The sequence below is a fragment of the Pseudorca crassidens genome, chromosome 3, assembly GCF_039906515.1.
Source record: "Pseudorca crassidens isolate mPseCra1 chromosome 3, mPseCra1.hap1, whole genome shotgun sequence".
Classification (NCBI taxonomy): Eukaryota; Metazoa; Chordata; class Mammalia; order Artiodactyla; family Delphinidae; genus Pseudorca; species Pseudorca crassidens.
The window spans coordinates 176,602,213-176,674,301 of record NC_090298.1 but is presented as its reverse complement, the minus strand read 5'-3'; positions in this window follow the sequence as shown (position 1 = coordinate 176,674,301).

The following is a 72,089-nucleotide window of genomic DNA, read 5'->3' as shown; positions in this document are numbered from 1 at the left end:
TGGCCAAAAAGGGCGTATGCGTTTTTTCCTGAATATATTCAGGAAAAACCCATACGCCCTTTTTGGCCAACCAAGCAAGCTTGCAGAGGAAATCTGCACTACAATGAAGTCTCACTTCCCCCCGGTCAAAAGGGCCATCTGAAAAAAGTGTAAAATCCAGAAAGGCAGGACAGGCCATGGAGAACTGGGAGCCTTGTTATGCTGATGGGCGGGATGTAAATTGCCAACAGACACTCGGGAGAAGTGTATGGTGTTTCCTGAAACATCTAAAAAACAAAGCAACAGAGCCTAGGGCACTTCCACTTATGGTCCTATAGCTTAGGGAAATTAAAATCAAAAAGACACAGCCACCTCAAAGTTTGGGACGCCTCTGTTTACAAGAACCTCGTTTACAGTACAAGTTCAACATCGCAGAAAGTGAAAAATGGATAAAGAAGTTGTGGTATTTACTTACAAAGCAATATCACTCAGCAATGAAATCTATGTCATCAGGCCCTTAGCAGCACAATGAGTGGATTCAGGTATGATGATTCTAACTGAAATAAGTCACACAGAAAAAGAAACATCATAAGATATCAGTAATACACGGAATGTAAACTTGGCTACACAGGAACTGAATTACAGAACAGAACAGGGTCTCAAATTTAGAAAACCAACTTATGCTTGCTTAAGGGTAAAGGAGAGTTGGGGTGCTGCATAAAACCAGAGATTGAAATGAACACAGATAAAGTTCCTTAAGCCAAATATGGAATAGACAAGAGCTACTCCTTGCTCAACGAAATGGACTCAACACCGCATATTAAATGCCTAAGAATGTACCTGACTAGTAAGTATCTTAAAACCTATGGATTGCTATGTCTCCGAAAGAGAATCAAGCATGTGTACAGGGGCATAAACGCAGCAGTGATAGGATTGGAGAGGTTCGGTGAGCAAATGAAGACCCTTTGAAGTCATATTGCATGGTACCCATTCCACGGGTTTCAACTACCCAGGTTTAAGGTATTCTTCCTTCAGCTAAAACATGCATGTGGAACCTAGAGTATGATCAACCATGTGATCGGGAGACGTGTTCAAATATGTCTCAGTTTTCGTACCCTGGTACTCGGGTGCAACATTCCAGACGCTTTACTAACACCCTCCCGACTTGGAGAGTCAGTCCCTTTAACCTCCTGTTTGGCCCAGTTTGCAATTTCTGCGGAAGATGAACAGGAATAGCGAGAACCAATGAGAGACTAGCTGGAGGTGTCTGGACGGGCAAATTTAACTCTCATTTCCCACCAGGAAGAGGAATTAACCAAAGGCTCAGCGTGCCGTGCCGGAACCAGATTAGGGCCTGAAGCCATCCTGCGGTGTTGCGGCCAGCTCAAAAGAAAGCGAGTTGAAGAAAGGAGCTCAGGGGCACTGTAATTCACAAACCTGCAGAGTTATAAATGACAGCTATCGTCCAAAAATATACTGAAGTAAGGCTGCCAAGAGGACTTGAAAGCGGGGCAGAATTGCAGGAAACCGATTTCAGGAGGTAGACTGGAATTGCATTGAAAGCATAGGAAAAGAGGCAGAACGTCCACAATGATGCACTTGGCCAAAAAGGGCGTATGCGTTTTTTCCTGAATATATTCAGGAAAAACCCATACGCCCTTTTTGGCCAACCAAGCAAGCTTGCAGAGGAAATCTGCACTACAATGAAGTCTCACTTCCCCCCGGTCAAAAGGGCCATCTGAAAAAAGTGTAAAATCCAGAAAGGCAGGACAGGCCATGGAGAACTGGGAGCCTTGTTATGCTGATGGGCGGGATGTAAATTGCCAACAGACACTCGGGAGAAGTGTATGGTGTTTCCTGAAACATCTAAAAAACAAAGCAACAGAGCCTAGGGCACTTCCACTTATGGTCCTATAGCTTAGGGAAATTAAAATCAAAAAGACACAGCCACCCCAAAGTTTGGGATGCCTCTGTTTACAAGAACCTCGTTTACAGTACAAGTTCAACATCGCAGAAAGTGAAAAATGGATAAAGAAGTTGTGGTATTTACTTACAAAGCAATATCACTCAGCAATGAAATCTATGTCATCAGGCCCTTAGCAGCACAATGAGTGGATTCAGGTATGATGATTCTAACTGAAATAAGTCACACAGAAAAAGAAACATCATAAGATATCAGTAATACACGGAATGTAAACTTGGCTACACAGGAACTGAATTACAGAACAGAACAGGGTCTCAAATTTAGAAAACCAACTTATGCTTGCTTAAGGGTAAAGGTGAGTTGGGGTGCTGCATAAAACCAGAGATTGAAATGAGCACAGATAAAGTTCCTTAAGCCAAATATGGAATAGACAAGAGCTACTCCTTGCTCAAGGAAATGGACTCAACACCGCATATTAAACGCCTAAGAATGTACCTGACTAGTAAGTATCTTAAAACCTATGGATTGCTATGTCTCCGAAAGAGAATCAAGCATGTGTACAGGGGCATAAATGCAGCAGTGATAGGATTGGAGAGGTTCGGTGAGCAAATGAAAACCCTTTGAAGTCATATTGCATGGTACCCATTCCACGGATTTCAACTACCCAGGTTTAAGGTATTCTTCCTTCAGCTAAAACATGCATGTGGAACCTAGAGTATGATCAACCATGTGATCGGGAGACGTGTTCAAATATGTCTCAGTTTTCGTACCCTGGTACTCGGGTGCAACATTCCAGACGCTTTACTAACACCCTCCCGACTTGGAGAGTCAGTCCCTTTAACCTCCTGTTTGGCCCAGTTTGCAATTTCTGCGGAAGATGAACAGGAATAGCGAGAACCAATGAGAGACTAGCTGGAGGTGTCTGGACGGGCAAATTTAACTCTCATTTCCCACCAGGAAGAGGAATTAACCAAAGGCTCAGCGTGCCGTGCCGGAACCAGATTAGGGCCTGAAGCCATCCTGCGGTGTTGCGGCCAGCTCAAAAGAAAGCGAGTTGAAGAAAGGAGCTCAGGGGCACTGTAATTCACAAACCTGCAGAGTTATAAATGACAGCTATCGTCCAAAAATATACTGAAGTAAGGCTGCCAAGAGGACTTGAAAGCGGGGCAGAATTGCAGGAAACCGATTTCAGGAGGTAGACTGGAATTGCATTGAAAGCATAGGAAAAGAGGCAGAACGTCCACAATGATGCACTTGGCCAAAAAGGGCGTATGCGTTTTTTCCTGAATATATTCAGGAAAAAACGCATACGCCCTTTTTGGCCAACCAAGCAAGCTTGCAGAGGAAATCTGCACTACAATGAAGTCTCACTTCCCCCCGGTCAAAAGGGCCATCTGAAAAAAGTGTAAAATCCAGAAAGACAGGACAGGCCATGGAGAACTGGGAGCCTTGTTATGCTGATGGGCGGGATGTAAATTGCCAACAGACACTCGGGAGAAGTGTATGGTGTTTCCTGAAACATCTAAAAAACAAAGCAACAGAGCCTAGGGCACTTCCACTTATGGTCCTATAGCTTAGGGAAATTAAAATCAAAAAGACACAGCCACCCCAAAGTTTGGGACGCCTCTGTTTACAAGAACCTTGTTTACAGTACAAGTTCAACATCGCAGAAAGTGAAAAATGGATAAAGAAGTTGTGGTATTTACTTACAAAGCAATATCACTCAGCAATGAAATCTATGTCATCAGGCCCTTAGCAGCACAATGAGTGGATTCAGGTATGATGATTCTAACTGAAATAAGTCACACAGAAAAAGAAACATCATAAGATATCAGTAATACACGGAATGTAAACTTGGCTACACAGGAACTGAATTACAGAACAGAACAGGGTCTCAAATTTAGAAAACCAACTTATGCTTGCTTAAGGGTAAAGGTGAGTTGGGGTGCTGCATAAAACCAGAGATTGAAATGAACACAGATAAAGTTCCTTAAGCCAAATATGGAATAGACAAGAGCTACTCCTTGCCCAACGAAATGGACTCAACACCGCATATTAAACGCCTAAGAATGTACCTGACTAGTAAGTATCTTAAAACCTATGGATTGCTATGTCTCCGAAAGAGAATCAAGCATGTGTACAGGGGCATAAACGCAGCAGTGATAGGATTGGAGAGGTTCGGTGAGCAAATGAAGACCCTTTGAAGTCATATTGCATGGTACCCATTCCACGGGTTTCAACTACCCAGGTTTAAGGTATTCTTCCTTCAGCTAAAACATGCATGTGGAACCTAGAGTATGATCAACCATGTGATCGGGAGACGTGTTCAAATATGTCTCAGTTTTCGTACCCTGGTACTCGGGTGCAACATTCCAGACGCTTTACTAACACCCTCCCGACTTGGAGAGTCAGTCCCTTTAACCTCCTGTTTGGCCCAGTTTGCAATTTCTGCGGAAGATGAACAGGAATAGCGAGAACCAATGAGAGACTAGCTGGAGGTGTCTGGACGGGCAAATTTAACTCTCATTTCCCACCAGGAAGAGGAATTAACCAAAGGCTCAGCGTGCCGTGCCGGAACCAGATTAGGGCCTGAAGCCATCCTGCGGTGTTGCGGCCAGCTCAAAAGAAAGCGAGTTGAAGAAAGGAGCTCAGGGGCACTGTAATTCACAAACCTGCAGAGTTATAAATGACAGCTATCGTCCAAAAATATACTGAAGTAAGGCTGCCAAGAGGACTTGAAAGCGGGGCAGAATTGCAGGAAACCGATTTCAGGAGGTAGACTGGAATTGCATTGAAAGCATAGGAAAAGAGGCAGAACGTCCACAATGATGCACTTGGCCAAAAAGGGCGTATGCGTTTTTTCCTGAATATATTCAGGAAAAAACGCATACGCCCTTTTTGGCCAACCAAGCAAGCTTGCAGAGGAAATCTGCACTACAATGAAGTCTCACTTCCCCCCGGTCAAAAGGGCCATCTGAAAAAAGTGTAAAATCCAGAAAGGCAGGACAGGCCATGGAGAACTGGGAGCCTTGTTATGCTGATGGGCGGGATGTAAATTGCCAACAGACACTCGGGAGAAGTGTATGGTGTTTCCTGAAACATCTAAAAAACAAAGCAACAGAGCCTAGGGCACTTCCACTTATGGTCCTATAGCTTAGGGAAATTAAAATCAAAAAGACACAGCCACCCCAAAGTTTGGGACGCCTCTGTTTACAAGAACCTCGTTTACAGTACAAGTTCAACATCGCAGAAAGTGAAAAATGGATAAAGAAGTTGTGGTATTTACTTACAAAGCAATATCACTCAGCAATGAAATCTATGTCATCAGGCCCTTAGCCGCACAATGAGTGGATTCAGGTATGATGATTCTAACTGAAATAAGTCACACAGAAAAAGAAACATCATAAGATATCAGTAATACACGGAATGTAAACTTGGCTACACAGGAACTGAATTACAGAACAGAACAGGGTCTCAAATTTAGAAAACCAACTTATGCTTGCTTAAGGGGAAAGGTGAGTTGGGGTGCTGCATAAAACCAGAGATTGAAATGAGCACAGATAAAGTTCCTTAAGCCAAATATGGAATAGACAAGAGCTACTCCTTGCTCAATGAAATGGACTCAACACCGCATATTAAACGCCTAAGAATGTACCTGACTAGTAAGTATCTTAAAACCTATGGATTGCTATGTCTCTGAAAGAGAATCAAGCATGTGTACAGGGGCATAAACGCAGCAGTGATAGGATTGGAGAGGTTCGGTGAGCAAATGAAGACCCTTTGAAGTCATATTGCATGGTACCCATTCCACGGGTTTCAACTACCCAGGTTTAAGGTATTCTTCCTTCAGCTAAAACATGCATGTGGAACCTAGAGTATGATCAACCATGTGATCGGGAGACGTGTTCAAATATGTCTCAGTTTTCGTACCCTGGTACTCGGGTGCAACATTCCAGACGCTTTACTAACACCCTCCCGACTTGGAGAGTCAGTCCCTTTAACCTCCTGTTTGGCCCAGTTTGCAATTTCTGCGGAAGATGAACAGGAATAGCGAGAACCAATGAGAGACTAGCTGGAGGTGTCTGGACGGGCAAATTTAACTCTCATTTCCCACCAGGAAGAGGAATTAACCAAAGGCTCAGCGTGCCGTGCCGGAACCAGATTAGGGCCTGAAGCCATCCTGCGGTGTTGCGGCCAGCTCACAAGAAAGCGAGTTGAAGAAAGGAGCTCAGGGGCACTGTAATTCACAAACCTGCAGAGTTATAAATGACAGCTATCGTCCAAAAATATACTGAAGTAAGGCTGCCAAGAGGACTTGAAAGCGGGGCAGAATTGCAGGAAACCGATTTCAGGAGGTAGACTGGAATTGCATTGAAAGCATAGGAAAAGAGGCAGAACGTCCACAATGATGCACTTGGCCAAAAAGGGCGTATGCGTTTTTTCCTGAATATATTCAGGAAAAAACGCATACGCCCTTTTTGGCCAACCAAGCAAGCTTGCAAAGGAAATCTGCACTACAATGAAGTCTCACTTCCCCCCGGTCAAAAGGGCCATCTGAAAAAAGTGTAAAATCCAGAAAGGCAGGACAGGCCATGGAGAACTGGGAGCCTTGTTATGCTGATGGGCGGGATGTAAATTGCCAACAGACACTCGGGAGAAGTGTATGGTGTTTCCTGAAACATCTAAAAAACAAAGCAACAGAGCCTAGGGCACTTCCACTTATGGTCCTATAGCTTAGGGAAATTAAAATCAAAAAGACACAGCCACCCCAAAGTTTGGGACGCCTCTGCTTACAAGAACCTCGTTTACAGTACAAGTTCAACATCGCAGAAAGTGAAAAATGGATAAAGAAGTTGTGGTATTTACTTACAAAGCAATATCACTCAGCAATGAAATCTATGTCATCAGGCCCTTAGCAGCACAATGAGTGGATTCAGGTATGATGATTCTAACTGAAATAAGTCACACAGAAAAAGAAACATCATAAGATATCAGTAATACACGGAATGTAAACTTGGCTACACAGGAACTGAATTACAGAACAGAACAGGGTCTCAAATTTAGAAAACCAACTTATGTTTTCTTAAGGGTAAAGGTGAGTTGGGGTGCTGCATAAAACCAGAGATTGAAATGAGCACAGATAAAGTTCCTTAAGCCAAATATGGAATAGACAAGAGCTACATCTTGCTCAACGAAATGGACTCAACACCGCATATTAAATGCCTAAGAATGTACCTGACTAGTAAGTATCTTAAAACCTATGGATTGCTATGTCTCTGAAAGAGAATCAAGCATGTGTACAGGGGCATAAACGCAGCAGTGATAGGATTGGAGAGGTTCGGTGAGCAAATGAAGACCCTTTGAAGTCATATTGCATGGTACCCATTCCACGGGTTTCAACTACCCAGGTTTAAGGTATTCTTCCTTCAGCTAAAACATGCATGTGGAACCTAGAGTATGATCAACCATGTGATCGGGAGATGTGTTCAAATATGTCTCAGTTTTCGTACCCTGGTACTCGGGTGCAACATTCCAGACGCTTTACTAACACCCTCCCGACTTGGAGAGTCAGTCCCTTTAACCTCCTGTTTGGCCCAGTTTGCAATTTCTGCGGAAGATGAACAGGAATAGCGAGAACCAATGAGAGACTAGCTGGAGGTGTCTGGACGGGCAAATTTAACTCTCATTTCCCACCAGGAAGAGGAATTAACCAAAGGCTCAGCGTGCCGTGCCGGAACCAGATTAGGGCCTGAAGCCATCCTGCGGTGTTGCGGCCAGCTCAAAAGAAAGCGAGTTGAAGAAAGGAGCTCAGGGGCACTGTAATTCACAAACCTGCAGAGTTATAAATGACAGCTATCGTCCAAAAATATACTGAAGTAAGGCTGCCAAGAGGACTTGAAAGCGGGGCAGAATTGCAGGAAACCGATTTCAGGAGGTAGACTGGAATTGCATTGAAAGCATAGGAAAAGAGGCAGAACGTCCACAATGATGCACTTGGCCAAAAAGGGCGTATGCGTTTTTTCCTGAATATATTCAGGAAAAAACGCATACGCCCTTTTTGGCCAACCAAGCAAGCTTGCAAAGGAAATCTGCACTACAATGAAGTCTCACTTCCCCCCGGTCAAAAGGGCCATCTGAAAAAAGTGTAAAATCCAGAAAGGCAGGACAGGCCATGGAGAACTGGGAGCCTTGTTATGCTGATGGGCGGGATGTAAATTGCCAACAGACACTCGGGAGAAGTGTATGGTGTTTCCTGAAACATCTAAAAAACAAAGCAACAGAGCCTAGGACACTTCCACTTATGGTCCTATAGCTTAGGGAAATTAAAATCAAAAAGACACAGCCACCTCAAAGTTTGGGACGCCTCTGTTTACAAGAACCTCGTTTACAGTACAAGTTCAACATCGCAGAAAGTGAAAAATGGATAAAGAAGTTGTGGTATTTACTTACAAAGCAATATCACTCAGCAATGAAATCTATGTCATCAGGCCCTTAGCAGCACAATGAGTGGATTCAGGTATGATGATTCTAACTGAAATAAGTCACACAGAAAAAGAAACATCATAAGATATCAGTAATACATGGAATGTAAACTTGGCTACACAGGAACTGAATTACAGAACAGAACAGGGTCTCAAATTTAGAAAACCAACTTATGCTTGCTTAAGGGTAAAGGTGAGTTGGGGTGCTGCATAAAACCAGAGATTGAAATGAGCACAGATAAAGTTCCTTAAGCCAAATATGGAATAGACAAGAGCTACTCCTTGCTCAACGAAATGGACTCAACACCGCATATTAAATGCCTAAGAATGTACCTGACTAGTAAGTATCTTAAAACCTATGGATTGCTATGTCTCCGAAAGAGAATCAAGCATGTGTACAGGGGCATAAACACAGCAGTGATAGGATTGGAGAGGTTCGGTGAGCAAATGAAGACCCTTTGAAGTCATACTGCATGGTACCCATTCCACGGGTTTCAACTACCCAGGTTTAAGGTATTCTTCCTTCAGCTAAAACATGCATGTGGAACACAGAGTATGATCAACCATGTGATCGGGAGACGTGTTCAAATATGACTCAGTTTTCGTACCCTAGTACTCGGGTGCAACATTCCAGACGCTTTACTAACACCCTCCTGACTTGGAGAGTCAGTCCCTTTAACCTCCTGTTTGGCCCAGTTTGCAATTTCTGTGGAAGATGAACAGGAATAGCGAGAACCAATGAGAGACTAGCTGGAGGTGTCTGGACGGGCAAATTTAACTCTCATTTCCCACCAGGAAGAGGAATTAACCAAAGGCTCAGCGTGCCGTGCCGGAACCAGATTAGGGCCTGAAGCCATCCTGCGGTGTTGCGGCCAGCTCACAAGAAAGCGAGTTGAAGAAAGGAGCTCAGGGGCACTGTAATTCACAAACCTGCAGAGTTATAAATGACAGCTATCGTCCAAAAATATACTGAAGTAAGGTTTCCAAGAGGACTTGAAAGCGGGGCAGAATTGCAGGAAACCGATTTCAGGAGGTAGACTGGAATTGCATTGAAAGCATAGGAAAAGAGGCAGAACGTCCACAATGATGCACTTGACCAAAAAGGGCGTATGCGTTTTTTCCTGAATATATTCAGGAAAAAACGCATACGCCCTTTTTGGCCAACCAAGCAAGCTTGCAAAGGAAATCTGCACTACAATGAAGTCTCACTTCCCCCCAGTCAAAAGGGCCATCTGAAAAAAGTGTAAAATCCAGAAAGGCAGGACAGGTCATGGAGAACTGGGAGCCTTGTTATGCTGATGGGCGGGATGTAAATTGCCAACAGACACTCGGGAGAAGTGTATGGTGTTTCCTGAAACATCTAAAAAACAAAGCAACAGAGCCTAGGGCACTTCCACTTATGGTCCTATAGCTTAGGGAAATTAAAATCAAAAAGACACAGCCACCCCAAAGTTTGGGACGCCTCTGTTTACAAGAACCTTGTTTACAGTACAAGTTCAACATCGCAGAAAGTGAAAAATGGATAAAGAAGTTGTGGTATTTACTTACAAAGCAATATCACTCAGCAATGAAATCTATGTCATCAGGCCCTTAGCAGCACAATGAGTGGATTCAGGTATGATGATTCTAACTGAAATAAGTCACACAGAAAAAGAAACATCATAAGATATCAGTAATACACGGAATGTAAACTTGGCTACACAGGAACTGAATTACAGAACAGAACAGGGTCTCAAATTTAGAAAACCAACTTATGCTTGCTTAAGGGTAAAGGTGAGTTGGGGTGCTGCATAAAACCAGAGATTGAAATGAGCACAGATAAAGTTCCTTAAGCCAAATATGGAATAGACAAGAGCTACCTCTTGCTCAACGAAATGGACTCAACACCGCATATTAAATGCCTAAGAATGTACCTGACTAGTAAGTATCTTAAAACCTATGGATTGCTATGTCTCCGAAAGAGAATCAAGCATGTGTACAGGGGCATAAACGCAGCAGTGATAGGATTGGAGAGGTTCGGTGAGCAAATGAAGACCCTTTGAAGTCATATTGCATGGTACCCATTCCACGGGTTTCAACTACCCAGGTTTAAGGTATTCTTCCTTCAGCTAAAACATGCATGTGGAACCTAGAGTATGATCAACCATGTGATCGGGAGACGTGTTCAAATATGTCTCATTTTTCGTACCCTGGTACTCGGGTGCAACATTCCAGACGCTTTACTAACACCCTCCCGACTTGGAGAGTCAGTCCCTTTAACCTCCTGTTTGGCCCAGTTTGCAATTTCTGCGGAAGATGAACAGGAATAGCGAGAACCAATGAGAGACTAGCTGGAGGTGTCTGGACGGGCAAATTTAACTCTCATTTCCCACCAGGAAGAGGAATTAACCAAAGGCTCAGCGTGCCGTGCCGGAACCAGATTAGGGACTGAAGCCATCCTGCGGTGTTGCGGCCAGCTCAAAAGAAAGCGAGTTGAAGAAAGGAGCTCAGGGGCACTGTAATTCACAAACCTGCAGACTTATAAATGACAGCTATCGTCCAAAAATATACTGAAGTAAGGCTGCCAAGAGGACTTGAAAGCGGGGCAGAATTGCAGGAAACCGATTTCAGGAGGTAGACTGGAATTGCATTGAAAGCATAGGAAAAGAGGCAGAACGTCCACAATGATGCACTTGGCCAAAAAGGGCGTATGCGTTTTTTCCTGAATATATTCAGGAAAAAACGCATACGCCCTTTTTGGCCAACCAAGCAAGCTTGCAGAGGAAATCTGCACTACAATGAAGTCTCACTTCCCCCCGGTCAAAAGGGCCATCTGAAAAAAGTGTAAAATCCAGAAAGGCAGGACAGGCCATGGAGAACTGGGAGCCTTGTTATGCTGATGGGCGGGATGTAAATTGCCAACAGACACTCGGGAGAAGTGTATGGTGTTTCCTGAAACATCTAAAAAACAAAGCAACAGAGCCTAGGGCACTTCCACTTATGGTCCTATAGCTTAGGGAAATTAAAATCAAAAAGACACAGCCACCCCAAAGTTTGGGACGCCTCTGTTTACAAGAACCTCGTTTACAGTACAAGTTCAACATCGCAGAAAGTGAAAAATGGATAAAGAAGTTGTGGTATTTACTTACAAAGCAATATCACTCAGCAATGAAATCTATGTCATCAGGCCCTTAGCAGCACAATGAGTGGATTCAGGTATGATGATTCTAACTGAAATAAGTCACACAGAAAAAGAAACATCATAAGATATCAGTAATACACGGAATGTAAACTTGGCTACACAGGAACTGAATTACAGAACAGAACAGGGTCTCAAATTTAGAAAACCAACTTATGCTTGCTTAAGGGGAAAGGTGAGTTGGGGTGCTGCATAAAACCAGAGATTGAAATGAGCACAGATAAAGTTCCTTAAGCCAAATATGGAATAGACAAGAGCTACTTCTTGCTCAACGAAATGGACTCAACACCGCATATTAAACGCCTAAGAATGTACCTGACTAGTAAGTATCTTAAAACCTATGGATTGCTATGTCTCTGAAAGAGAATCAAGCATGTGTACAGGGGCATAAACGCAGCAGTGATAGGATTGGAGAGGTTCGGTGAGCAAATGAAGACCCTTTGAAGTCATATTGCATGGTACCCATTCCACGGGTTTCAACTACCCAGGTTTAAGGTATTCTTCCTTCAGCTAAAACATGCATGTGGAACCTAGAGTATGATCAACCATGTGATCGGGAGACGTGTTCAAATACGTCTCAGTTTTCGTACCCTGGTACTCGGGTGCAACATTCCAGACGCTTTACTAACACCCTCCCGACTTGGAGAGTCAGTCCCTTTAACCTCCTGTTTGGCCCAGTTTGCAATTTCTGCGGAAGATGAACAGGAATAGCGAGAACCAATGAGAGACTAGCTGGAGGTGTCTGGACGGGCAAATTTAACTCTCATTTCCCACCAGGAAGAGGAATTAACCAAAGGCTCAGCGTGCCGTGCCGGAACCAGATTAGGGCCTGAAGCCATCCTGCGGTGTTGCGGCCAGCTCACAAGAAAGCGAGTTGAAGAAAGGAGATCAGGGGCACTGTAATTCACAAACCTGCAGAGTTATAAATGACAGCTATCGTCCAAAAATATACTGAAGTAAGGCTGCCAAGAGGACTTGAAAGCGGGGCAGAATTGCAGGAAACCGATTTCAGGAGGTAGACTGGAATTGCATTGAAAGCATAGGAAAAGAGGCAGAACGTCCACAATGATGCACTTGGCCAAAAAGGGCGTATGCGTTTTTTCCTGAATATATTCAGGAAAAAACGCATACGCCCTTTTTGGCCAACCAAGCAAGCTTGCAGAGGAAATCTGCACTACAATGAAGTCTCACTTCCCCCCGGTCAAAAGGGCCATCTGAAAAAAGTGTAAAATCCAGAAAGACAGGACAGGCCATGGAGAACTGGGAGCCTTGTTATGCTGATGGGCGGGATGTAAATTGCCAACAGACACTCGGGAGAAGTGTATGGTGTTTCCTGAAACATCTAAAAAACAAAGCAACAGAGCCTAGGGCACTTCCACTTATGGTCCTATAGCTTAGGGAAATTAAAATCAAAAAGACACAGCCACCCCAAAGTTTGGGACGCCTCTGTTTACAAGAACCTTGTTTACAGTACAAGTTCAACATCGCAGAAAGTGAAAAATGGATAAAGAAGTTGTGGTATTTACTTACAAAGCAATATCACTCAGCAATGAAATCTATGTCATCAGGCCCTTAGCAGCACAATGAGTGGATTCAGGTATGATGATTCTAACTGAAATAAGTCACACAGAAAAAGAAACATCATAAGATATCAGTAATACACGGAATGTAAACTTGGCTACACAGGAACTGAATTACAGAACAGAACAGGGTCTCAAATTTAGAAAACCAACTTATGCTTGCTTAAGGGGAAAGGTGAGTTGGGGTGCTGCATAAAACCAGAGATTGAAATGAGCACAGATAAAGTTCCTTAAGCCAAATATGGAATAGACAAGAGCTACTCCTTGCTCAACGAAATGGACTCAACACCGCATATTAAACGCCTAAGAATGTACCTGACTAGTAAGTATCTTAAAACCTATGGATTGCTATGTCTCTGAAAGAGAATCAAGCATGTGTACAGGGGCATAAACGCAGCAGTGATAGGATTGGAGAGGTTCGGTGAGCAAATGAAGACCCTTTGAAGTCATATTGCATGGTACCCATTCCACGGGTTTCAACTACCCAGGTTTAAGGTATTCTTCCTTCAGCTAAAACATGCATGTGGAACCTAGAGTATGATCAACCATGTGATCGGGAGACGTGTTCAAATATGTCTCAGTTTTCGTACCCTGGTACTCGGGTGCAACATTCCAGACGCTTTACTAACACCCTCCCGACTTGGAGAGTCAGTCCCTTTAACCTCCTGTTTGGCCCAGTTTGCAATTTCTGCGGAAGATGAACAGGAATAGCGAGAACCAATGAGAGACTAGCTGGAGGTGTCTGGACGGGCAAATTTAACTCTCATTTCCCACCAGGAAGAGGAATTAACCAAAGGCTCAGCGTGCCGTGCCGGAACCAGATTAGGGCCTGAAACCATCCTGCGGTGTTGCGGCCAGCTCACAAGAAAGCGAGTTGAAGAAAGGAGCTCAGGGGCACTGTAATTCACAAACCTGCAGAGTTATAAATGACAGCTATCGTCCAAAAATATACTGAAGTAAGGCTGCCAAGAGGACTTGAAAGCGGGGCAGAATTGCAGGAAACCGATTTCAGGAGGTAGACTGGAATTGCATTGAAAGCATAGGAAAAGAGGCAGAACGTCCACAATGATGCACTTGGCCAAAAAGGGCGTATGCGTTTTTTCCTGAATATATTCAGGAAAAAACGCATACGCCCTTTTTGGCCAACCAAGCAAGCTTGCAAAGGAAATCTGCACTACAATGAAGTCTCACTTCCCCCCGGTCAAAAGGGCCATCTGAAAAAAGTGTAAAATCCAGAAAGGCAGGACAGGCCATGGAGAACTGGGAGCCTTGTTATGCTGATGGGCGGGATGTAAATTGCCAACAGACACTCGGGAGAAGTGTATGGTGTTTCCTGAAACATCTAAAAAACAAAGCAACAGAGCCTAGGGCACTTCCACTTATGGTCCTATAGCTTAGGGAAATGAAAATCAAAAAGACACAGCCACCCCAAAGTTTGGGACGCCTCTGTTTACAAGAACCTCGTTTACAGTACAAGTTCAACATTGCAGAAAGTGAAAAATGGATAAAGAAGTTGTGGTATTTACTTACAAAGCAATATCACTCAGCAATGAAATCTATGTCATCAGGCCCTTAGCAGCACAATGAGTGGATTCAGGTATGATGATTCTAACTGAAATAAGTCACACAGAAAAAGAAACATCATAAGATATCAGTAATACACGGAATGTAAACTTGGCTACACAGGAACTGAATTACAGAACAGAACAGGGTCTCAAATTTAGAAAACCAACTTATGTTTTCTTAAGGGTAAAGGTGAGTTGGGGTGCTGCATAAAACCAGAGATTGAAATGAGCACAGATAAAGTTCCTTAAGCCAAATATGGAATAGACAAGAGCTACCTCTTGCTCAACGAAATGGACTCAACACCGCATATTAAATGCCTAAGAATGTACCTGACTAGTAAGTATCTTAAAACCTATGGATTGCTATGTCTCTGAAAGAGAATCAAGCATGTGTACAGGGGCATAAACGCAGCAGTGATAGGATTGGAGAGGTTCGGTGAGCAAATGAAGACCCTTTGAAGTCATATTGCATGGTACCCATTCCACGGGTTTCAACTACCCAGGTTTAAGGTATTCTTCCTTCAGCTAAAACATGCATGTGGAACCTAGAGTATGATCAACCATGTGATCGGGAGACGTGTTCAAATATGTCTCAGTTTTCGTACCCTGGTACTCGGGTGCAACATTCCAGACGCTTTACTAACACCCTCCCGACTTGGAGAGTCAGTCCCTTTAACCTCCTGTTTGGCCCAGTTTGCAATTTCTGCGGAAGATGAACAGGAATAGCGAGAACCAATGAGAGACTAGCTGGAGGTGTCTGGACGGGCAAATTTAACTCTCATTTCCCACCAGGAAGAGGAATTAACCAAAGGCTCAGTGTGCCGTGCCGGAACCAGATTAGGGCCTGAAGCCATCCTGCGGTCTTGCGGCCAGCTCAAAAGAAAGCGAGTTGAAGAAAGGAGCTCAGGGGCACTGTAATTCACAAACCTGCAGAGTTATAAATGACAGCTATCGTCCAAAAATATACTGAAGTAAGGTTTCCAAGAGGACTTGAAAGCGGGGCAGAATTGCAGGAAACCGATTTCAGGAGGTAGACTGGAATTGCATTGAAAGCATAGGAAAAGAGGCAGAACGTCCACAATGATGCACTTGACCAAAAAGGGTGTATGCGTTTTTTCCTGAATATATTCAGGAAAAAACGCATACGCCCTTTTTGGCCAACCAAGCAAGCTTGCAAAGGAAATCTGCACTACAATGAAGTCTCACTTCCCCCCGGTCAAAAGGGCCATCTGAAAAAAGTGTAAAATCCAGAAAGGCAGGACAGGTCATGGAGAACTGGGAGCCTTGTTATGCTGATGGGCGGGATGTAAATTGCCAACAGACACTCGGGAGAAGTGTATGGTGTTTCCTGAAACATCTAAAAAACAAAGCAACAGAGCCTAGGGCACTTCCACTTATGGTCCTATAGCTTAGGGAAATTAAAATCAAAAAGACACAGCCACCCCAAAGTTTGCGACGCCTCTGTTTACAAGAACCTCGTTTACAGTACAAGTTCAACATCGCAGAAAGTGAAAAATGGATAAAGAAGTTGTGGTATTTACTTACAAAGCAATATCACTCAGCAATGAAATCTATGTCATCAGGCCCTTAGCAGCACAATGAGTGGATTCAGGTATGATGATTCTAACTGAAATAAGTCACACAGAAAAAGAAACATCATAAGATATCAGTAATACACGGAATGTAAACTTGGCTACACAGGAACTGAATTACAGAACAGAACAGGGTCTCAAATTTAGAAAACCAACTTATGCTTGCTTAAGGGTAAAGGTGAGTTGGGGTGCTGCATAAAACCAGAGATTGAAATGAGCACAGATAAAGTTCCTTAAGCCAAATATGGAATAGACAAGAGCTACCTCTTGCTCAACGAAATGGACTCAACACCGCATATTAAATGCCTAAGAATGTACCTGACTAGTAAGTATCTTAAAACCTATGGATTGCTATGTCTCCGAAAGAGAATCAAGCATGTGTACAGGGGCATAAACGCAGCAGTGATAGGATTGGAGAGGTTCGGTGAGCAAATGAAGACCCTTTGAAGTCATATTGCATGGTACCCATTCCACGGGTTTCAACTACCCAGGTTTAAGGTATTCTTCCTTCAGCTAAAACATGCATGTGGAACCTAGAGTATGATCAACCATGTGATCGGGAGACGTGTTCAAATATGTCTCAGTTTTCGTACCCTGGTACTCGGGTGCAACATTCCAGACGCTTTACTAACACCCTCCCGACTTGGAGAGTCAGTCCCTTTAACCTCCTGTTTGGCCCAGTTTGCAATTTCTGCGGAAGATGAACAGGAATAGCGAGAACCAATGAGAGACTAGCTGGAGGTGTCTGGACGGGCAAATTTAACTCTCATTTCCCACCAGGAAGAGGAATTAACCAAAGGCTCAGCGTGCCGTGCCGGAACCAGATTAGGGCCTGAAGCCATCCTGCGGTGTTGCGGCCAGCTCAAAAGAAAGCGAGTTGAAGAAAGGAGCTCAGGGGCACTGTAATTCACAAACCTGCAGAGTTATAAATGACAGCTATCGTCCAAAAATATACTGAAGTAAGGCTGCCAAGAGGACTTGAAAGCGGGGCAGAATTGCAGGAAACCGATTTCAGGAGGTAGACTGGAATTGCATTGAAAGCATAGGAAAAGAGGCAGAACGTCCACAATGATGCACTTGGCCAAAAAGGGCGTATGCGTTTTTTCCTGAATATATTCAGGAAAAAACGCATACGCCCTTTTTGGCCAACCAAGCAAGCTTGCAAAGGAAATCTGCACTACAATGAAGTCTCACTTCCCCCCGGTCAAAAGGGCCATCTGAAAAAAGTGTAAAATCCAGAAAGGCAGGACAGGCCATGGAGAACTGGGAGCCTTGTTATGCTGATGGGCGGGATGTAAATTGCCAACAGACACTCGGGAGAAGTGTATGGTGTTTCCTGAAACATCTAAAAAACAAAGCAACAGAGCCTAGGGCACTTCCACTTATGGTCCTATAGCTTAGGGAAATTAAAATCAAAAAGACACAGCCACCTCAAAGTTTGGGACGCCTCTGTTTACAAGAACCTCGTTTACAGTACAAGTTCAACATCGCAGAAAGTGAAAAATGGATAAAGAAGTTGTGGTATTTACTTACAAAGCAATATCACTCAGCAATGAAATCTATGTCATCAGGCCCTTAGCAGCACAATGAGTGGATTCAGGTATGATGATTCTAACTGAAATAAGTCACACAGAAAAAGAAACATCATAAGATATCAGTAATACACGGAATGTAAACTTGGCTACACAGGAACTGAATTACAGAACAGAACAGGGTCTCAAATTTAGAAAACCAACTTATGCTTGCTTAAGGGTAAAGGTGAGTTGGGGTGCTGCATAAAACCAGAGATTGAAATGAGCACAGATAAAGTTCCTTAAGCCAAATATGGAATAGACAAGAGCTACTCCTTGCTCAACGAAATGGACTCAACACCGCATATTAAATGCCTAAGAATGTACCTGACTAGTAAGTATCTTAAAACCTATGGATTGCTATGTCTCCGAAAGAGAATCAAGCATGTGTACAGGGGCATAAACGCAGCAGTGATAGGATTGGAGAGGTTCGGTGAGCAAATGAAGACCCTTTGAAGTCATACTGCATGGTACCCATTCCACGGGTTTCAACTACCCAGGTTTAAGGTATTCTTCCTTCAGCTAAAACATGCATGTGGAACCTAGAGTATGATCAACCATGTGATCGGGAGACGTGTTCAAATATGTCTCAGTTTTCGTACCCTGGTACTCGGGTGCAACATTCCAGACGCTTTACTAACACCCTCCCGACTTGGAGAGTCAGTCCCTTTAACCTCCTGTTTGGCCCAGTTTGCAATTTCTGCGGAAGATGAACAGGAATAGCGAGAACCAATGAGAGACTAGCTGGAGGTGTCTGGACGGGCAAATTTAACTCTCATTTCCCACCAGGAAGAGGAATTAACCAAAGGCTCAGCGTGCCGTGCCGGAACCAGATTAGGGCCTGAAGCCATCCTGCGGTGTTGCGGCCAGCTCAAAAGAAAGCGAGTTGAAGAAAGGAGCTCAGGGGCACTGTAATTCACAAACCTGCAGAGTTATAAATGACAGCTATCGTCCAAAAATATACTGAAGTAAGGTTTCCAAGAGGACTTGAAAGCGGGGCAGAATTGCAAGAAACCGATTTCAGGAGGTAGACTGGAATTGCATTGAAAGCATAGGAAAAGAGGCAGAACGTCCACAATGATGCACTTGACCAAAAAGGGCGTATGCGTTTTTTCCTGAATATATTCAGGAAAAAACGCATACGCCCTTTTTGGCCAACCAAGCAAGCTTGCAAAGGAAATCTGCACTACAATGAAGTCTCACTTCCCCCCGGTCAAAAGGGCCATCTGAAAAAAGTGTAAAATCCAGAAAGGCAGGACAGGTCATGGAGAACTGGGAGCCTTGTTATGCTGATGGGCGGGATGTAAATTGCCAACAGACACTCGGGAGAAGTGTATGGTGTTTCCTGAAACATCTAAAAAACAAAGCAACAGAGCCTAGGGCACTTCCACTTATGGTCCTATAGCTTAGGGAAATTAAAATCAAAAAGACACAGCCACCCCAAAGTTTGGGACGCCTCTGTTTACAAGAACCTCGTTTACAGTACAAGTTCAACATCGCAGAAAGTGAAAAATGGATAAAGAAGTTGTGGTATTTACTTACAAAGCAATATCACTCAGCAATGAAATCTATGTCATCAGGCCCTTAGCAGCACAATGAGTGGATTCAGGTATGATGATTCTAACTGAAATAAGTCACACAGAAAAAGAAACATCATAAGATATCAGTAATACACGGAATGTAAACTTGGCTACACAGGAACTGAATTACAGAACAGAACATGGTCTCAAATTTAGAAAACCAACTTATGCTTTCTTAAGGGTAAAGGTGAGTTGGGGTGCTGCATAAAACCAGAGATTGAAATGAGCACAGATAAAGTTCCTTAAGCCAAATATGGAATAGACAAGAGCTACCTCTTGCTCAACGAAATGGACTCAACACCGCATATTAAATGCCTAAGAATGTACCTGACTAGTAAGTATCTTAAAACCTATGGATTGCTATGTCTCCGAAAGAGAATCAAGCATGTGTACAGGGGCATAAACGCAGCAGTGATAGGATTGGAGAGGTTCGGTGAGCAAATGAAGACCCTTTGAAGTCATATTGCATGGTACCCATTCCACGGGTTTCAACTACCCAGGTTTAAGGTATTCTTCCTTCAGCTAAAACATGCATGTGGAACCTAGAGTATGATCAACCATGTGATCGGGAGACGTGTTCAAATATGTCTCAGTTTTTGTACCCTGGTACTCGGGTGCAACATTCCAGACGCTTTACTAACACCCTCCCGACTTGGAGAGTCAGTCCCTTTAACCTCCTGTTTGGCCCAGTTTGCAATTTCTGCGGAAGATGAACAGGAATAGCGAGAACCAATGAGAGACTAGCTGGAGGTGTCTGGACGGGCAAATTTAACTCTCATTTCCCACCAGGAAGAGGAATTAACCAAAGGCTCAGCGTGCCGTGCCGGAACCAGATTAGGGCCTGAAGCCATCCTGCGGTGTTGCGGCCAGCTCAAAAGAAAGCGAGTTGAAGAAAGGAGCTCAGGGGCACTGTAATTCACAAACCTGCAGAGTTATAAATGACAGCTATCGTCCAAAAATATACTGAAGTAAGGCTGCCAAGAGGACTTGAAAGCGGGGCAGAATTGCAGGAAACCGATTTCAGGAGGTAGACTGGAATTGCATTGAAAGCATAGGAAAAGAGGCAGAACGTCCACAATGATGCACTTGGCCAAAAAGGGCGTATGCGTTTTTTCCTGAATATATTCAGGAAAAAACGCATACGCCCTTTTTGGCCAACCAAGCAAGCTTGCAAAGGAAATCTGCACTACAATGAAGTCTCACTTCCCCCCGGTCAAAAGGGCCATCTGAAAAAAGTGTAAAATCCAGAAAGGCAGGACAGGCCATGGAGAACTGGGAGCCTTGTTATGCTGATGGGCGGGATGTAAATTGCCAACAGACACTCGGGAGAAGTGTATGGTGTTTCCTGAAACATCTAAAAAACAAAGCAACAGAGCCTAGGGCACTTCCACTTATGGTCCTATAGCTTAGGGAAATTAAAATCAAAAAGACACAGCCACCCCAAAGTTTGGGACGCCTCTGTTTACAAGAACCTCGTTTACAGTACAAGTTCAACATCGCAGAAAGTGAAAAATGGATAAAGAAGTTGTGGTATTTACTTACAAAGCAATATCACTCAGCAATGAAATCTATGTCATCAGGCCCTTAGCAGCACAATGAGTGGATTCAGGTATGATGATTCTAACTGAAATAAGTCACACAGAAAAAGAAACATCATAAGATATCAGTAATACACGGAATGTAAACTTGGCTACACAGGAACTGAATTACAGAACAGAACAGGGTCTCAAATTTAGAAAACCAACTTATGCTTGCTTAAGGGTAAAGGTGAGTTGGGGTGCTGCATAAAACCAGAGATTGAAATGAGCACAGATAAAGTTCCTTAAGCCAAATATGGAATAGACAAGAGCTACTCCTTGCTCAACGAAATGGACTCAACACCGCATATTAAATGCCTAAGAATGTACCTGACTAGTAAGTATCTTAAAACCTATGGATTGCTATGTCTCCGAAAGAGAATCAAGCATGTGTACAGGGGCATAAACGCAGCAGTGATAGGATTGGAGAGGTTCGGTGAGCAAATGAAGACCCTTTGAAGTCATACTGCATGGTACCCATTCCACGGGTTTCAACTACCCAGGTTTAAGGTATTCTTCCTTCAGCTAAAACATGCATGTGGAACCTAGAGTATGATCAACCATGTGATCGGGAGACGTGTTCAAATATGTCTCAGTTTTCGTACCCTGGTACTCGGGTGCAACATTCCAGACGCTTTACTAACACCCTCCCGACTTGGAGAGTCAGTCCCTTTAACCTCCTGTTTGGCCCAGTTTGCAATTTCTGCGGAAGATGAACAGGAATAGCGAGAACCAATGAGAGACTAGCTGGAGGTGTCTGGACGGGCAAATTTAACTCTCATTTCCCACCAGGAAGAGGAATTAACCAAAGGCTCAGCGTGCCGTGCCGGAACCAGATTAGGGCCTGAAGCCATCCTGCGGTGTTGCAGCCAGCTCACAAGAAAGCGAGTTGAAGAAAGGAGCTCAGGGGCACTGTAATTCACAAACCTGCAGAGTTATAAATGACAGCTATCGTCCAAAAATATACTGAAGTAAGGTTTCCAAGAGGACTTGAAAGCGGGGCAGAATTGCAGGAAACCGATTTCAGGAGGTAGACTGGAATTGCATTGAAAGCATAGGAAAAGAGGCAGAACGTCCACAATGATGCACTTGGCCAAAAAGGGCGTATGCGTTTTTTCCTGAATATATTCAGGAAAAAACGCATACGCCCTTTTTGGCCAACCAAGCAAGCTTGCAAAGGAAATCTGCACTACAATGAAGTCTCACTTCCCCCCGGTCAAAAGGGCCATCTGAAAAAAGTGTAAAATCCAGAAAGGCAGGACAGGTCATGGAGAACTGGGAGCCTTGTTATGCTGATGGGCGGGATGTAAATTGCCAACAGACACTCAGGAGAAGTGTATGGTGTTTCCTGAAACATCTAAAAAACAAAGCAACAGAGCCTAGGGCACTTCCACTTATGGTCCTATAGCTTAGGGAAATTAAAATCAAAAAGACACAGCCACCCCAAAGTTTGCGACGCCTCTGTTTACAAGAACCTCGTTTACAGTACAAGTTCAACATCGCAGAAAGTGAAAAATGGATAAAGAAGTTGTGGTATTTACTTACAAAGCAATATCACTCAGCAATGAAATCTATGTCATCAGGCCCTTAGCAGCACAATGAGTGGATTCAGGTATGATGATTCTAACTGAAATAAGTCACACAGAAAAAGAAACATCATAAGATATCAGTAATACACGGAATGTAAACTTGGCTACACAGGAACTGAATTACAGAACAGAACAGGGTCTCAAATTTAGAAAACCAACTTATGCTTGCTTAAGGGTAAAGGTGAGTTGGGGTGCTGCATAAAACCAGAGATTGAAATGAGCACAGATAAAGTTCCTTAAGCCAAATATGGAATAGACAAGAGCTACCTCTTGCTCAATGAAATGGACTCAACACCGCATATTAAATGCCTAAGAATGTACCTGACTAGTAAGTATCTTAAAACCTATGGATTGCTATGTCTCCGAAAGAGAATCAAGCATGTGTCCAGGGGCATAAACGCAGCAGTGATAGGATTGGAGAGGTTCGGTGAGCAAATGAAGACCCTTTGAAGTCATATTGCATGGTACCCATTCCACGGGTTTCAACTACCCAGGTTTAAGGTATTCTTCCTTCAGCTAAAACATGCATGTGGAACCTAGAGTATGATCAACCATGTGATCGGGAGACGTGTTCAAATATGTCTCAGTTTTCGTACCCTGGTACTCGGGTGCAACATTCCAGACGCTTTACTAACACCCTCCCGACTTGGAGAGTCAGTCCCTTTAACCTCCTGTTTGGCCCAGTTTGCAATTTCTGCGGAAGATGAACAGGAATAGCGAGAACCAATGAGAGACTAGCTGGAGGTGTCTGGACGGGCAAATTTAACTCTCATTTCCCACCAGGAAGAGGAATTAACCAAAGGCTCAGCGTGCCGTGCCGGAACCAGATTAGGGCCTGAAGCCATCCTGCGGTGTTGCGGCCAGCTCAAAAGAAAGCGAGTTGAAGAAAGGAGCTCAGGGGCACTGTAATTCACAAACCTGCAGAGTTATAAATGACAGCTATCGTCCAAAAATATACTGAAGTAAGGCTGCCAAGAGGACTTGAAAGCGGGGCAGAATTGCAGGAAACCGATTTCAGGAGGTAGACTGGAATTGCATTGAAAGCATAGGAAAAGAGGCAGAACGTCCACAATGATGCACTTGGCCAAAAAGGGCGTATGCGTTTTTTCCTGAATATATTCAGGAAAAAACGCATACGCCCTTTTTGGCCAACCAAGCAAGCTTGCAAAGGAAATCTGCACTACAATGAAGTCTCACTTCCCCCCGGTCAAAAGGGCCATCTGAAAAAAGTGTAAAATCCAGAAAGGCAGGACAGGCCATGGAGAACTGGGAGCCTTGTTATGCTGATGGGCGGGATGTAAATTGCCAACAGACACTCGGGAGAAGTGTATGGTGTTTCCTGAAACATCTAAAAAACAAAGCAACAGAGCCTAGGGCACTTCCACTTATGGTCCTATAGCTTAGGGAAATTAAAATCAAAAAGACACAGCCACCCCAAAGTTTGCGACGCCTCTGTTTACAAGAACCTCGTTTACAGTACAAGTTCAACATCGCAGAAAGTGAAAAATGGATAAAGAAGTTGTGGTATTTACTTACAAAGCAATATCACTCAGCAATGAAATCTATGTCATCAGGCCCTTAGCAGCACAATGAGTGGATTCAGGTATGATGATTCTAACTGAAATAAGTCACACAGAAAAAGAAACATCATAAGATATCAGTAATACACGGAATGTAAACTTGGCTACACAGGAACTGAATTACAGAACAGAACAGGGTCTCAAATTTAGAAAACCAACTTATGCTTTCTTAAGGGTAAAGGTGAGTTGGGGTGCTGCATAAAACCAGAGATTGAAATGAGCACAGATAAAGTTCCTTAAGCCAAATATGGAATAGACAAGAGCTACCTCTTGCTCAACGAAATGGACTCAACACCGCATATTAAATGCCTAAGAATGTACCTGACTAGTAAGTATCTTAAAACCTATGGATTGCTATGTCTCCGAAAGAGAATCAAGCATGTGTACAGGGGCATAAACGCAGCAGTGATAGGATTGGAGAGGTTCGGTGAGCAAATGAAGACCCTTTGAAGTCATATTGCATGGTACCCATTCCACGGGTTTCAACTACCCAGGTTTAAGGTATTCTTCCTTCAGCTAAAACATGCATGTGGAACCTAGAGTATGATCAACCATGTGATCGGGAGACGTGTTCAAATATGTCTCAGTTTTTGTACCCTGGTACTCGGGTGCAACATTCCAGACGCTTTACTAACACCCTCCCGACTTGGAGAGTCAGTCCCTTTAACCTCCTGTTTGGCCCAGTTTGCAATTTCTGCGGAAGATGAACAGGAATAGCGAGAACCAATGAGAGACTAGCTGGAGGTGTCTGGACGGGCAAATTTAACTCTCATTTCCCACCAGGAAGAGGAATTAACCAAAGGCTCAGCGTGCCGTGCCGGAACCAGATTAGGGCCTGAAGCCATCCTGCGGTGTTGCGGCCAGCTCAAAAGAAAGCGAGTTGAAGAAAGGAGCTCAGGGGCACTGTAATTCACAAACCTGCAGAGTTATAAATGACAGCTATCGTCCAAAAATATACTGAAGTAAGGCTGCCAAGAGGACTTGAAAGCGGGGCAGAATTGCAGGAAACCGATTTCAGGAGGTAGACTGGAATTGCATTGAAAGCATAGGAAAAGAGGCAGAACGTCCACAATGATGCACTTGGCCAAAAAGGGCGTATGCGTTTTTTCCTGAATATATTCAGGAAAAAACGCATACGCCCTTTTTGGCCAACCAAGCAAGCTTGCAAAGGAAATCTGCACTACAATGAAGTCTCACTTCCCCCCGGTCAAAAGGGCCATCTGAAAAAAGTGTAAAATCCAGAAAGGCAGGACAGGCCATGGAGAACTGGGAGCCTTGTTATGCTGATGGGCGGGATGTAAATTGCCAACAGACACTCGGGAGAAGTGTATGGTGTTTCCTGAAACATCTAAAAAACAAAGCAACAGAGCCTAGGGCACTTCCACTTATGGTCCTATAGCTTAGGGAAATTAAAATCAAAAAGACACAGCCACCCCAAAGTTTGGGACGCCTCTGTTTACAAGAACCTCGTTTACAGTACAAGTTCAACATCGCAGAAAGTGAAAAATGGATAAAGAAGTTGTGGTATTTACTTACAAAGCAATATCACTCAGCAATGAAATCTATGTCATCAGGCCCTTAGCAGCACAATGAGTGGATTCAGGTATGATGATTCTAACTGAAATAAGTCACACAGAAAAAGAAACATCATAAGATATCAGTAATACACGGAATGTAAACTTGGCTACACAGGAACTGAATTACAGAACAGAACAGGGTCTCAAATTTAGAAAACCAACTTATGCTTGCTTAAGGGTAAAGGTGAGTTGGGGTGCTGCATAAAACCAGAGATTGAAATGAGCACAGATAAAGTTCCTTAAGCCAAATATGGAATAGACAAGAGCTACTCCTTGCTCAACGAAATGGACTCAACACCGCATATTAAATGCCTAAGAATGTACCTGACTAGTAAGTATCTTAAAACCTATGGATTGCTATGTCTCCGAAAGAGAATCAAGCATGTGTACAGGGGCATAAACGCAGCAGTGATAGGATTGGAGAGGTTCGGTGAGCAAATGAAGACCCTTTGAAGTCATACTGCATGGTACCCATTCCACGGGTTTCAACTACCCAGGTTTAAGGTATTCTTCCTTCAGCTAAAACATGCATGTGGAACCTAGAGTATGATCAACCATGTGATCGGGAGACGTGTTCAAATATGTCTCAGTTTTCGTACCCTGGTACTCGGGTGCAACATTCCAGACGCTTTACTAACACCCTCCCGACTTGGAGAGTCAGTCCCTTTAACCTCCTGTTTGGCCCAGTTTGCAATTTCTGCGGAAGATGAACAGGAATAGCGAGAACCAATGAGAGACTAGCTGGAGGTGTCTGGACGGGCAAATTTAACTCTCATTTCCCACCAGGAAGAGGAATTAACCAAAGGCTCAGCGTGCCGTGCCGGAACCAGATTAGGGCCTGAAGCCATCCTGCGGTGTTGCGGCCAGCTCAAAAGAAAGCGAGTTGAAGAAAGGAGCTCAGGGGCACTGTAATTCACAAACCTGCAGAGTTATAAATGACAGCTATCGTCCAAAAATATACTGAAGTAAGGCTGCCAAGAGGACTTGAAAGCGGGGCAGAATTGCAGGAAACCGATTTCAGGAGGTAGACTGGAATTGCATTGAAAGCATAGGAAAAGAGGCAGAACGTCCACAATGATGCACTTGGCCAAAAAGGGCGTATGCGTTTTTTCCTGAATATATTCAGGAAAAAACGCATACGCCCTTTTTGGCCAACCAAGCAAGCTTGCAAAGGAAATCTGCACTACAATGAAGTCTCACTTCCCCCCGGTCAAAAGGGCCATCTGAAAAAAGTGTAAAATCCAGAAAGGCAGGACAGGCCATGGAGAACTGGGAGCCTTGTTATGCTGATGGGCGGGATGTAAATTGCCAACAGACACTCGGGAGAAGTGTATGGTGTTTCCTGAAACATCTAAAAAACAAAGCAACAGAGCCTAGGGCACTTCCACTTATGGTCCTATAGCTTAGGGAAATTAAAATCAAAAAGACACAGCCACCCCAAACATTGGGACGCCTCTGTTTACAAGAACCTCGTTTACAGTACAAGTTCAACATCGCAGAAAGTGAAAAATGGATAAAGAAGTTGTGGTATTTACTTACAAAGCAATATCACTCAGCAATGAAATCTATGTCATCAGGCCCTTAGCAGCACAATGAGTGGATTCAGGTATGATGATTCTAACTGAAATAAGTCACACAGAAAAAGAAACATCATAAGATATCAGTAATACACGGAATGTAAACTTGGCTACACAGGAACTGAATTACAGAACAGAACAGGGTCTCAAATTTAGAAAACCAACTTATGCTTGCTTAAGGGTAAAGGTGAGTTGGGGTGCTGCATAAAAGCAGAGATTGAATTGAGCACAGATAAAGTTCCTTAAGCCAAATATGGAATAGACAAGAGCTATTTCTTGCTCAACGAAATGGACTCAACACCGCATATTAAATGCCTAAGAATGTACCTGACTAGTAAGTATCTTAAAACCTATGGATTGCTATGTCTCCGAAAGAGAATCAAGCATGTGTACAGGGGCATAAACGCAGCAGTGATAGGATTGGAGAGGTTCGGTGAGCAAATGAAGACCCTTTGAAGTCATACTGCATGGTACCCATTCCACGGGTTTCAACTACCCAGGTTTAAGGTATTCTTCCTTCAGCTAAAACATGCATGTGGAACACAGAGTATGATCAACCATGTGATCGGGAGACGTGTTCAAATATGACTCAGTTTTCGTACCCTGGTACTCGGGTGCAACATTCCAGACGCTTTACTAACACCCTCCTGACTTGGAGAGTCAGTCCCTTTAACCTCCTGTTTGGCCCAGTTTGCAATTTCTGTGGAAGATGAACAGGAATAGCGAGAACCAATGAGAGACTAGCTGGAGGTGTCTGGACGGGCAAATTTAACTCTCATTTCCCACCAGGAAGAGGAATTAACCAAAGGCTCAGCGTGCCGTGCCGGAACCAGATTAGGGCCTGAAGCCATCCTGCGGTGTTGCAGCCAGCTCACAAGAAAGCGAGTTGAAGAAAGGAGCTCAGGGGCACTGTAATTCACAAACCTGCAGAGTTATAAATGACAGCTATCGTCCAAAAATATACTGAAGTAAGGTTTCCAAGAGGACTTGAAAGCGGGGCAGAATTGCAGGAAACCGATTTCAGGAGGTAGACTGGAATTGCATTGAAAGCATAGGAAAAGAGGCAGAACGTCCACAATGATGCACTTGACCAAAAAGGGCGTATGCGTTTTTTCCTGAATATATTCAGGAAAAAACGCATACGCCCTTTTTGGCCAACCAAGCAAGCTTGCAAAGGAAATCTGCACTACAATGAAGTCTCACTTCCCCCCGGTCAAAAGGGCCATCTGAAAAAAGTGTAAAATCCAGAAAGGCAGGACAGGCCATGGAGAACTGGGAGCCTTGTTATGCTGATGGGCGGGATGTAAATTGCCAACAGACACTCGGGAGAAGTGTATGGTGTTTCCTGAAACATCTAAAAAACAAAGCAACAGAGCCTAGGGCACTTCCACTTATGGTCCTATAGCTTAGGGAAATTAAAATCAAAAAGACACAGCCACCCCAAAGTTTGGGACGCCTCTGTTTACAAGAACCTCGTTTACAGTACAAGTTCAACATCGCAGAAAGTGAAAAATGGATAAAGAAGTTGTGGTATTTACTTACAAAGCAATATCACTCAGCAATGAAATCTATGTCATCAGGCCCTTAGCAGCACAATGAGTGGATTCAGGTATGATGATTCTAACTGAAATAAGTCACACAGAAAAAGAAACATCATAAGATATCAGTAATACACGGAATGTAAACTTGGCTACACAGGAACTGAATTACAGAACAGAACAGGGTCTCAAATTTAGAAAACCAACTTATGCTTGCTTAAGGGTAAAGGTGAGTTGGGGTGCTGCATAAAACCAGAGATTGAAATGAGCACAGATAAAGTTCCTTAAGCCAAATATGGAATAGACAAGAGCTACCTCTTGCTCAACGAAATGGACTCAACACCGCATATTAAATGCCTAAGAATGTACCTGACTAGTAAGTATCTTAAAACCTATGGATTGCTATGTCTCCGAAAGAGAATCAAGCATGTGTACAGGGGCATAAACGCAGCAGTGATAGGATTGGAGAGGTTCGGTGAGCAAATGAAGACCCTTTGAAGTCATATTGCATGGTACCCATTCCACGGGTTTCAACTACCCAGGTTTAAGGTATTGTTCCTTCAGCTAAAACATGCATGTGGAACCTAGAGTATGATCAACCATGTGATCGGGAGACGTGTTCAAATATGTCTCAGTTTTCGTACCCTGGTACTCGGGTGCAACATTCCAGACGCTTTACTAACACCCTCCCGACTTGGAGAGTCAGTCCCTTTAACCTCCTGTTTGGCCCAGTTTGCAATTTCTGCGGAAGATGAACAGGAATAGCGAGAACCAATGAGAGACTAGCTGGAGGTGTCTGGACGGGCAAATTTAACTCTCATTTCCCACCAGGAAGAGGAATTAACCAAAGGCTCAGCGTGCCGTGCCGGAACCAGATTAGGGCCTGAAGCCATCCTGCGGTGTTGCGGCCAGCTCAAAAGAAAGCGAGTTGAAGAAAGGAGCTCAGGGGCACTGTAATTCACAAACCTGCAGAGTTATAAATGACAGCTATCGTCCAAAAATATACTGAAGTAAGGCTGCCAAGAGGACTTGAAAGCGGGGCAGAATTGCAGGAAACCGATTTCAGGAGGTAGACTGGAATTGCATTGAAAGCATAGGAAAAGAGGCAGAACGTCCACAATGATGCACTTGGCCAAAAAGGGCGTATGCGTTTTTTCCTGAATATATTCAGGAAAAAACGCATACGCCCTTTTTGGCCAACCAAGCAAGCTTGCAAAGGAAATCTGCACTACAATGAAGTCTCACTTCCCCCCGGTCAAAAGGGCCATCTGAAAAAAGTGTAAAATCCAGAAAGGCAGGACAGGCCATGGAGAACTGGGAGCCTTGTTATGCTGATGGGCGGGATGTAAATTGCCAACAGACACTCGGGAGAAGTGTATGGTGTTTCCTGAAACATCTAAAAAACAAAGCAACAGAGCCTAGGGCACTTCCACTTATGGTCCTATAGCTTAGGGAAATTAAAATCAAAAAGACACAGCCACCCCAAACATTGGGACGCCTCTGTTTACAAGAACCTCGTTTACAGTACAAGTTCAACATCGCAGAAAGTGAAAAATGGATAAAGAAGTTGTGGTATTTACTTACAAAGCAATATCACTCAGCAATGAAATCTATGTCATCAGGCCCTTAGCAGCACAATGAGTGGATTCAGGTATGATGATTCTAACTGAAATAAGTCACACAGAAAAAGAAACATCATAAGATATCAGTAATACACGGAATGTAAACTTGGCTACACAGGAACTGAATTACAGAACAGAACAGGGTCTCAAATTTAGAAAACCAACTTATGCTTGCTTAAGGGGAAAGGTGAGTTGGGGTGCTGCATAAAACCAGAGATTGAAATGAGCACAGATAAAGTTCCTTAAGCCAAATATGGAATAGACAAGAGCTACTCCTTGCTCAACGAAATGGACTCAACACCCAATATTAAATGCCTAAGAATGTACCTGACTAGTAAGTATCTTAAAACCTATGGATTGCTATGTCTCCGAAAGAGAATCAAGCATGTGTACAGGGGCATAAACGCAGCAGTGATAAGATTGGAGAGGTTCGGTGAGCAAATGAAGACCCTTTGAAGTCATACTGCATGGTACCCATTCCACGGGTTTCAACTACCCAGGTTTAAGGTATTCTTCCTTCAGCTAAAACATGCATGTGGAACCTAGAGTATGATCAACCATGTGATCGGGAGACGTGTTCAAATATGTCTCAGTTTTCGTACCCTGGTACTCGGGTGCAACATTCCAGACGCTTTACTAACACCCTCCCGACTTGGAGAGTCAGTCCCTTTAACCTCCTGTTTGGCCCAGTTTGCAATTTCTGCGGAAGATGAACAGGAATAGCGAGAACCAATGAGAGACTAGCTGGAGGTGTCTGGACGGGCAAATTTAACTCTCATTTCCCACCAGGAAGAGGAATTAACCAAAGGCTCAGCGTGCCGTGCCGGAACCAGATTAGGGCCTGAAGCCATCCTGCGGTGTTGCGGCCAGCTCAAAAGAAAGCGAGTTGAAGAAAGGAGCTCAGGGGCACTGTAATTCACAAACCTGCAGACTTATAAATGACAGCTATCGTCCAAAAATATACTGAAGTAAGGCTGCCAAGAGGACTTGAAAGCGGGGCAGAATTGCAGGAAACCGATTTCAGGAGGTAGACTGGAATTGCATTGAAAGCATAGGAAAAGAGGCAGAACGTCCACAATGATGCACTTGGCCATAAAGGGCGTATGTGTTTTTTCCTGAATATATTCAGGAAGAAACGCATACGCCCGTTTTGGCCAACCAAGCAAGCTTGCAAAGGAAATCTGCACTACAATGAAGTCTCACTTCCCCCCGGTCAAAAGGGCCATCTGAAAAAAGTGTAAAATCCAGAAAGGCAGGACAGGCCATGGAGAACTGGGAGCCTTGTTATGCTGATGGGCGGGATGTAAATTGCCAACAGACACTCGGGAGAAGTGTATGGTGTTTCCTGAAACATCTAAAAAACAAAGCAACAGAGCCTAGGGCACTTCCACTTATGGTCCTATAGCTTAGGGAAATTAAAATCAAAAAGACACAGCCACCCCAAAGTTTGGGACGCCTCTGTTTACAAGAACCTCGTTTACAGTACAAGTTCAACATCGCAGAAAGTGAAAAATGGATAAAGAAGTTGTGGTATTTACTTACAAAGCAATATCACTCAGCAATGAAATCTATGTCATCAGGCCCTTAGCAGCACAATGAGTGGATTCAGGTATGATGATTCTAACTGAAATAAGTCACACAGAAAAAGAAACATCATAAGATATCAGTAATACACGGAATGTAAACTTGGCTACACAGGAACTGAATTACAGAACAGAACAGGGTCTCAAATTTAGAAAACCAACTTATGCTTGCTTAAGGGAAAGGTGAGCTGGGGTGCTGCATAAAACCAGAGATTGAAATGAGCACAGATAAAGTTCCTTAAGCCAAATATGGAATAGACAAGAGCTACTCCTTGCTCAACGAAATGGACTCAACACCCCATATTAAACGCCTAAGAATGTACCTGACTAGTAAGTATCTTAAAACCTATGGATTGCTATGTCTCCGAAAGAGAATCAAGCATGTGTACAGGGGCATAAACGCAGCAGTGATAGGATTGGAGAGGTTCGGTGAGCAAATGAAGACCCTTTGAAGTCATATTGCATGGTACCCATTCCACGGGTTTCAACTACCCAGGTTTAAGGTATTGTTCCTTCAGCTAAAACATGCATGTGGAACCTAGAGTATGATCAACCATGTGATCGGGAGACGTGTTCAAATATGTCTCAGTTTTCGTACCCTGGTACTCGGGTGCAACATTCCAGACGCTTTACTAACACCCTCCCGACTTGGAGAGTCAGTCCCTTTAACCTCCTGTTTGGCCCAGTTTGCAATTTCTGCGGAAGATGAACAGGAATAGCGAGAACCAATGAGAGACTAGCTGGAGGTGTCTGGACGGGCAAATTTAACTCTCATTTCCCACCAGGAAGAGGAATTAACCAAAGGCTCAGCGTGCCGTGCCGGAACCAGATTAGGGCCTGAAGCCATCCTGCGGTGTTGCGGCCAGCTCAAAAGAAAGCGAGTTGAAGAAAGGAGCTCAGGGGCACTGTAATTCACAAACCTGCAGACTTATAAATGACAGCTATCGTCCAAAAATATACTGAAGTAAGGCTGCCAAGAGGAATTGAAAGTGGGGCAGAATTGCAGGAAACCGATTTCAGGAGGTAGACTGGAATTGCATTGAAAGCATAGGAAAAGAGGCAGAACGTCCACAATGATGCACTTGGCCATAAAGGGCGTATGCGTTTTTTCCTGAATATATTCAGGAAGAAACGCATACGCCCGTTTTGGCCAACCAAGCAAGCTTGCAAAGGAAATCTGCACTACAATGAAGTCTCACTTGCCCCCGGTCAAAAGGGCCATCTGAAAAAAGTGTAAAATCCAGAAAGGCAGGACAGGCCATGGAGAACTGGGAGCCTTGTTATGCTGATGGGCGGGATGTAAATTGCCAACAGACACTCGGGAGAAGTGTATGGTGTTTCCTGAAACATCTAAAAAACAAAGCAACAGAGCCTAGGGCACTTCCACTTATGGTCCTATAGCTTAGGGAAATTAAAATAAAAAAGACACAGCCACCCCAAAGTTTGGGACGCCTCTGTTTACAAGAACCTCGTTTACAGTACAAGTTGAACATCGCAGAAAGTGAAAAATGGATAAAGAAGTTGTGGTATTTACTTACAAAGCAATATCACTCAGCAATGAAATCTATGTCATCAGGCCCTTAGCAGCACAATGAGTGGATTCAGGTATGATGATTCTAACTGAAATAAGTCACACAGAAAAAGAAACATCATAAGATATCAGTAATACACGGAATGTAAACTTGGCTACACAGGAACTGAATTACAGAACAGAACAGGGTCTCAAATTTAGAAAACCAACTTATGCTTGCTTAAGGGTAAAGGTGAGTTGGGGTGCTGCATAAAACCAGAGATTGAAATGAGCACAGATAAAGTTCCTTAAGCCAAATATGGAATAGACAAGAGCTACCTCTTGCTCAACGAAATGGACTCAACACCGCATATTAAATGCCTAAGAATGTACCTGACTAGTAAGTATCTTAAAACCTATGGATTGCTATGTCTCCGAAAGAGAATCAATCATGTGTACAGGGGCATAAACGCAGCAGTGATAGGATTGGAGAGGTTCGGTGAGCAAATGAAGACCCTTTGAAGTCATATTGCATGGTACCCATTCCACGGGTTTCAACTACCCAGGTTTAAGGTATTGTTCCTTCAGCTAAAACATGCATGTGGAACCTAGAGTATGATCAACCATGTGATCGGGAGACGTGTTCAAATATGTCTCAGTTTTCGTACCCTGGTACTCGGGTGCAACATTCCAGACGCTTTACTAACACCCTCCCGACTTGGAGAGTCAGTCCCTTTAACCTCCTGTTTGGCCCAGTTTGCAATTTCTGCGGAAGATGAACAGGAATAGCGAGAACCAATGAGAGACTAGCTGGAGGTGTCTGGACGGGCAAATTTAACTCTCATTTCCCACCAGGAAGAGGAATTAACCAAAGGCTCAGCGTGCCGTGCCGGAACCAGATTAGGGCCTGAAGCCATCCTGCGGTGTTGCGGCCAGCTCAAAAGAAAGCGAGTTGAAGAAAGGAGCTCAGGGGCACTGTAATTCACAAACCTGCAGAGTTATAAATGACAGCTATCGTCCAAAAATATACTGAAGTAAGGCTGCCAAGAGGACTTGAAAGCGGGGCAGAATTGCAGGAAACCGATTTCAGGAGGTAGACTGGAATTGCATTGAAAGCATAGGAAAAGAGGCAGAACGTCCACAATGATGCACTTGGCCAAAAAGGGCGTATGCGTTTTTTCCTGAATATATTCAGGAAAAAACGCATACGCCCTTTTTGGCCAACCAAGCAAGCTTGCAAAGGAAATCTGCACTACAATGAAGTCTCACTTCCCCCCGGTCAAAAGGGCCATCTGAAAAAAGTGTAAAATCCAGAAAGGCAGGACAGGCCATGGAGAACTGGGAGCCTTGTTATGCTGATGGGCGGGATGTAAATTGCCAACAGACACTCGGGAGAAGTGTATGGTGTTTCCTGAAACATCTAAAAAACAAAGCAACAGAGCCTAGGGCACTTCCACTTATGGTCCTATAGCTTAGGGAAATTAAAATCAAAAAGACACAGCCACCCCAAACATTGGGACGCCTCTGTTTACAAGAACCTCGTTTACAGTACAAGTTCAACATCGCAGAAAGTGAAAAATGGATAAAGAAGTTGTGGTATTTACTTACAAAGCAATATCACTCAGCAATGAAATCTATGTCATCAGGCCCTTAGCAGCACAATGAGTGGATTCAGGTATGATGATTCTAACTGAAATAAGTCACACAGAAAAAGAAACATCATAAGATATCAGTAATACACGGAATGTAAACTTGGCTACACAGGAACTGAATTACAGAACAGAACAGGGTCTCAAATTTAGAAAACCAACTTATGCTTGCTTAAGGGTAAAGGTGAGTTGGGGTGCTGCATAAAACCAGAGATTGAAATGAGCACAGATAAAGTTCCTTAAGCCAAATATGGAATAGACAAGAGCTACTCCTTGCTCAACGAAATGGACTCAACACCCCATATTAAACGCCTAAGAATGTACCTGACTAGTAAGTATCTTAAAACCTATGGATTGCTATGTCTCCGAAAGAGAATCAAGCATGTGTACAGGGGCATAAACGCAGCAATGATAGGATTGGAGAGGTTCGGTGAGCAAATGAAGACCCTTTGAAGTCATATTGCATGGTACCCATTCCAAGGGTTTCAACTACCCAGGTTTAAGGTATTCTTCCTTCAGCTAAAACATGCATGTGGAACCTAGAGTATGATCAACCATGTGATCGGGAAATGTGTTCAAATATGTCTCAGTTTTCGTACCCTGGAACTCGGGTGCAACATTCCAGACGCTTTACTAACATCCTCCCGACTTGGAGAGTCAGTCCCTTTAACCTCCTGTTTGGCCCAGTTTGCAAATTCTGCGGAAGATGAACAGGAATAGCGAGAACCAATGAGAGACTAGCTGGAGGTGTCTGGACGGGCAAATTTAACTCTCATTTCCCACCAGGAAGAGGAATTAACCAAAGGCTCAGCGTGCCGTGCCGGAACCAGATTAGGGCCTGAAGCCATCCTGCGGTGTTGCGGCCAGCTCAAAAGAAAGCGAGTTGAAGAAAGGAGCTCAGGGGCACTGTAATTCACAAACCTGCAGACTTATAAATGACAGCTATCGTCCAAAAATATACTGAAGTAAGGCTGCCAAGAGGACTTGAAAGCGGGGCAGAATTGCAGGAAACCGATTTCAGGAGGTAGACTGGAATTGCATTGAAAGCATAGGAAAAGAGGCAGAACGTCCACAATGATGCACTTGGCCAAAAAGGGCGTATGCGTTTTTTCCTGAATATATTCAGGAAAAAACGCATACGCCCTTTTTGGCCAACCAAGCACGCTTGCAAAGGAAATCTGCACTACAATGAAGTCTCACTTCCCCCCGGTCAAAAGGGCCATCTGAAAAAAGTGTAAAATCCAGAAAGGCAGGACAGGCCATGGAGAACTGGGAGTCTTGTTATGCTGATGGGCGGGATGTAAATTGCCAACAGACACTCGGGAGAAGTGTATGGTGTTTCCTGAAACATCTAAAAAACAAAGCAACAGAGCCTAGGGCACTTCCACTTATGGTCCTATAGCTTAGGGAAATTAAAATCAAAAAGACACAGCCACCCCAAACATTGGGACGCCTCTGTTTACAAGAACCTCGTTTACAGTACAAGTTCAACATCGCAGAAAGTGAAAAATGGATAAAGAAGTTGTGGTATTTACTTACAAAGCAATATCACTCAGCAATGAAATCTATGTCATCAGGCCCTTAGCAGCACAATGAGTGGATTCAGGTATGATGATTCTAACTGAAATAAGTCACACAGAAAAATAAACATCATAAGATATCAGTAATACACGGAATGTAAACTTGGCTACACAGGAACTGAATTACAGAACAGAACAGGGTCTCAAATTTAGAAAACCAACTTATGCTTGCTTAAGGGTAAAGGTGAGTTGGGGTGCTGCATAAAACCAGAGATTGAAATGAGCACAGATAAAGTTCCTTAAGCCAAATATGGAATAGACAAGAGCTACTCCTTGCTCAACGAAATGGACTCAACACCCCATATTAAACGCCTAAGAATGTACCTGACTAGTAAGTATCTTAAAACCTATGGATTGCTATGTCTCCGAAAGAGAATCAAGCATGTGTACAGGGGCATAAACGCAGCAGTGATAGGATTGGAGAGGTTCGGTGAGCAAATGAAGACCCTTTGAAGTCATATTGCATGGTACCCATTCCACGGGTTTCAACTACCCAGGTTTAAGGTATTCTTCCTTCAGCTAAAACATGCATGTGGAACCTAGAGTATGATCAACCATGTGATCGGGAGACGTGTTCAAATATGTCTCAGTTTTCATACCCTGGAACTCGGGTGCAACATTCCAGACGCTTTACTAACACCCTCCCGACTTGGAGAGTCAGTCCCTTTAACCTCCTGTTTGGCCCAGTTTGCAAATTCTGCGGAAGATGAACAGGAATAGCGAGAACCAATGAGAGACTAGCTGGAGGTGTCTGGACGGGCAAATTTAACTCTCATTTCCCACCAGGAAGAGGAATTAACCAAAGGCTCAGCGTGCCGTGCCGGAACCAGATTAGGGCCTGAAGCCATCCTGCGGTGTCGCGGCCAGCTCAAAAGAAAGCGAGTTGAAGAAAGGAGCTCAGGGGCACTGTAATTCACAAACCTGCAGAGTTATAAATGACAGCTATCATCCAAAAATATACTGAAGTAAGGCTGCCAAGAGGACTTGAAAGTGGGGCAGAATTGCAGGAAACCGATTTCAGGAGGTAGACTGGAATTGCATTGAAAGCATAGGAAAAGAGGCAGAACGTCCACAATGATGCACTTGGACAAAAAGGGCGTAGGCGTTTTTTCCTGAACATATTCAGGAAAAAACTCCTACGCCCTTTTTGGCCAACCTAGCAAGCTTGCAAAGGAAATCTGCACTACAATGAAGTCTCACTTCCCCCCGGTCAAAAGGGCCATCTGAAAAAAGTGTAAAATCCAGAAAGGCAGGACAGGCCATGGAGAACTGGGAGCCTTGTTATGCTGATGGGCGGGATGTAAATTGCCAACAGACACTCGGGAGAAGTGTATGGTGTTTCCTGAAACATCTAAAAAACAAAGCAACAGAGCCTAGGGCACTTCCACTTATGGTCCTATAGCTTAGGGAAATTAAAATCAAAAAGACACAGCCACCCCAAAGTTTGGGACGCCTCTGTTTACAAGAACCTCGTTTACCGTACAAGTTCAACATCGCAGAAAGTGAAAAATGGATAAAGAAGTTGTGGTATTTACTTACAAAGCAATATCACTCAGCAATGAAATCTATGTCATCAGGCCCTTAGCAGCACAATGAGTGGATTCAGGTATGATGATTCTAACTGAAATAAGTCACACAGAAAAAGAAACATCATAAGATATCAGTAATACACGGAATGTAAACTTGGCTACACAGGAACTGAATTACAGAACAGAACAGGGTCTCAAATTTAGAAAACCAACTTATGCTTGCTTAAGGGTAAAGGTGAGTTGGGGTGCTGCATAAAACCAGAGATTGAAATGAGCACAGATAAAGTTCCTTAAGCCAAATATGGAATAGACAAGAGCTACTCCTTGCTCAACGAAATGGACTCAACACCCCATATTAAACGCCTAAGAATGTACCTGACTAGTAAGTATCTTAAAACCTATGGATTGCTATGTCTCCGAAAGAGAATCAAGCATGTGTACAGGGGCATAAACGCAGCAGTGATAGGATTGGAGAGGTTCGGTGAGCAAATGAAGACCCTTTGAAGTCATATTGCATGGTACCCATTCCACGGGTTTCAACTACCCAGGTTTAAGGTATTGTTCCTTCAGCTAAAACATGCATGTGGAACCTAGAGTATGATCAACCATGTGATCGGGAGACGTGTTCAAATATGTCTCAGTTTTCGTACCCTGGTACTCGGGTGCAACATTCCAGACGCTTTACTAACACCCTCCCGACTTGGAGAGTCAGTCCCTTTTACCTCCTGTTTGGCCCAGTTTGCAATTTCTGCGGAAGATGAACAGGAATAGCGAGAACCAATGAGAGACTAGCTGGAGGTGTCTGGACGGGCAAATTTAACTCTCATTTCCCACCAGGAAGAGAAATTAACCAAAGGCTCAGCGTGCCGTGCCGGAACCAGATTAGGGCCTGAAGCCATCCTGCGGTGTTGCGGCCAGCTCAAAAGAAAGCGAGTTGAAGAAAGGAGCTCAGGGGCACTGTAATTCACAAACCTGCAGACTTATAAATGACAGCTATCGTCCAAAAATATACTGAAGTAAGGCTGCCAAGAGGACTTGAAAGCGGGGCAGAATTGCAGGAAACCGATTTCAGGAGGTAGACTGGAATTGCATTGAAAGCATAGGAAAAGAGGCAGAACGTCCACAATGATGCACTTGGCCATAAAGGGCGTATGGGTTTTTTCCTGAATATATTCAGGAAAAAACGCATACGCCCGTTTTGGCCAACCAAGCAAGCTTGCAAAGGAAATCTGCACTACAATGAAGTCTCACTTCCCCCCGGTCAAAAGGGCCATCTGAAAAAAGTGTAAAATCCAGAAAGGCAGGACAGGCCATGGAGAACTGGGAGCCTTGTTATGCTGATGGGCGGGATGTAAATTGCCAACAGACACTCGGGAGAAGTGTATGGTGTTTCCTGAAACATCTAAAAAACAAAGCAACAGAGCCTAGGGCACTTCCACTTATGGTCCTATAGCTTAGGGAAATTAAAATCAAAAAGACACAGCCACCCCAAAGTTTGGGACGCCTCTGTTTACAAGAACCTCGTTTACAGTACAAGTTCAACATCGCAGAAAGTGAAAAATGGATAAAGAAGTTGTGGTATTTACTTACAAAGCAATATCACTCAGCAATGAAATCTATGTCATCAGGCCCTTAGCAGCACAATGAGTGGATTCAGGTATGATGATTCTAACTGAAATAAGTCACACAGAAAAAGAAACATCATAAGATATCAGTAATACACGGAATGTAAACTTGGCTACACAGGAACTGAATTACAGAACAGAACAGGGTCTCAAATTTAGAAAACAAACTTATGCTTTCTTAAGGGTAAAGGTGAGTTGGGGTGCTGCATAAAACCAGAGATTGAAATGAGCACAGATAAAGTTCCTTAAGCCAAATATGGAATAGACAAGAGCTACTCCTTGCTCAACGATATGGACTCAACACCGCATATTAAATACATAAGAATGTACCTGACTAGTAAGTATCTTAAAACCTATGGATTGCTATGTCTCCGAAAGAGAATCAAGCATGTGTACAGGGGCATAAACGCAGCAGTGATAGGATTGGAGAGGTTCGGTGAGCAAATGAAGACCCTTTGAAGTCATATTGCATGGTACCCATTCCACGGGTTTCAACTACCCAGTTTTAAGGTATTCTTCCTTCAGGTAAAACATGCATGTGGAACCTAGAGTATGATCAACCATGTGATCGGGAGACGTGTTCAAATATGTCTCAGTTTTCGTACCCTGGTACTCGGGTGCAATATTCCAGACGCTTTACTAACACCCTCCCGACTTGGAGAGTCAGTCCCTTTAACCTCCTGTTTGGCCCAGTTTGCAATTTCTGCGGAAGATGAACAGGAATAGCGAGAACCAATGAGAGACTAGCTGGAGGTGTCTGGACGGGCAAATTTAACTCTCATTTCCCACCAGGAAGAGGAATTAACCAAAGGCTCAGCGTGCCGTGCCGGAACCAGATTAGGGCCTGAAGCCATCCTGCGGTGTTGCGGCCAGCTGAAAAGAAAGCGAGTTGAAGAAAGGAGCTCAGGGGCACTGTAATTCACAAACCTGCAGAGTTATAAATGACAGCTATCGTCCAAAAATATACTGAAGTAAGGCTGCCAAGAGGACTTGAAAGCGGGGCAGAATTGCAGGAAACCGATTTCAGGAGGTAGACTGGAATTGCATTGAAAGCATAGGAAAAGAGGCAGAACGTCCACAATGATGCACTTGGCCAAAAAGGGCGTATGCGTTTTTTCCTGAATATATTCAGGAAAAAACGCATACGCCCTTTTTGGCCAACGAAGCAAGTTTGCAAAGGAAATCTGCACTACAATGAAGTCTCACTTCCCCCCGGTCAAAAGGGCCATCTGAAAAAAGTGTAAAATCCAGAAAGGCAGGACAGGCCATGGAGAACTGGGAGCCTTGTTATGCTGATGGGCGGGATGTAAATTGCCAACAGACACTCGGGAGAAGTGTATGGTGTTTCCTGAAACATCTAAAAAACAAAGCAACAGAGCCTAGGGCACTTCCACTTATGGTCCTATAGCTTAGGGAAATTAAAATCAAAAAGACACAGCCACCCCAAACATTGGGACGCCTCTGTTTACAAGAACCTCGTTTACAGTACAAGTTCAACATCGCAGAAAGTGAAAAATGGATAAAGAAGTTGTGGTATTTACTTACAAAGCAATATCACTCAGCAATGAAATCTATGTCATCAGGCCCTTAGCAGCACAATGAGTGGATTCAGGTATGATGATTCTAACTGAAATAAGTCACACAGAAAAAGAAACATCATAAGATTTCAGTAATACACAGAATGTAAACTTGGCTACACAGGAACTGAATTACAGAACAGAACAGGGTCTCAAATTTAGAAAACCAACTTATGCTTGCTTAAGGGTAAAGGTGAGTTGGGGTGCTGCAAAAAACCAGAGATTGAAATGAGCACAGATAAAGTTCCTTAAGCCAAATATGGAATAGACAAGAGCTACTCCTTGCTCAACGAAATGGACTCAACACCGCATATTAAATGCCTAAGAATGTACCTGACTAGTAAGTATCTTAAAACCTATGGATTGCTATGTCTCCGAAGGAGAATCAAGCATGTGTACAGGGGCATAAACGCAGCAGTGATAGGATTGGAGAGGTTCGGTGAGCAAATGAAGACCCTTTGAAGTCATATTGCATGGTACCGATTCCACGGGTTTCAACTACCCAGGTTTAAGGTATTCTTCCTTCAGCTAAAACATGCATGTGGAACCTAGAGTATGATCAACCATGTGATCGGGAGACGTGTTCAAATATGTCTCAGTTTTCGTACCCTGGTACTCGGGTGCAACATTCCAGACGCTTTACTAACATCCTCCCGAGTTGGAGAGTCAGTCCCTTTAACCTCCTGTTTGGCCCAGTTTGCAATTTCTGCGGAAGATGAACAGGAATAGCGAGAACCAATGAGAGACTAACTGGAGGTGTCTGGACGGGCAAATTTAACTCTCATTTCCCACCAGGAAGAGGAATTAACCAAAGGCTCAGCGTGCCGTGCCGGAACCAGATTAGGGCCTGAAGCCATCCTGCGGTGTTGCGGCCAGCTCAAAAGAAAGCGAGTTGAAGAAAGGAGCTCAGGGGCACTGTAATTCACAAACCTGCAGAGTTATAAATGACAGCTATCGTCCAAAAATATACTGAAGTAAGGCTGCCAAGAGGACTTGAAAGCGGGGCAGAATTGCAGGAAACCGATTTCAGGAGGTAGACTGGAATTGCATTGAAAGCATAGGAAAAGAGGCAGAACGTCCACAATGATGCACTTGGCCAAAAAGGGCGTATGGGTTTTTTCCTGAATATATTCAGGAAAAAACGCATACGCCCTTTTTGGCCAACCAAGCAAGCTTGCAAAGGAAATCTGCACTACAATGAAGTCTCACTTCCCCCCGGTCAAAAGGGCCATCTGAAAAAAGTGTAAAATCCAGAAAGGCAGGACAGGCCATGGAGAACTGGGAGCCTTGTTATGCTGATGGGCGGGATGTAAATTGCCAACAGACACTCGGGAGAAGTGTATGGTGTTTCCTGAAACATCTAAAAAACAAAGCAACAGAGCCTAGGGCACTTCCACTTATGGTCCTATAGATTAGGGAAATTAAAATCAAAAAGACACAGCCACCCCAAAGTTTGGGACGCCTCTGTTTACAAGAACCTCGTTTACAGTACAAGTTCAACATCGCAGAAAGTGAAAAATGGATAAAGAAGTTGTGGTATTTACTTACAAAGCAATATCACTCAGCAATGAAATCTATGTCATCAGGCCCTTAGCAGCACAATGAGTGGATTCAGGTATGATGATTCTAACTGAAATAAGTCACACAGAAAAAGAAACATCATAAGATATCAGTAATACACGGAATGTAAACTTGGCTACACAGGAACTGAATTACAGAACAGAACAGGGTCTCAAATTTAGAAAACAAACTTATGCTTTCTTAAGGGTAAAGGTGAGTTGGGGTGCTGCATAAAACCAGAGATTGAAATGAGCACAGATAAAGTTCCTTAAGCCAAATATGGAATAGACAAGAGCTACTCCTTGCTCAACGAAATGGACTCAACACCGCATATTAAATGCCTAAGAATGTACCTGACTAGTCAGTATCTTAAAACCTATGGATTGCTATGTCTCCGAAAGAGAATCAAGCATGTGTACAGGGGCATAAACGCAGCAGTGATAGGATTGGAGAGGTTCGGTGAGCAAATGAAGACCCTTTGAAGTCATATTGCATGGTACCCATTCCACGGGTTTCAACTACCCAGGTTTAAGGTATTCTTCCTTCAGCTAAAACATGCATGTGGAACCTAGAGTATGATCAACCATGTGATCGGGAGACGTGTTCAAATATGTCTCAGTTTTCGTACCCTGGTACTCGGGTACAACATTCCAGACGCTTTACTAACACCCTCCCGACTTGGAGAGTCAGTCCCTTTAACCTCCTGTTTGGCCCAGTTTGCAATTTCTGCGGAAGATGAACAGGAATAGTGAGAACCAATGAGAGACTAGCTGGAGGTGTCTGGACGGGCAAATTTAACTCTCATTTCCCACCAGGAAGAGGAATTAACCAAAGGCTCAGCATGCCGTGCCGGAACCAGATTAGGGCCTGAAGCCATCCTGCGGTGTTGCGGCCAGCTCAAAAGAAAGCGAGTTGAAGAAAGGAGCTCAGGGGCACTGTAATTCACAAACCTGCAGAGTTATAAATGACAGCTATCGTCCAAAAATATACTGAAGTAAGGCTGCCAAGAGGACTTGAAAGCGGGGCAGAATTGCAGGAAACCGATTTCAGGAGGTAGACTGGAATTGCATTGAAAGCATAGGAAAAGAGGCAGAACGTCCACAATGATGCACTTGGCCAAAAAGGGCGTATGCGTTTTTTCCTGAATATATTCAGGAAAAAACGCATACGCCCTTTTTGGCCAACCAAGCAAGCTTGCAAAGGAAATCTGCACTACAATGAAGTCTCACATCCCCCCGGTCAAAAGGGCCATCTGAAAAAAGTGTAAAATCCAGAAAGGCAGGACAGGCCATGGAGAACTGGGAGCCTTGTTATGCTGATGGGGCGGATGTAAATTGCCAACAGACACTCGGGAGAAGTGTATGGTGTTTCCTGAAACATCTAAAAAACAAAGCAACAGAGCCTAGGGCACTTCCAATTATGGTCCTATAGCTTAGGGAAATTAAAATCAAAAAGACACAGCCACCCCAAAGTTTGGGACGCCTCTGTTTACAAGAACCTCGTTTACAGTACAAGTTCAACATCGCAGAAAGTGAAAAATGGATAAAGAAGTTGTGGTATTTACTTACAAAGCAATATCACTCAGCAATGAAATCTATGTCATCAGGCCCTTAGCAGCACAATGAGTGGATTCAGGTATGATGATTCTAACTGAAATAAGTCACACAGAAAAAGAAACATCATAAGATATCAGTAATACACAGAATGTAAACTTGGCTACACAGGAACTGAATTACAGAACAGAACAGGGTCTCAAATTTAGAAAACCAACTTATGCTTGCTTAAGGGTAAAGGTGAGTTGGGGTGCTGCATAAAACCAGAGATTGAAATGAGCACAGATAAAGTTCCTTAAGCCAAATATGGAATAGACAAGAGCTACTCCTTGCTCAACGAAATGGACTCAACACCGCATATTAAACGCCTAAGAATGTACCTGACTAGTAAGTATCTTAAAACCTATGGATTGCTATGTCTCCGAAGGAGAATCAAGCATGTGTACAGGGGCATAAACGCAGCAGTGATAGGATTGGAGAGGTTCGGTGAGCAAATGAAGACCCTTTGAAGTCATATTGCATGGTACCCATTCCACGGGTTTCAACTACCCAGGTTTAAGGTATTCTTCCTTCAGCTAAAACATGCATGTGGAACCTAGAGTATGATCAACCATGTGATCGGGAGATGTGTTCAAATATGTCTCACTTTCCATACCTTGGTACTCGGGTGCAACATTCCAGACGCTTTACTAACACCCTCCCGACTTGGAGAGTCAATCCCTTTAACCTCCTGTTTGGCCCAGTTTGCAATTTCTGCGGAAGATGAACAGGAATAGCGAGAACCAATGAGAGACTAGCTGGAGGTGTCTGGACGGGCAAATTTAACCCTCATTTCCCACCAGGAAGAGGAATTAACCAAAGGCTCAGTGTGCCGTGCCAGAACCAGATTAGGGCCTGAAGCCATCCTGCGGTGTTGCGGCCAGCTCAAAAGAAAGCGAGTTGAAGAAAGGAGCTCAGGGGCACTGTAATTCACAAACCTGCAGAGTTATAAATGACAGCCATCGTCCAAAAATATACTGAAGTAAGGCTGCCAAGAGGACTTGAAAGCGGGGCAGAATTGCAGGAAACCGATTTCAGGAGGTAGACTGGAATTGCATTGAAAGCATAGGAAAAGAGGCAGAACGTCCACAATGATGCACTTGGCCAAAAAGGGCGTACGCGTTTTTTCCTGAATATATTCAGGAAAAAACGCATACGCCCTTTTTGGCCAACCAAACAAAGTTGCAAAGGAAATCTGCACTACAATGAAGTCTCACTTCCCCCCGGTCAAAAGGGCCATCTGAAAAAAGTGTAAAATCCAGAAAGGCAGGACAGGCCATGGAGAACTGGGAGCCTTGTTATGCTGATGGGCGGGATGTAAATGGCCAACAGACACTCGGGAGAAGTGTATGGTGTTTCCTGAAACATCTAAAAAACAAAGCAACAGAGCCTAGGGCACTTCCACTTATGGTCCTATAGCTTAGGGAAATTAAAATCAAAAAGACACAGCCACCCCAAAGTTTGGGACGCCTCTGTTTACAAGAACCTCGTTTACCGTACAAGTTCAATATCACAGAAAGTGAAAAATGGATAAAGAACTTGTGGTACTTACGTACAATGCAGTATCACTCAACAATGAAATCTATGTCATCAGGCCCGTAGCAGCATAATGAGTGGATTCAGGTATGATGATTCTAACTGAAATAAGTCACACAGAAAAAGAAACATCATAAGTTATCACTAATACATGGAATGTAAACTTGGCTACACAGGAACTGAATTCCAAAACAGAAAAGGGTCTCAAAATTAGAAAACCAACTTATGCTTGCTTAAGGGGAAAGTTGAGTTGGGGTGCTGCATAAAACCAGACATTGAAATGAGCACAGATAAAGTTCCTTAAGCCAAATATGGAATAGCAAGAGCTACTCCTTGCTCAATGAAATGGACTCAACACCCCATATTAAACGCCTAAGAATGTACCTGACTAGTAAGTATCTTAAAACCTATGGATTGCTATGTCTCCAAAAGAGAATCAAGCATGTGTACAGGGGCATAAACGCAGCAGTGATAGGATTGGAGAGGTTCAGTGAGCAAATGAAGACCCTTTGAAGTCATATTGCATGGTACCCATTCCACGGGTCTCAACTCTCCAGGTTTAAGGTATTCTTCCTTCAGCTAAAACATGCATGTGGAACCCAGAGTATGATCAACCGTGTGAACGGGAGACATGTTCAAATATGTCTCAGTTTTCCTCCCCTGGTACTCGGGTGCAACATTCCAGACTCTTGACTAACACTCTCCGCACTTGGAGAGTCAGCACCTTTAAGCTCCTGTTTGGCCCAGTTTGCAATTTCTGCGGAAGATGAACAGAAATAGGGAGAACCAATGAGAGACTAGCTGGAGGTGTCTGGACGGGCAAATTTAACTCTCATTTCCCACCAGGAAGAGGAATTAACCAAAGGCTCAGCATGCCGTGCCAGAACCAGATTAGGGCCTGAAGCCATCCTGCGGTGTTGCGGCCAGCTCAAAAGAAAGCGAGTTGAAGAAAGGAGCTCAGGGGCACTGTAATTCACAAACCTGCAAAGTTATAAATGACAGCTATCGTCCAAAAATATACTGAAGTAAGGCTGCCAAGAGGACTTGAAAGCGGGGCAGAATTGCAGGAAACCGATTTCAGGAGGTAGACTGGAATTGCATTGAAAGCATAGGAAAAGAGGCAGAACGTCCACAATGATGCACTTGGCCAAAAAGGGCGTATGCGTTTTTTCCTGAATATATTCAGGAAAAAACGCATACGCCCTTTTTGGCCAACCAAGCAAGCTTGCAAAGGAAATCTGCACTACAATGAAGTCTCACTTCCCCCCGGTCAAAAGGGCCATCTGAAAAAAGTGTAAAATCCAGAAAGGCAGGACAGGCCATGGAGAACTGGGAGCCTTGTTATGCTGATGGGCGGGATGTAAATTGCCAACAGACACTCGGGAGAAGTGTATGGTGTTTCCTGAAACATCTAAAAAACAAAGCAACAGAGCCTAGGGCACTTCCACTTATGGTCCTATAGCTTAGGGAAATTAAAATCAAAAAGACACAGCCACCCCAAAGTTTGGGACGCCTCTGTTTACAAGAACCTCGTTTACCGTACAAGTTCAATATCACAGAAAGTGAAAAATGGATAAAGAACTTGTGGTACTTACGTACAATGCAGTACCACTCAGCAATGAAATCTATGTCATCAGGCCCGTAGCAGCATAATGAGTGGATTCAGGTACGATGATTCTAACTGAAATAAGTCACACAGAAAAAGAAACATCATAAGATATCAGTAATACACGGAATGTAAACTTGCCTACACAGGAACTGAATTACAGAACAGAACAGGGTCTTAAATTTAGAAAACCAACTTATGCTTGCTTAAGGGTAAAGGTGAGTTTGGGTGCTGCATAAAACCAGAGATTGAAATGAGCACAGATAAAGTTCCTTAAGCCAAATATGGAATAGACAAGAGCTACTCCTTGCTCAACGAAATGGACTCAACACCGCATATTAAATGCCTAAGAATGTACGTGACTAGTAAGTATCTTAAAACCTATGGATTGCTATGTCTCCGAAAGAGAATCAAGCATGTGTACAGTGGCATAAACGCAGCAGTGATAGGATTGGAGAGGTTCGGTGAGCAAATGAAGACCCTTTGAAGTCATATTGCATGGTACCCATTCCATGGGTTTCAACTACCCAGGTTTAAGGTATTCTTCCTTCAGCTAAAACATTCATGTGGAACCTAGAGTATGATCAACCATGTGATCGGGAGACGTGTTCAAATATGTCTCAGTTTTCATACCCTGGTACTCGGGTGCAACATTCCAGACGCTTTACTAACACTCTCCCGACTTGGAGAGTCAGTCCCTTTAACCTCCTGTTTGGCCCAGTTTGCAATTTCTGCGGAAGATGAACAGGAATAGCGAGAACCAATGAGAGACTAGCTGGAGGTGTCTGGACGGGCAAATTTAACTCTCATTTCCCACCAGGGAGAGGAATTAACCAAAGGCTCAGCGTGCCGTGCCGGAACTAGATTAGGGCCTGAAGCCATCCTGCGGTGTTGTGGCCAGGTCACAAGAAAGCGAGTTGAAGAAAGGAGCTCAGGGGCAGTGTAATTCACAAACCTGCAGAGTTATAAATGACAGCTATCGTCCAAAAATATACTGAAGTAAGGCTGCCAAGAGGACTTGAAAGCGGGGCAGAATTGCAGGAAACCGATTTCAGGAGGTAGACTGGAATTGCATTGAAAGCATAGGAAACGAGGCAGAATGTCCACAATGATGCACTTGGCCAAAAAGGGCATATGCGTTTTTTCCTGAATATATTCAGGATAAAACGCATATGCCCTTTTTGGCCAAACAAGCAAGCTTGCAAAGGCAATCTGCACTACAATGAAGTCTCACTTCCCCCCGGTCAAAAGGGCCATCTGAAAAAAGTGTATAATCCAGAAATCAGGACAGGCCATGGAGAACTGGGAGCCTTGTTATGCTGATGGGCGGGATGTAAATTGCCAACAGACACTCGGGAGAAGTGTATGGTGTTTCCTGAAACATCTAAAAAACAAAGCAACAGAGCCTAGGGCACTTCCACTTATGGTCCTATAGGTTAGGGAAATTAAAATCAAAAAGACACAGCCACCCCAAAGTTTGGGACGCCTCTGTTTACAAGAACCTCCTTTACCGTACAAGTTCAATATCACAGAAAGTGAAAAATGGATAAAGAACTTGTGGTACTTACGAACAATGCAGTATCACTCAGCAATGAAATCTATGTCATCAGGCCCGTAGCAGCATAATGAGTGGATTCAGGTACGATGATTCTAACTGAAATAAGTCACACAGAAAAAGAAACATCATAAGATATCAGTAATACACGGAATGTAAACTTGGCTACACAGGAACTGAATTACAGAACAGAACAGGGTCTCAAATTTAGAAAACCAACTTATGCTTGCTTAAGGGTAAAGGTGAGTTGGGGTGCTGCATAAAACCAGAGATTGAAATGAGCACAGATAAAGTTCCTTAAGCCAAATATGGAATAGACAAGAGCTACTCCTTGCTCAACGAAATGGACTCAACACCGCATATTAAATGCCTAAGAATGTACGTGACTAGTAAGTATCTTAAAACCTATGGATTGCTATGTCTCCGAAAGAGAATCAAGCATGTGTACATGGGGCATAAATGCAGCAGTGATAGGATTGGAGAGGTTCGGTGAGCAAATGAAGACCCTTTGAAGTCATATTGCATGGTACCCATTCCATGGGTTTCAACTACCCAGGTTTAAGGTATTCTTCCTTCAGCTAAAACATGCATGTGGAACCCAGAGTATGATCAACCGTGTGAACGGGAGACGTGTTCATATATGTCTCAGTTTTCCTCCCCTGGTACTCGGGTGCAACATTCCAGACGCTTTACTAACACTCTCCCCACTTGGAGAGTCAGCGCCTTTAACCTCCTGTTTGGCCCAGTTTGCAATTTCTGCGGAAGATGAACAGGAATAGCGAGAACCAATCAGAGACTAGCTGGAGGTGTCTGGACGGGCAAATTTAACTCTCATTTCCCACCAGGAAGAGGAAATAACCAAAGGCTCAGCGTGCCGTGCCGGAACCAGATTAGGGCCTGAAGCCATCCTGCGGTGTTGCGGCCAGGTCACAAGAAAGCGAGTTGAAGAAAGGAGTTCAGGGGCACTGTAATTCACAAACCTGCAGAGTTATAAATGACAGCTATCGTCCAAAAATATACTGAAGTAAGGCTGCCAAGAGGACTTGAAAGCGGGGCAGAATTGCAGGAAACCGATTTCAGGAGGTAGACAGGAATTGCATTGAAAGCATAGGAAAAGAGGCAGAACGTCCACAATGATGCACTTGGCCGAAAAGGGCTTATGCGTTTTTTCCGGAATATATTCAGGAAAAAACGCATTCGCCCTTTTTGGCCAACCAAGCAAGCTTGCAAAGGAAATCTGCACTACAATGAAGTCTCACTTCCCCCCGGTGAAAAGGGCCATCTGAAAAAAGTGTAAAATCCAGAAAGGCAGGACAGGCCATGGAGAACTGGGAGCCTTGTTATGCTGATGGGCGGGATGTAAATTGCCAACAGCCACTCGGGAGAAGTGTATGGTGTTTCCTGAAACATCTAAAAAACAAAGCAACAGAGCCTAGGGCACTTCCACTTATGGTCCTATAGCTTAGGGAAATTAAAATCAAAAAGACACAGCCACCCCAAAGTTTGGGACGCCTCTGTTTACAAGAACCTCATTTACCGTACAAGTTCAATATCACAGAAAGTGAAAAATGGATAAAGAACTTGTGGTACTTACGTACAATGCAGTATCACTCAGCAATGAAATCTATGTCATCAGGCCCGTAGCAGCATAATGAGTGGATTCAGGTACGATGATTCTAACTGAAATAAGTCACACAGAAAAAGAAACATCATAAGATATCAGTAATACACGGAATGTAAACTTGGCTACACAGGAACTGAATTACAGAACAGAACAGGGTCTCAAATTTAGAAAACCAACTTATGCTTGCTTAAGGGTAAAGGTGAGTTGGGGTGCTGCATAAAACCAGAGATTGAAATGAGCACAGATAAAGTTCCTTAAGCCAAATATGGAATAGACAAGAGCTACTCCTTGCTCAACGAAATGGACTCAACACCGCATATTAAACGCCTAAGAATGTACCTGACTAGTAAGTATCTTAAACCTATGGATTGCTATGTCTCCAAAAGAGAATCAAGCGTGTGTACAGGGGCATAAACGCAGCAATGATAGGATTGGAGAGGTTCGGTGAGCAAATGAAGACCCTTTGAAGTCATATTGCATGGTACCCATTACACGGGTCTCAACTCTCCAGGTTTAAGGTATTCTTCCTTCAGCTAAAACATGCACGTGGAACCCAGAGTATGATCAACCGTGTGAACGGGAGACGTGTTCAAATATGTCTCAGTTTTCCTCCCCTGGTACTCGGGTGCAACATTCCAGACGCTTTACTAACACCCTCCCGACTTGGAGAGTCAGTCCCTTCAACCTCCTGTTTGGCCCAGTTTGCAATTTCTGCGGAAGATGAACAGGAATAGCGAGAACCAATGAGAGACTAGCTGGAGGTGTCTGGACAGGCAAATTTAACTCTCATTTCCCACCAGGAAGAGGAATTAACCAAAGGCTCAGCGTGCCGTGCCGGAACCAGATTAGGGCCTGAAGCCATCCTGCGGTGTTGCGGCCAGCTCAAAAGAAAGTGAGTTGAAGAAAGGAGCTCAGGGACACTGTAATTCACAAACCTGCAGAGTTATAAATGACAGCTATCGTCCAAAAATATACTGAAGTAAGGCTGCCAAGAGGACTTGAAAGCGGGGCAGAATTGCAGGAAACCGATTTCAGGAGGTAGACTGGAATTGCATTGAAAGCATAGGAAAAGAGGCAGAACGTCCACAATGATGCACTTGGCCAAAAAGGGCGTATGCGTTTTTTCCTGAATATATTCAGGAAAAAACGCATACGCCCTTTTTGGCCAACCAAGCAAGCTTACAAAGGAAATCTGCACTACAATGAAGTCTCACTTCCCCCCGGTCAAAAGGGCCATCTGAAAAAAGTATAAAATCCAGAAAGGCAGGACAGGCCATGGAGAACTGGGAGCCTTGTTATGCTGATGGGCGGGATGTAAATTGCCAACAGACACTCGGGAGAAGTGTATGGTGTTTCCTGAAACATCTAAAAAACAAAGCAACAGAGCCTAGGGCACTTCCACTTATGGTCCTATAGCTTAGGGAAATTAAAATCAAAAAGACACAGCCACCCCAAAGTTTGGGACGCCTCTGTTTACAAGAACCTCTTTTACAGTACAAGTTCAACATCGCAGAAAGTGAAAAATGGATAAAGAAGTTGTGGTATTTACTTACAAAGCAATATCACTCTGCAATGATACCTATGTCATCAGGCCCTGAGCAGCGCAATGAGTGGATTCAGGTATGATGATTCTAACTGAAATAAGTCACACAGAAAAAGAAACATCATAAGATATCAGTAATACACGGAATGTAAACTTGGCTACACAGGAACTGAATTACAGAACAGAACAGGGTCTCAAATTGAGAAAACCAACTTATGCTTGCTTAAGGGTAAAGGTGAGTTGGGGTGCTGCATAAAACCAGAGATTGAAATGAGCACAGATAAAGTTCCTTAAGCCAAATATGGAATAGACAAGAGCTACTCCTTGCTCAACGAAATGGACTCAACACCGCATATTAAACGCCTAAGAATGTACCTGACTAGTAAGTATCTTAAAACCTATGGATTGCTATGTCTCCGAAAGAGAATCAAGCATGTGTACAGGGGCATAAACGCAGCAGTGATAGGATTGGAGAGGTTCGGTGAGCAAATGAAGACCCTCTGAAGTCATATTGCATGGTACCCATTCCACGGGTTTCAACTACCCATGTTTAAGGTATTCTTCCTTCAGCTAAAACATGCATGTGGAACCTAGAGTATGATCAACCATGTGATCGGGAGACGTGTTCAAATATGTCTCAGTTTTCGTACCCTGGTACTCGGGTGCAACATTCCAGACGCTTTACTAACACCCTCCCGACTTGGAGAGTCAGTCCCTTTAACCTCCTGTTTGGCCCAGTTTGCAATTTCTGCGGAAGATGAACAGGAATAGCGAGAATCAATGAGAGACTAGCTGGAGGTGTCTGGACGGGCAAATTTAACTCTCATTTCCCACCAGGAAGAGGAATTAACCAAAGGCTCAGCGTGCCGTGCCGGAACCAGATTAGGGCCTGAAGCCATCCTGCGGTGTTGCGGCCAGCTCAAAAGAAAGCGAGTTGAAGAAAGGAGCTCAGGGGCACTGTAATTCACAAACCTGCAGAGTTATAAATGACAGCTATCGTCCAAAAATATACTGAAGTAAGGCTGCCAAGAGGACTTGAAAGCGGGGCAGAATTGCAGGAAACCGATTTCAGGAGGTAGACTGGAATTGCATTGAAAGCATAGGAAAAGAGGCAGAACGTCCACAATGATGCACTTGGCCAAAAAGGGCGTATGCGTTTTTTCCTGAATATATTCAGGAAAAAACGCATACGCCCTTTTTGGCCAACCAAGCAAGCTTGCAAAGGCAATCTGCACTACAATGAAGTCTCACTTCCCCCCGGTCAAAAGGGCCATCTGAAAAAAGTGTAAAATCCAGAAAGGCAGGACAGGCCATGGAGAACTGGGAGCCTTGTTATGCTGATGGGCGGGATGTAAATTGCCAACAGACACTCGGGAGAAGTGTATGGTGTTTCCTGAAACATCTAAAAAACAAAGCAACAGAGCCTAGGGCACTTCCAATTATGGTCCTATAGCTTAGGGAAATTAAAATCAAAAAGACACAGCCACCCCAAAGTTTGGGACGCCTCTGTTTACAAGAACCTCGTTTACAGTACAAGTTCAACATCGCAGAAAGTGAAAAATGGATAAAGAAGTTGTGGTATTTACTTACAAAGCAATATCACTCAGCAATGAAATCTATGTCATCAGGCCCTTAGCAGCACAATGAGTGGATTCAGGTATGATGATTCTAACTGAAATAAGTCACACAGAAAAAGAAACATCATAAGATATCAGTAATACACGGAATGTAAACTTGGCTACACAGGAACTGAATTACAGAACAGAACAGGGTCTCAAATGTAGAAAACCAACTTATGCTTGCTTAAGGGGAAAGGTGAGTTGGGGTGCTGCATAAAACCAGAGATTGAAATGAGCACAGATAAAGTTCCGTAAGCCAAATATGGAATAGACAAGAGCTACTCCTTGCTCAAGGAAATGGACTCAACACCGCATATTAAACGCCTAAGAATGTACCTGACTAGTAAGTATCTTAAAACTTAGGGATTGCTATGTCTCCGAAAGAGAATCAAGCATGTGTACAGGGGCATAAATGCAGCAGTGATAGGATTGGAGAGGTTCGGTGAGCAAATGAAAACCCTTTGAAGTCATATTGCATGGTACCCATTCCACGGATTTCAACTACCCATGTTTAAGGTATTCTTCCTTCAGCTAAAACATGCATGTGGAACCTAGAGTATGATCAACCATGTGATCGGGAGACGTGTTCAAATATGTCTCAGTTTTCGTACCCTGGTACTCGGGTGCAACATTCCAGACGCTTTACTAACACCCTCCCGACTTGGAGAGTCAGTCCCTTTAACCTCCTGTTTGGCCCAGTTTGCAATTTCTGCGGAAGATGAACAGGAATAGCGAGAACCAATGAGAGACTAGCTGGAGGTGTCTGGACGGGCAAATTTAACTCTCATTTCCCACCAGGAAGAGGAATTAACCAAAGGCTCAGCGTGCCGTGCCGGAACAAGATTAGGGCCTGAAGCCATCCTGCGGTGTTGCGGCCATGTCACAAGAAAGTGAGTTGAAGAAAGGAGCTCAGGGGCAGTGTAATTCACAAACCTGCAGAGTTATAAATGACAGCTATCGTCCAAAAATATACTGAAGTAAGGCTGCCAAGAGGACTTGAAAGCGGGGCAGAATTGCAGGAAACCGATTTCAGGAGGTAGACTGGAATTGCATTGAAAGCATAGGAAAAGAGGCAGAATGTCCACAATGATGCACTTGGCCAAAAAGGGCATATGCGTTTTTTCCTGAATATATTCAGGAAAAAACGCATATGCCCTTTTTGGCCAACAAAGCAAGCTTGCAAAGGAAATCTGCACTACAATGAAGTCTCACTTCCCCCCGGTCAAAAGGGCCATCTGAAAAAAGTGTAAAATCCAGAAAGGCAGGACAGGCCATGGAGAACTGGGAGCCTTGTTATGCTGATGGGCGGGATGTAAATTGCCAACAGACACTCGGGAGAAGTGTATGGTGTTTCCTGAAACATCTAAAAAACAAAGCAACAGAGCCTAGGGCACTTGCAATTATGGTCCTATAGCTTAGGGAAATTAAAATCAAAAAGACACAGCCACCCCAAAGTTTGGGACGCCTCTGTTTACAAGAACCTCATTTACCGTACAAGTTCAATATCACAGAAAGTGAAAAATGGATAAAGAACTTGTGGTACTTACATACAATGCAGTATCACTCAGCAATGATATCTATGTCATCAGGCCCGTAGCAGCATAATGAGTGGATTCAGGTACGATGATTCTAACTGAAATAAGTCACACAGAAAAAGAAACATCATAAGATATCAGTAATACACGGAATGTAAACTTGGCTACACAGGAACTGAATTACAGAACAGAACAGGGTCTTAAATTTAGAAAACCAACTTATGCTTGCTTAAGGGTAAAGGTGAGTTTGGGTGCTGCATAAAACCAGAGATTGAAATGAGCACAGATAAAGTTCCTTAAGCCAAATATGGAATAGACAAGAGCTACTCCTTGCTCAACAAAATGGACTCAACACCGCATATTAAATGCCTAAGAATGTACGTGACTAGTAAGTATCTTAAAACCTATGGATTGCTATGTCTCCGAAAGAGAATCAAACATGTGTACAGAGGTATAAACGCAGCAGTGATAGGATTGGAGAGGTTCGGTGAGCAAATGAAGACCCTTTGAAGTCATATTGCATGGTACCCATTCCATGGGTTTCAACTACCCAGGTTTAAGGTATTCTTCCTTCAGCTAAAACATTCATGTGGAACCTAGAGTATGATCAACCATGTGATCGGGAGACGTGTTCAAATATGTCTCAGTTTTCATACCCTGGTACTCGGGTGCAACATTCCAGATGCTTTACTAACACTCTCCCGACTTGGAGAGTCAGTCCCTTTAACCTCCTGTTTGGCCCAGTTTGCAATTTCTGCGGAAGATGAACAGGAATAGCGAGAACCAATGAGAGACTAGCTGGAGGTGTCTGGACGGGCAAATTTAACTCTCATTTCCCACCAGGAAGAGGAATTAACCAAAGGCTCAGCGTGCCGTGCCGGAACTAGATTAGGGCCTGAAGCCATCCTGCGGTGTTGTGGCCAGGTCACAAGAAAGCGAGTTGAAGAAAGGAGCTCAGGGGCAGTGTAATTCACAAACCTGCAGAGTTATAAATGACAGCTATCGTCCAAAAATATACTGAAGTAAGGCTGCCAAGAGGACTTGAAAGCGGGGCAGAATTGCAGGAAACCGATTTCAGGAGGTAGACTGGAATTGCATTGAAAGCATAGGAAAAAAGGCAGAACGTCCACAATGATGCACTTGGCCGAAAAGGGCGTATGCGTTTTTTCCGGAATATATTCAGGAAAAAACGCATTCGCCCTTTTTGGCCAACCAAGCAAGCTTGCAAAGGAAATCTGCACTACAATGAAGTCTCACTTCCCCCCGGTCAAAAGGGCCATCTGAAAAAAGTGTAAAATCCAGAAAGGCAGGACAGGCCATGGAGAACTGGGAGCCTTGTTATGCTGATGGGCGGGATGTAAATTGCCAACAGCCACTCGGGAGAAGTGTATGGTGTTTCCTGAAACATCTAAAAAACAAAGCAACAGAGTTTAGGGCACTTCCACTTATGGTCCTATAGCTTAGGGAAATTAAAATCAAAAAGACACAGCCACCCCAAAGTTTGGGACGCCTCTGTTTACAAGAACCTCATTTACCGTACAAGTTCAATATCACAGAAAGTGAAAAATGGATAAAGATCTTGTGGTACTTACGTACAATGCAGTATCACTCAGCAATGAAATCTATGTCATCAGGCCCGTAGCAGCATAATGAGTGGATTCAGGTACGATGATTCTAACTGAAATAAGTCACACAGAAAAAGAAACATCATAAGATATCACTAATACTTGGAATGTAAACTTGGCTACACAGGAACTGAATTCCAAAACAGAACAGGGTCTCAAATTTAGAAAACCTACTTATGCTTGCTTAAGGGTAAAGGTGAGTTGGGGTGCTGCATAAAACCAGAGATTGAAATGAGCACAGATAAAGTTCCTTAAGCCAAATATGGAATAGACAAGAGCTACTCCTTGCTCAACGAAATGGACTCAACACCGCATATTAAACGCCTAAGAATGTACCTGACTAGTAAGTATCTTAAAACCTATGGATTGCTATGTCTCTGAAAGAGAATCAAGCATGTTTACAGGGGCATAAACGCAGCAGTGATAGGATTGGAGAGGTTCGGTGAGCAAATGAAGACCCTTTGAAGTCATATTGCATGGTACCCATTCCACGGGTTTCAACTACCCAGGTTTAAGGTATTCTTCCTTCAGCTAAAACATGCATGTGGAACCTAGAGTATGATCAACCATGTGATCGGGAGACGTGTTCAAATATGTCTCAGTTTTCGTACCCTGGTACTCGGGTGCAACATTCCAGACGCTTTACTAACACTCTCCCGACTTGGAGAGTCAGTCCCTTTAACCTCCTGTTTGGCCCAGTTTGCAATTTCTGCGGAAGATGAACAGGAATAGCGAGAACCAATGAGAGACTAGCTGGAGGTGTCTGGACGGGCAAATTTAACTCTCATTTCCCACCAGGAAGAGGAATTAACCAAAGGCTCAGCGTGCCGTGCCGGAACCAGATTAGGGCCTGAAGCCATCCTGCGGTGTTGCGGCCAGCTCAAAAGAAAGCGAGTTGAAGAAAGGAGCTCAGGGGCACTGTAATTCACAAACCTGCAGACTTATAAATGACAGCTATCGTCCAAAAATATACTGAAGTAAGGCTGCCAAGAGGACTTGAAAGCGGGGCAGAATTGCAGGAAACCGATTTCAGGAGGTAGACTGGAATTGCATTGAAAGCATAGGAAAAGAGGCAGAACGTCCACAATGATGCACTTGGCCAAAAAGGGCGTATGCGTTTTTTCCTGAATATATTCAGGAAAAAACGCATACGCCTTTTTTGGCCAACCAAGCAAGCTTGCAAAGGAAATCTGCACTACAATGAAGTCTCACTTCCCCCCGGTCAAAAGGGCCATCTGAAAAAAGTGTAAAATCCAGAAAGGCAGGACAGACCATGGAGAACTGGGAGCCTTGTTATGCTGATGGGCGGGATGTAAATTGCCAACAGACACTCGGGAGAAGTGTATGGTGTTTCCTGAAACATCTAAAAAACAAAGCAACAGAGCCTAGGGCACTTCCACTTATGGTCCTATAGCTTAGGGAAATTAAAATCAAAAAGACACAGCCACCCCAAAGTTTGGGACGCCTCTGTTTACAAGAACCTCGTTTACCGTACAAGTTCAATATCACAGAAAGTGAAAAATGGATAAAGAACTTGTGGTACTTACGTACAATGCAGTATCACTCAGCAATGAAATATATGTCATCAGGCCCTTAGCAGCACAATGAATGGATTCAGGTATGATGATTCTAACTGATATAAGTCACACAGAAAAAGAAACATCATAAGATATCACTAATACACGGAATGTAAACTTGGCTACACAGGAACTGAATTCCAAAACAGAACAGGGTCTCAAATTTAGAAAACCAACTTATGCTTGCTTAAGGGGAAAGGTGAGTTGGGGTGCTGCATAAAACCAGAGATTGAAATGAGCACAGATAAAGTTCCTTAAGCCAAATATGGAATAGACAAGAGCTACTCCTTGCTCAACGAAATGGACTCAACACCCCATATTAAACGCCTAAGAATGTACCTGACTAGTAAGTATCTTAAAACCTAGGGATTGCTATGTCTCCGAAAGAGAATCAAGCGTGTGTACAGGGCCATAAATGCAGCAGTGATAGGATTGGAGAGGTTCGGTGAGCAAATGAAGACCCTTTGAAGTCATATTGCATGGTACCCATTCCACAGGTTTCAACTACCCAGGTTTAAGGTATTCTTCCTTCAGCTAAAACATGCATGTGGAACCTAGAGTATGATCAACCATGTGATCGGGAGACGTGTTCAAATATGTCTCAGTTTTCATACCCTGGTACTCGGGTGCAACATTCCAGACGCTTTACTAACACTCTCCCGACTTGGAGAGTCAGTCCCTTTAACCTCCTGTTTGGCCCAGTTTGAAATTTCTGCTGAAGATGAACAGGAATAGCGAGAACCAATGAGAGACTAGCTGGAGGTGTCTGGACGGGCAAATTTAACTCTCATTTCCCACCAGGAAGAGGAATTAACCAAAGGCTCAGCGTGCCGTGCCGGAACCAGATTAGGGCCTGAAGCCATCCTGCGGTGTTGCGGCCAGGTCACAAAAAAGCGAGTTGAAGAAAGGAGCTCAGGGGCACTGTAATTCACAAACCTGCAGAGTTATAAATGACAGCTATCGTCCAAAAATATACTGAAGTAAGGCTGCCAAGAGGACTTGAAAGCGGGGCAGAATTGCAGGAAACTGATTTCAGGAGGTAGACTGGAATTGCATTGAAAGCATAGGAAAAGAGGCAGAACGTCCACAATGATGCACTTGGCCAAAAAGGGCGTATGCGTTTTTTCCTGAATATATTCAGGAAAAAACGCATACGCCCTTTTTGGCCAACCAAGCAAACTTGCAAAGGAAATCTGCACTACAATGAAGTCTCACTTCCCCCCGGTCAAAAGGGCCATCTGAAAAAAGTGTAAAATCCAGAAAGGCAGGACAGGCCATGGAGAACTGGGAGCCTTGTTATGCTGATGGGCGGGATGTAAATTGCCAACAGACACTCGGGAGAAGTGTATGGTGTTTCCTGAAACATCTAAAACACAAAGCAACAGAGCCTAGGGCACTTCCACTTATGGTCCTATAGCTTAGGGAAATTAAAATCAAAAAGACACAGCCACCCCAAAGTTTGGGACGCCTCTGTTTACAAGAACCTCGTTTACAGTACAAGTTCAACATCGCAGAAAGTGAAAAATGGATAAAGAAGTTGTGGTATTTACTTACAAAGCAATATCACTCAGCAATGAAATCTATGTCATCAGGCCCTTAGCAGCACAATGAATGGATTCAGGTATGATGATTCTAACTGATATAAGTCACACAGAAAAAGAAACATCATAAGATATCAGTAATACACGGAATGTAAACTTGGCTACACAGGAACTGAATTACAGAACAGAACAGGGTCTCAAATTTAGAAAACCAACTTATGCTTGCTTAAGGGTAAAGGTGAGTTGGGGTGCTGCATAAAACCAGAGATTGAAATGAGCACAGATAAATTTCCTTAAGCCAAATATGGAATAGACAAGAGCTACTCCTTGCTCAACGAAATGGACTCAACACCGCATATTAAACGCCTAAGAATGTACCTGACTAGTAAGTATCTTAAAACCTATGGATTGCTATGTCTCCGAAAGAGAATCAAGCATGTGTACAGGGGCATAAACGCAGCAGTGATAGGATTGGAGAGGTTCGGTGAGCAAATGAAGACCCTTTGAAGTCATATTGCATGGTACCCATTCCATGGGTTTCAACTACCGAGGTTTAAGGTATTCTTCCTTCAGCTAAAACATGCATGTGGAACCTAGAGTATGATCAACCATGTGATCGGGAGACGTGTTCAAATATGTCTCAGTTTTCGTACCCTGGTACTCGGGTGCAACATTCCAGACGCTTTACTAACACTCTCCCGACTTGGAGAGTCAGTCCCTTTAACCTCCTGTTTGGCCCAGTTTGCAATTTCTGCGGAAGATGAACAGGAATAGCGAGAACCAATGAGAGACTAGCTGGAGGTGTCTGGACGGGCAAATTTAACTCTCATTTCCCACCAGGAAGAGGAATTAACCAAAGGCTCAGCGTGCCGTGCCGGAACCAGATTAGGGCCTGAAGCCATCCTGCGGTGTTGCGGCCAGCTCAAAAGAAAGCGAGTTGAAGAAAGGAGCTCAGGGTCACTGTAATTCACAAACCTGCAGACTTATAAATGACAGCTATCGTCCAAAAATATACTGAAGTAAGGCTGCCAAGAGGACTTGAAAGCGGGGCAGAATTGCAGGAAACCGATTTCAGGAGGTAGACTGGAATTGCATTGAAAGCATAGGAAAAGAGGCAGAACGTCCACAATGATGCACTTGGCCGAAAAGTGCGTATGCGTTTTTTCCGGAATATATTCAGGAAAAAACGCATTCGCACTTTTTGGCCAACCAAGCAAGCTTGCAAAGGAAATCTGCACTACAATGAAGTCTCACTTCCCCCCGGTCAAAAGGGCCATCTGAAAAAAGTGTAAAATCCAGAAAGGCAGGACAGGCCATGGAGAACTGGGAGCCTTGTTATGCTGATGGGCGGGATGTAAATTGCCAACAGACACTCGGGAGAAGTGTATGGTGTTTCCTGAAACATCTAAAAAACAAAGCAACAGAGCCTAGGGCACTTCCACTTATGGTCCTATAGCTTAGGGAAATTAAAATCAAAAAGACACAGCCACCCCAAAGTTTGGGACGCCTCTGTTTACAAGAACCTCGTTTACAGTACAAGCTCAACATCGCAGAAAGTGAAAAATGGATAAAGAAGTTGTGGTATTTACTTACAAAGCAATATCACTCAGCAATGAAATCTATGTCATCAGGCCCTTAGCAGCACAATGAGTGGATTCAGGTATGATGATTCTAACTGAAATAAGTCACACAGAAAAAGAAACATCATAAGATATCAGTAATACACGGAATGTAAACTTGGCTACACAGGAACTGAATTACAGAACAGAACAGGGTCTCAAATTTAGAAAACCAACTTATGCTTGCTTAAGGTTAAAGGTGAGTTGGGGTGCTGCATAAAACCAGAGATTGAAATGAGCACAGATAAAGTTCCTTAAGCCAAATATGGAATAGACAAGAGCTACTCCTTGCTCAACGAAATGAACTCAACACCGCATATTAAACGCCTAAGAATGTACCTGACTAGTAAGTATCTTAAAACCTATGGATTGCTATGTCTCCGAAAGTGAATCAAGCATGTGTACAGGGGCATAAACGCAGCAGTGATAGGATTGGAGAGGTTCGGTGAGCAAATGAAGACCCTTTGAAGTCATATTGCATGGTACCCATTCCACGGGTTTCAACTACCCAGGTTTAAGGTATTCTTCCTTCAGCTAAAACATGCATGTGGAACCTAGAGTATGATCAACCATGTGATCGGGAGACGTGTTCAAATATGTCTCAGTTTTCGTACCCTGGTACTCGGGTGCAACATTCCAGACGCTTTACTAACACTCTCCCCACTTGGAGAGTCAGCGCCTTTAACCTCCTGTTTGGCCCAGTTTGCAATTTCTGCGTAAGATGAACAGGAATAGCGAGAACCAATGAGAGACTAGCTGGAGGTGTCTGGACGGGCAAATTTAACTCTCATTTCCCACCAGGAAGAGGAATTAACCAAAGGCTCAGCGTGCCGTGCCGGAACAAGATTAGGGCCTGAAGCCATCCTGCGGTGTTGCGGCCAGCTCAAAAGAAAGCGAGTTGAAGAAAGGAGCTCTGGGACACTGTAATTCACAAACCTGCAGACTTATAAATGACAGCTATCGTCCAAAAATATACTGAAGTAAGGCTGCCAAGAGGACTTGAAAGCGGGGCAGAATTGCAGGAAACCGATTTCAGGAGGTAGACTGGAATTGCATTGAAAGCATAGGAAAAGAGGCAGAACGTCCACAATGATGCACTTGGCCGAAAAGTGCGTATGCGTTTTTTCCAGAATATATTCAGGAGAAAACGCATTCGCCCTTTTTGGCCAACCAAGCAAGCTTGCAAAGGAAATCTGCACTACAATGAAGTCTCACTTCCCCCCGGTCAAAAGGGCCATCTGAAAAAAGTGTAAAATCCAGAAAGGCAGGACAGGCCATGGAGAACTGGGAGCCTTGTTATGCTGATGGGCGGGATGTAAATTGCCAACAGACACTCGGGAGAAGTGTATGGTGTTTCCTGAAACATCTAAAACACAAAGCAACAGAGCCTAGGGCACTTCCACTTATGGTCCTATAGCTTAGGGAAATTAAAATCAAAAAGACACAGCCACCCCAAAGTTTGGGACGCCTCTGTTTACAAGAACCTCGTTTACAGTACAAGCTCAACATCGCAGAAAGTGAAAAATGGATAAAGAAGTTGTAGTATTTACTTACAAAGCAATATCACTCAGCAATGAAATCTATGTCATCAGGCCCTTAGCAGCATAATGACTGGATTCAGGTATGATGATTCTAACTGAAATAAGTCACACCGAAAAAGAAACATCATAAGATATCAGTAATACACGGAATGTAAACTTGGCTACACAGGAACTGAATTCCAAAACAGAACAGGGTCTCAAATTTAGAAAACCAACTTATGCTTGCTTAAGGGGAAAGGTGAGTTGGGGTGCTGCATAAAACCAGAGATTGAAATGAGCACAGATAAAGTTCCTTAAGCCAAATATGGAATAGACAAGAGCTACTCCTTGCTCAACGAAATGGACTCAACACCCCATATTAAACGCCTAAGAATGTACCTGACTAGTAAGTATCTTAAAACCTATGGATTGCTATGTCTCCGAAAGAGAATCAAGCGTGTGTACAGGGGCATAAACGCAGCAGTGATAGGATTGGAGAGGTTTAGTGAGCAAATGAAGACCCTTTGAAGTCATATTGCATCGTATCCATTACACGGGTCTCAACTCTCCAGGTTTAAGGTATTGTTCCTTCAGCTAAAACATGCATGTGGAACCCAGAGTAGGATCAACCGTGTGAACGGGAGACGTGTTCAAATATGTCTCAGTTTTCGTACCCTGGTACTCGGGTGCAACATTCCAGACGCTTTTCTAACACCCTCCCGACTTGGAGAGTCAGTCCCTTTAACCTCCTGTTTGGCCCAGTTTGCAATTTCTGCGGAAGATGAACAGGAATAGCGAGAACCAATGAGAGACTAGCTGGAGGTGTCTGGACGGGCAAATTTAACTCTCATTTCCCACCAGGAAGAGGAATTAACCAAAGGCTCAGCGTGCCGTGCCGGAACCAGATTAGGGCCTGAAGCCATCCTGCGGTGTTGCGGCCAGCTCAAAAGAAAGCGAGTTGAAGAAAGGAGCTCAGGAGCACTGTAATTCACAAACCTGCAGAGTTATAAATGACAGCTATCGTCCAAAAATATACTGAAGTAAGGCTGCCAAGAGGACTTGAAAGCGGGGCAGAATTGCAGGAAACCGATTTCAGGAGGTAGACTGGAATTGCATTGAAAGCATAGGAAAAGAGGCAGAACGTCCACAATGATGCACTTGGCCAAAAAGGGCGTATGCGTTTTTTCCTGAATATATTCAGGAAAAAACGCATACGCCCTTTTTGGCCAACCAAGCAAGCTTGCAAAGGAAATCTGCACTACAATGAAGTCTCACTTCCCCCCGGTCAAAAGGGCCATCTGAAAAAAGTGTAAAATCCAGAAAGGCAGGACAGGCCATGGAGAACTGGGAGCCTTGTTATGCTGATGGGCGGGATGTAAATTGCCAACAGACACTCGGGAGAAGTGTATGGTGTTTCCTGAAACATCTAAAAAACAAAGCAACAGAGCCTAGGGCACTTCCACTTATGGTCCTATAGATTAGGGAAATTAAAATCAAAAAGACACAGCCACCCCAAAGTTTGGGACGCCTCTGTTTACAAGAACCTCATTTACCGTACAAGTTCAATATCACAGAAAGTGAAAAATGGATAAAGAAGCTGTGGTATTTACTTACAAAGCAATATCACTCTGCAATGAAATCTATGTCATCAGGCCCTTAGCAGCACAATGAGTGGATTCAGGTACGATGATTCTAACTGAAATAAGTCACACAGAAAAAGAAACATCATAAGATATCAGTAATACACGGAATGTAAACTTGGCTACAGAGGAACTGAATTACAGAACAGAACAGGGTCTCAAATTTAGAAAACCAACTTATGCTTGCTTAAGGGTAAAGGTGAGTTGGGGTGCTGCATAAAACCAGAGATTGAAATGAGCACAGATAAAGTTCCTTAAGCCAAATATGGAATAGACAAGAGCTACTCCTTGCTCAACGAAATGGACTCAACACCGCATATTAAATGCCTAAGAATGTACGTGACTAGTAAGTATCTTAAAACCTATGGATTGCTATGTCTCCGAAAGAGAATCAAGCGTGTGTACAGGGGCATAAACGCAGCAGTGATAGGATTGGAGAGGTTCGGTGAGCAAATGAAGACCCTTTGAAGTCATATTGCATGGTACCCTTTCCATGGGTTTCAACTACCCAGGTTTAAGGTATTCTTCCTTCAGCTAAAACATGCATGTGGAACCTAGAGTATGATCAACCATGTGATCGGGAGACGTGTTCAAATATGTCTCAGTTTTCATACCCTGGTACTCGGGTGCAACATTCCAGACGCTTTACTAACACTCTAGCGACTTGGAGAGTCAGTCCCTTTAACCTCCTGTTTGGCCCAGTTTGCAATTTCTGCGGAAGATGAACAGGAATAGCGAGAACCAATGAGAGACTAGCTGGAGGTGTCTGGACGGGCAAATTTAACTCTCATTTCCCACCAGGGAGAGGAATTAACCAAAGGCTCAGTGTGCCATGCCGGAACTAGATTAGGGCCTGAAGCCATCCTGCGGTGTTGCGGCCAGGTCACAAGAAAGCGAGTTTAAGAAAGGAGCTCAGGGGCACTGTAATTCACAAACCTGCAGACTTATAAATGACAGCTATCGTCCAAAAATATACTGAAGTAAGGCTGCCAAGAGGACTTGAAAGCAGGGCAGAATTGCAGGAAACCGATTTCAGGAGGTAGACTGGAATTGAATTGAAAGCATAGGAAAAGAGGCAGAACGTCCACAATGATGCACTTGGCCAAAAAGGGCGTATACGTTTTTTCCTGAATATATTCAGGAAAAAACGCATACGCCCTTTTTGGCCAACCAAGCAAGCTTGCAAAGGAAATCTGCACTACAATGAAGTCTCACTTCCCCCCGGTCAAAAGGGCCATCTGAAAAAAGTGTAAAATCCAGAAAGGCAGGACAGGCCATGGAGAACTGGGAGCCTTGTTATGCTGATGGGCGGGATGTAAATTGCCAACAGACACTCGGGAGAAGTGTATGGTGTTTCCTGAAACATCTAAAAAACAAAGCAACAGAGCCTAGGGCACTTCCACTTATGGTCCTATAGCTTAGGGAAATTAAAATAAAAAAGACACAGCCACCCCAAAGTTTGGGAGGCCTCTGTTTACAAGAACCTCGTTTACAGTACAAGTTCAACATTGCAGAAAGTGAAAAATGGATAAAGAAGTTGTAGTATTTACTTACAAAGCAATATCACTCAGCAATGAAATCTATGTCATCAGGCCCTTAGCAGCATAATGAGTGGATTCAGGTATGATGATTCTAACTGAAATAAGTCACACCGAAAAAGAAACATCATAAGACATCAGTAATACACGGAATGTAAACTTGGCTACACAGGAACTGAATTCCAAAACAGAACAGGGTCTCAAATTTAGAAAACCAACTTATGCTTGCTTAAGGGGAAAGGTGAGTTGGGGTGCTGCATAAAACCAGAGATTGAAATGAGCACAGATAAAGTTCCTTAAGCCAAATATGGAATAGACAAGAGCTACTCCTTGCTCAATGAAATGGACTCAACACCCCATATTAAACGCCTAAGAATGTACCTGACTAGTAAGTATCTTAAAACCTAGGGATTGCTATGTCTCCGAAAGAGAATCAAGCGTGTGTAGAGGGGCATAAACGCAGCAGTGATAGGATTGGAGAGGTTCGGTGAGCAAATGAAGACCCTTTGAAGTCATATTGCATGGTACCCATTCCATGGGTTTCAACTACCCAGGTTTAAGGTATTCTTCCTTCAGCTAAAACATGCATGTGGAACCTAGAGTATGATCAACCATGTGATCGGGAGACGTGTTCAAATATGTCTCAGTTTTCGTACCCTGGTACTCGGGTGCAACATTCCAGACGCTTTACTAACACTCTCCCCACTTGGAGAGTCAGCGCCTTTAACCTCCTGTTTGGCCCTGTTTGCAATTTCTGCGGAAGATGAACAGGAATAGCGAGAACCAATGAGAGACTAGCTGGAGGTGTCTGGACGGGCAAATTTAACTCTCATTTCCCACCAGGAAGAGGAATTAACCAAAGGCTCAGCGTGCCGTGCCGGAACCAGATTAGGGCCTGAAGCCATCCTGCGGTGTTGCGGCCAGGTCACAAGAAAGCGAGTTGAAGAAAGGAGCTCAGGGGCACTGTAATTCACAAACCTGCAGTCTTATAAATGACAGCTATCGTCCAAAAATATACTGAAGTAAGGCTGCCAAGAGGACTTGAAAGCGGGGCAGAATTGCAGGAAACCGATTTCAGGAGGTAGACTGGAATTGCATTGAAAGCATAGGAAAAGAGGCAGAACGTCCACAATGATGCACTTGGCCAAAAAGGGCGTATGCGTTTTTTCCTGAATATATTCAGGAAAAAACGCATACGCCCTTTTTGGCCAACCAAGCAAGCTTGCAAAGGAAATCTGCACTACAATGAAGTCTCACTTCCCCCCGGTCAAAAGGGCCATCTGAAAAAAGTGTAAAATCCAGAAAGGCAGGACAGGCCATGGAGAACTGGGAGCCTTGTTATGCTGATGGGCGGGATGTAAATTGCCAACAGACACTCGGGAGAAGTGTATGGTGTTTCCTGAAACATCTAAAAAACAAAGCAACAGAGCCTAGGGCACTTCCACTTAAGGTCCTATAGCTTAGGGAAATTAAAATCAAAAAGACACAGCCACCCCAAAGTTTGGGACGCCTCTGTTTACAAGAACCTCGTTTACAGTACAAGTTCAACATCGCAGAAAGTGAAAAATGGATAAAGAAGTTGTGGTATTTACTTACAAAGCAATATCACTCAGCAATGAAATCTATGTCATCAGGCCCTTAGCAGCACAATGAGTGCATTCAGGTATGATGATTCTAACTGAAATAAGTCACACAGAAAAAGAAACATCATAAGATATCAGTAATACACGGAATGTAAACTTAGCTACACAGGAACTGAATTCCAAAACAGAACAGTGTCTCAAATTTAGAAAACCAACTTATGCTTGCTTAAGGGTAAAGGTGAGTTGGGGTGCTGCAGAAAACCAGAGATTGAAATGAGCACAGATAAATTTCCTTAAGCCAAATATGGAATAGACAAGAGCTACTCCTTGCTCAACGAAATGAACTCAACACCGCATATTAAACGCCTAAGAATGTACCTGACTAGTAAGTATCTTAAAACCTATGGATTGCTATGTCTCCGAAAGAGAATCAAGCATGTGTACAGGGGCATAAACGCAGCAGTGATAGGATTGGAGAGGTTCGGTGAGCAAATGAAGACCCTTTGAAGTCATATTGCATGGTACCCATTCCACGGGTTTCAACTACCCAGGTTTAAGGTATTCTTCCTTCAGCTAAAACATGCATGTGGAACCCAGAGTATGATCAACCATGTGAACGGGAGACGTGTTCAAATATGTCTCAGTTTTCGTACCCTGGTACTCGGGTGCAACATTCCAGACGCTTTACTAACACCCTCCCGACTTGGAGAGTCAGTCCCTTTAACCTCCTGTTTGGCCCAGTTTGCAATTTCTGCGGAAGATGAACAGGAATAGCGAGAACCAATGAGAGACTAGCTGGAGGTGTCTGGACGGGCAAATTTAACTCTCATTTCCCACCAGGGAGAGGAATTAACCAAAGGCTCAGTGTGCCGTGCCGGAACTAGATTAGGGCCTGAAGCCATCCTGCGGTGTTGCGGCCAGGTCACAAGAAAGCGAGTTGAAGAAAGGAGCTCAGGGGCACTGTAATTCACAAACCTGCAGACTTATAAATGACAGCTATCGTCCAAAAATATACTGAAGTAAGGCTGCCAAGAGGACTTGAAAGCAGGGCAGAATTGCAGGAAACCGATTTCAGGAGGTAGACTGGAATTGCATTGAAAGCATAGGAAAAGAGGCAGAACGTCCACAATGATGCACTTGGCCAAAAAGGGCGTATACGTTTTTTCCTGAATATATTCAGGAAAAAACGCATACGCCCTTTTTGGCCAACCAAGCAAGCTTGCAAAGGAAATCTGCACTACAATGAAGTCTCACTTCCCCCCGGTCAAAAGGGCCATCTGAGAAAAGTGTAAAATCCAGAAAGGCAGGACAGGCCATGGAGAACTGGGAGCCTTGTTATGCTGATGGGCGGGATGTAAATTGCCAACAGACACTCGGGAGAAGTGTATGGTGTTTCCTGAAACATCTAAAAAACAAAGCAACAGAGCCTAGGGCACTTCCACTTATGGTCCTATAGCTTAGGGAAATTAAAATCAAAAAGACACAGCCACCCCACAGTTTGGGACAGCTCTGTTTACAAGAACCTCGTTTACGGTACAAGTTCAATATCGCAGAAAGTGAAAAATGGATAAAGAAGTTGTGGTACTTATGTACAATGCAAAATCACTCAGCCATGAAATCTATGTCATCAGGCCCGTAGCAGCATAATGAGTGGATTCAGGTTTGATGATTCTAACTGAAATATGTCACACAGAAAAAGAAACATCATAAGATATCACTAATACACGGAATGTGAACTTGGCTACACATGAACTGAATTACAAAACAGAACAGGGTCTCAAGTTTAGAAAACCAACTTATGCTTCCTTAAGGGGGAAAGTGAGTTGGGGTGCTGCATAAAACCAGCGTTTGAAATTAGCACAGATACCATTCAATAAGCCAAATATGTAATAGACAAGACCTACCCCTTGCTCAACAAAATGGACTCAACAATGAGGTATCACCTCACACCTGATAGAATGGGCATCATGAGAAAATCTACAAACAAAAATGCTGGAAAGGGTGTGGAGAAAAGGAACCCTCTTCCACTATTGTTGGGAATATAAATTGATACAGTCACTACGGAGAACAATATGGAGTTTCTTAAGAAACTAACAATAGAATTACCATATGATACAGCAATCCCAGTACTGGACATATACCCAGACAAAACCATAAATCAAAACGAGACATTCACCGCAATGTTCATTGCATCACTATTTACAATATCGAGGTAATGGAAGCAACCTAAATGCCCACAGACAGACGAATGCATAAAGCTGTGGTACATATATAAAATGGAATATTACTAAGTCATGAAAAGGAATGAAATTGGGTCATTTGTAGAGACGTCGATGGATCTAGAGACTGTCATACAGAGTGAAGTAAGTCAGAAAGAGAAAAACAAATCTTGTATATTCATGCATATATGTGGAACCTAGAAAAACTGTACAGATTAACCATTTTGCAAGGCATAAATAGAGCAACAGATGTAGACAACAAATGTATGGACAACAAGGGGGGAAAGCTGTTGGGGGGGTGGTGGTGGGAGGAGTTGAGAGACTGGGATTGGCATGTATACATTTATATGTATAAAATAGATAACCAATAAGAACCTGCTGTATAAAAATATAAAATAAAATTCAAAATTAAAAAGAAATAAAATTTAAAAAATAAAACAGAAAAATCAATTATTCCCTTCACATACATGTATTTATATGAATAAATTATTTCCATGCTTATATCTGTAAATACAAAAAAGAGGAATAAAATCTACCTTGAACCAAAAACGAAAAAGAGAAAAAAAAACACAGAACCCACCAGTTCCACAGAGGAAAACCGTATCAGGGCACTTGCTCCAGTTGTAAACAATTCTGAAGTTGGCCAGTGGTGGGGAATCGTCTCCCATTCAGCCAGCAGCCCCCACGCAACAAGCGTCCTCATTGCAAAGCTGGGGCACCGTGCCGAGGCATCTGTGAGTAAACGTGAGCTGAGCCCCAGGCCAGTTGCTGCTGAACTATTCCCACCCGTCCCAGGTAAAACACCTGAATATATACAAGGACTTGAAAGCCTAGAGGAAGGGCCATAGAGCCACACGAGTGACAGCATGCCGGCCGACTTGGTGCCTGCAGGCCAGCCAGGATGGTCCTGGCCCTGGGTGCTCTTCTGGAAGATTTCCATTTCCCTGACTGAGATACCCGTCCTGTCCCTGCCCCCACTGCTTTTTTCCTTCCTCACCTCTGCCCAGGGAGAAATTCCAGCAGCAGGTATGGGTGACACATCCTCTTCTTTAGCAGGTGGCAGCCTGGCAACTGCTGCAGAAAGTCCAGCAGAGCCCCACTCACACTGGGCCACCCACAAAGCCATGGCCTCTCACTCCCTCCCACCAGCCCAGCCCCGAGACTGCTGACAGGGCAGAGAAAATGGCGTCAGGCACGGCTGCAGGGGCTCTTGCTGCCTGGAGTGGTATTTATATTGATCTCAACCCAGGCACACCTGGGGAGGGCTGGCCCGCACGGTAAGGCTGCCCAGGTCAGCCAATCATCACCCCTCAGGGGCTCACAGTTGCAGAAAATGGAACTTGCTGAACCGGCCAGGTCCAAGGAACAGGTGTGGGCTCCTGAGAGTCAGGATAGACAAGGGGCTGCAGCTTTGGCTTGTTTTCTAATCATTTTATCTGGCCCATGAGTGGGAGACAACTTCAAGAAAACCCTCTCCTTATGAGAGGAACCCA